At 40.0% G+C, this 72,089-nt stretch overlaps 1 protein-coding gene across 3 annotated transcripts; it reads left to right on the forward strand.

Annotated features, from left to right (window-relative positions):
- Positions 1-5,392: 5,392 nt before the first annotated feature.
- Positions 5,393-50,057, forward strand: NDFIP2 (Nedd4 family interacting protein 2). Of its 3 annotated transcripts, XM_054201979.1 has the most exons (10): positions 5,393-5,530; positions 24,875-25,031; positions 26,532-26,659; positions 30,596-30,655; positions 33,864-33,951; positions 39,467-39,591; positions 42,791-42,857; positions 46,266-46,371; positions 46,952-46,987; positions 48,207-50,057. In XM_054201979.1, the coding sequence occupies exons 1-8, from the start codon at positions 5,495-5,497 to the stop codon at positions 46,367-46,369; spliced, it is 765 nt and encodes a 254-aa protein (XP_054057954.1). In that variant the 5' UTR covers positions 5,393-5,494; the 3' UTR covers positions 46,370-46,371; positions 46,952-46,987; positions 48,207-50,057. The 3 variants fall into 3 exon arrangements, with proteins under 3 accessions (XP_054057954.1, XP_054057944.1, XP_054057964.1); XM_054201969.1 differs by lacking the exon at positions 46,952-46,987; XM_054201989.1 differs by lacking the exons at positions 30,596-30,655; positions 46,952-46,987.
- Positions 50,058-72,089: the final 22,032 nt, after the last annotated feature.

Here is a 72,089-nt window from a genome sequence, read left to right on the forward strand (position 1 = left end):
TGTAAATTGTAAGGGAGGCAACAGAGACAGAGGGATCTGACTAAGCTACCAGTTTAGACAAAGCACAGCTACGCACAGCTATGATGAGCTTGTCAGAATATACCTGAAATAGTTTAAAAGTGTCTCTGAGTAACAGGAAACAGCTATGGCAGCAGAGAGATCAGCGCAGAACTGCAAAATCCATCCTAGACCAAGGAAAATATTTGAGATGTTTCCCACCCTGAGCTCTGTGACGCAGTAATGACATTTAAAGCTGCTGTAGATATATCTGCATGGTATTCGGACATATCCAAGGACAAAGATGACGATGTAATTGAAAAACTGTATTCAGCTGCAAAATCTTAAAAGTAACCTAGTATTTTTGTCAACAATGGCTCTGGCATTGCCTGCGTTGCCTAAAAAAAAAAAAAAAAAGAGAGAGAAGAAAAGATTAAGAAAACCAAGCCAATCTCTTGCTGTTTCTTTCTAAGAAATTCAGTCCCAGCGATTTCTTTAAGCCAAGTTCTTGCTTAAAGCAGCCACCTAAACCCACACAGAGATCAGAAATTTTGCGCGGTTTACATAACCAAGAACTTGGAAGTAAAACTAAATAGTTTATAATCAGAGTTTGAAAATAGTGAGGAAAACAAATACAATCAGTGAATTCACAGCCTGGTTTCAGGTCAGTCCGTGAGCACATTAGATGCATTAATTTAATTAGATTTACATTTGGAAAAATCTATTTATTTCCCACTGACATTATCTGTATTAGAGGTTTGAAAACCAATGCTGGAGACGCAACAAAGCTTTAAGCTTTGTTTTAAGTTTTAAGCTACAAAAACTGAAATTTTATTTTTTTGTTCAGTTTTTGGATAGAAATGTACAGCTTTTATTCTAAATTCTTTAAATTATACAGCAAGCAAAACAGGACAGTAAGCATAATATTTACTTAAAATAGTACAAAACTGCAGAATTATATAAATATGCCGTATTGGTTTCATATATGTTTATTAAGACAAAATTAACCTAGTTCTGAAATTCTACCTATTGTGTAAGTTCCATCAAAAATCTTAAAAATTTGAATAGGTTTATAGAAGTGAATAAGCGTGAAGTTAAACATAGCACTTTTGTTATTTGCCGGCCATTGACTGAATGACGAATTAAAGCCAAATTTAAAATTGCCTACAGTCTTGTACTGCTTGCCTTTGTGCAATTACGTTCAGACTTGTCTGAATTCAGATCACATCCTTTGAGTCAACTTTTCGCAGAACTGAGCCTGCAACAGTTATTACTACCAAGAAGATTCTTTTCTTGGCTCGTTTTCATGGTGGAGCAAAGGTTAAGCTGTTGTAAACTTGCTGACTAACACCAATCATGTTTCTTCTTTCCTAAAAAGCAATACTTTATTTTAAATATCATTTTGTCAATATTTTGTTTACATGCTATTTAGAACACTATTTATGTTCCCTTAAATACAGATCTTTTACAATAATCAATTTACTGCAGGATCCAGAAAACAGCGCTAACCATTACTGTCACGGTAGGCCCTTAAGGTTTATGAAGGTCAAACTGAAAAAGTAAATCTTAAAACTAGTATTAAAGTGTTTTAGTCAACATGACTTGTTCATCTATGTAATAAAGTCCTAACAGTTCTGAAATACACATTTCTCACGCATAATTGTACATATATATTTTGTTCAAGAGAGTATAATAGAGACAAGGACATACTGGAGAGAGTCCAACAAAGGGCCACCAAGATGATGAAGGGACAGGGGCATCTCTCCTGTGAGGAAAGTCTCCGAGACCTGGGACTCTTCAGCCTGGGACCCCTTCAGAAGGTTGAGGGGGAGATCTCATCGGTGTACATAAATCCCTGAATGGAAGGTGCAGAGAGGATGGAGCCAGGCTCATTTCAGTTGTGCCCAGTGACAGGACCAGAGGCAAATGAGCACACACAGAAACACAGGACTTTCCCTCTGAACATGAGGAAACACTTTTTCTTTTCTTTTTTTTTTTTTTTTTTTACTCTGAGGGTGACTGAGCGTTGGCACGGGTTGCCCAGAGAGCTTGTGGAGACTCCATCCTTGGAGATATTCAAAAGCCATCAGGACATGGTCCTGGGGAACTGGCCGTAGGTGGCCCTGCTTAAGCAGGGGGGGTTGGACCAGATGATCTCCAGAGAGCCCTTCCAACCTCAATCATTCTGATTCTGTGGTTCTGTGATTTAAAGGTGCCTTAGTGCTTGCTGATTACTTTGCATTATAGATTAACATTATGCCATAGCCACAACCTCTGGAACCAGACAGTTAAAATATATAGATAACACTATTTTGAAAATACGAACATCTGGCAGAAATGCATGACCTTCCTTTTTAACCTTCTACTAGTAAAATGACATAGCCTCCTATCCAGTTACATAGCTTAGGAAAAAAAGAAAAAAAAAAAGAGCTGTAACATTCCAGAAAGAATGAGAACTGAAAGATGGACATATTTAAAGCCTACGTTAGTCACATTGTCCGTTCTGAAGATAAGTTCCATAAGTACACTGATAATATTCCTGAAGAAAAAGAAGTTGTGTCTCCGTGTATCTCACAAGTTGTATCACCCTTCCAAAATTTGTCCCTAAGTATGATGAAACTACCTCCTCTCACACACCTCTACTACCTCTACTGAATCTACCCCTGCCTCTGATGACTCTTTTCCCAAGCTCTATGGAATATTTTCTCATTTCCCTAGTAAAGACATTCTGGTTCTTGCCTACTGTCCTTTCTTCCCTTAAAAGAAGTGATTTGCACAAGTTCAGAACTGAAAGTTAATTTTAATAAATGCTTACTTAACTGTATTCCAACACTTACGGACTGAAATGCTATTTGGCAGCTATTAACTAATGCCCAAGTTTGATTTTCTAGTACAGTGTATTCCACAGAGCTGAGATATGAAAAAACAGAAACTATGAATGTCAGGTGCATTTTCAAAATTTCAGATCAACACTCCATTTCCGATTTGTACACCACTTTTCAGGAAATGTCTTCTTGGGCTGAGATGTCACATGCAACATTTTGGAAACAGTTTACTTCGGGAAAATTTGTTTCTAAAAATATAGAAGACACTAGAAGTTAAACCTATTACATGAATGGTCCAAATTCCATTTGCCATGAAATCTGGTAATATAATTAAGAGCTTTTTCTTCTATTTGGTAACCGAAGCACAGTGCAGTACTCTGTACAAACTATTCTTAAACTCAGTATGACCTTTACTAATAGGTGTTCCTTTTAAGACAGAATAATAAAAACTTTCATTATGTGTAGATGTAAAGAGGAAAAAGGAGGAAATCCTGTTAGGAAAATAATAACATTAATCCATTTCTAACCTGTATTTCTCTGCCAACTTTGTTTCCTAACTGCTAGGGCTTCTGATGTGCAACAGAGTTCTTGTATTAGGAACATAACAAATGCAACGAAGAACAGAGTAGGCACGAACTTCCCAAACTTGTTTTCTTTGGGTAGCTTTAGTAACCATTGCATTAGCCAGATCTGGGCTGCGAGCAAGGTCCTGGGTACACGCAGAGGGCCTCACGCTTCCACCTCCTCCTCCCTCGTAATACCGTGTATCTTCATTCCCACTCACGTCTAGAAACAAACCTCTGAGCTCGCTCTACAATTCTCTGCCCTCCTACGCGCGCATACTGGGACTTAACTTCACTCCCTCAGGTCCTCACCCAGCTTATCAGTAATGACTGCCTGCACGAAAATGCTTACCCCGCTGTGCAGGTCAGCCCCCACACTAACAAGCAGCCTGGATAAAGGCGATGACCTGAGCTGCAGGATAAAGTTCTGCGTGCAAGCCATTAGTGACAGCAAGAAGCTGCTTTTGTGAGAGCATTTTCTTTGCAGATCAGTTATACTCCAGTACACACACAGACACTCCTCTCCACTGCAGCTAGGAGCTGCATCTACAGCTATTTCGAAATTGTTTCGTACCACAGCTACATCTCTCGACAGTTTGAGAACCTCAGAATGAGTCATTCTCATCTGATGCGCCACTATGGGTGAACGTGTTTTTCTCTGTTTTTACCCCAGGAGGTCAGAAACAGATAAACATTTATAGTTATAGGAGAAAGAAATGAGAAGAAAGTCACAACATTTTCTTGCCAGAGAACGGTGCTTTGGCTTCAAAGGAACAGAGGGCAAATGGGCTCATGACTCATAATTACTTTAAGCAGGTGCCTATTCGGTATCATTCCCCAGGTCCCCAAGATGTCTTCTGTGCCATATCCTACTTCTTCTGGCCCTTTGGAGATAAATATCTAGGCAAGACATAGGTTTGGGACGTAACCACCTCACAGAACAGAGTGAGGAATAGTGGGACGTAACAGCCTCACAGAATAGAGTGGGGAAAGGGCTGAGGTGCCAGCACTCGCTCATGAGCTGGACACCAAGTTATGCCACCTCAGAAGAATCACATAATTGTCTAGGTTGGAAGAGACTGTTAAGATCATGGCATCCAACCATTAACCTTACACTGCCAAGTCCACCACCACTAAATCACATCCCTAAGCATCACATCTAAATGTCTTTTAAATACCCCCAGGGGTGGTGATTCAACTGCTCCCCTGGGCAGCCTGTTCCAATGCTTGATAACCCCCTTTTAGTGAAGAAATTTTTCCTAATATCCAATCTAAACCTCCCCTGGTGCAATTTCAGGCCATTGCCTCTTGTCCTATCACTTGTTACTTGGGAGACTGACCCCCACCTCACTACAACCTCTTTTCAGGTAGAGAGCGTAAGGTCTCCCCTGGACCTCTTTTTCTCCAGGCTAAACAACCTCAGGTCCCTCAAACGATCCTCGTAAGACTTGTTCTCTAGTCTGTGCACTGGCTTTGTTGCCCTTCTCTAGACACGTGCCACAATCTCAACATTTTTCCTGTAGTGAGGGGCCCAAAACTGGACACAATACCCGAGGTGGGGGCCTCACGGGTGCCAAGCACAAAGGGAGCTGAGAATGGCTGCCAGCACCGTCAGTGGCTTCATCACCACACAACATACACGCCCACGGCAGGGCCAGTCCCTCCAACACCCTCGGCCTAGTGGATAGACGGCATGCAGCAACCCTCAGTGCCTTCAGCAGTGGCAGACAGCAATGACAACAGGCTAGACCACGGCCTCAGCAGTCCCGATGGACACAACGGGAGAGGAGGGACGCCGGGGCGCCTGGCGGAGGTGGGAAGAAGACGACAGCGCGGCCCTCCCCGCCTGCGACAGCAGCCGAAGCCTCCCTCAACCCCGCGCCGCCCGCCACAACATGGCGGCCGCCGCCCGCCCTGCGCATGCGCGCCCGGCCACGCCGGGGAACTGCCGGCACCTCCTCTGTCGGGGGCGGATCCTGGTCTGGCTCCGCCCTCGGGGTGGGCGGGGGGCGGCCAGGCCGGGCCGGGCCGGGGCGGAGGCTCTGGCAGAGGCGGCGGGGCAAGGGCCCAGGGACGTAGGGCTGGTTGGAGAAGCTGCGGTCCGCCGGGATGGACCACCACCAGCCCGCCAGCCGCTACCGAGTGGTGAGTGCGGCGTCCCCGGCGAGGTCCCCGCTCCCTCCCTCCGCCGGTCGGGGCGGCGGGGCGGGGGCGGCCCTTCCCCCCACCCCCCCGCCGTTCTTTTGGGGGCCCTGGCACGGACCGCCTGGCGTTTCCCCAGCGCCGGTACGGGCCCAGGCGCCGCCCCGTCCCCTCCCCTGCCCCGGTGGTGGTGGGGCTCTGACAGCCGGGCCTTGCCCGGGCGGCCCCCTCACCCTTTCCCACCCGGCAGCCCTGGCGCCCGGCCTCTGAGGGGGCGGCCGGCTTGGGCCGCGCTGCCGGTCTGCACGGGAAACGGCCTTTCCCCACCCTCCGGCTCCCCCTCGGCGGTCGGTGCCGGCTGGGAAGGGGGAGGGCGGCGGGTTTTCCCCCACCGCGTCCCACGGCGGTGAGGGAGTGGCGGGCCTCGGCGGGCGGAGGGGGCGGTGGAAGCGGGGCGGCCGTTCGCCCCCGCCTCGCTGGGGAGGGGTCGGGTCGGTGACCTCAGGGCAATACCTGCCTGGCGGCCAAGCGGCGTTTCTGCCCTAAACCCTTCTTATTTGTGGTAGCTCGCAGCTGTCTGGCTCAGGGACGGGGTGTAGTGTGGGTTGTCATCTGGAAACCCGTGTGTGTGTGTGTACTGGAAACCCGTGTGTGTGTGTACTCGCACACACGTGTACGCTGGTTTACAGGAGATTAGATGCAGGAGACTGTCAGACGCAGAAGACTGACCTTCAGCAAGCCTCTGAGTGTGTGAACAGGCACAAACACACGCACACACACGAGCGCCCTCGGGTAAAGCCCAGTCTTCATTGAGTCCAGTTTAAATCTCCGTTCTTTCCTTCCTGCACCTCACCACAGAAATAATCATTTAGGATGCAGAGGTTTTCCTCCCGCCCAAATTGATTGTACTGCTTGTTTCTCGCAGTCATTAGTTTAACATCAGTTATGTTCATCTTGCAGTCCTTGCCTTCATATCGATTATCCTCAAAATATATAAGCTTTTCTGATTATTGGTTGCAAAAATTACAATTATACTCAAAATATCTAGGCTTTTCTGGTTATTGCTTGCAAAAATTACTTAGGTGCAGTCAGTCTCCCCAGGAGTTTCAATGTTATCCTTCAGTTCCTGGTACTTCATGGCATTGCTACATATGTAAGGTTGTACTATAGAAGTCTGAAATCCTTGCTACTGCCTGGAATTCAAACTTTTGCTACAATCCTCTACCTAAATCCTGAATTATTTGTCTTACTGTGTTTTACAGCTTGAGCAGTGAAAACAATGTCCACAGTAGTAATAGTTTTTACTTCTGTGCATATGTAGAACTAAAAGCTGGTGCTTAGATTATTCCTAGGTTATGATCTGAAAAATAGTAATAGGAAAACCCTTGGACTAGGTTTGGAATATTTATTGTGATAGTCTTACAGTGTGGGAGATTTCTGTATGCTTTTTGGACGAGTATATACTGGGACTGTCATATGGCTGACGAGCACACCTAGTGCCCTGTGACTTCTCAGGAGTGACGTATGCCTTTAGGATATGGTAGTCGGTCGCCAAGTGCTTTACGGGTCAGTGCTTTCCAGCTCACTTCTTTTCCTGCGCCACCCTACCATAGCTTGGGATCAGCAGAAGTCTGAAAGTCATTCTTTCTTCTTTGTGACAGAGAACAAAAATGTTGGCAGAGCGTTTTCTTAAAAGCCTGCAAACACCAGCTTGCCTGAGGTAACCTGGGTATGTTTTAAAAGGCCTTAAAAGTATATGCTATTAAACTTTAGGGAAATTTTAATTCCGCTACTCAAAGGAGTAGGAAAAAACATGGTAAAATGGAATGAAGAAATAATTTGCCTCTAATATTTTTATGTTACATTTGATTAGGAACTTCCAGCTGTGATGCTGGTGCCTAACTTTGGGTAAATGCTCTTTTGTGCGGCCTTCCAAAAGGGCTAATCTTAATATTCGACAGCAGGAGTTGGCCTAGTCGGTTCCCTGTGTATATTAAACTTTGTGGTCAGTTCGTGTCACCGAATTTTGTTAAGGAAGTATTCTCTGAAGCCTTTGCGATTATAGCACATGAAGTGCCATTGAGTTTGTTGTAAGTCACAATGAAAGTGCTACCTCAATCTCTGATGTACTCCAGAGTTTAAAATATGATATTACTGATCACTATCCCATAGGAAAATGCATGTGGTTTTATCTTCTCTCTGTTATAACTGACTGCTAGACATTGAGATTTTTATAATGTTATTTACCCACTGTATTGGATCAGAGAATGGAAGGGACGAGGCGATTGCAGATACACTTAATTAGCACCTGATTATTCAAGCACGTGATCTTAAGTGTTATGATGTATTTGCTTACATAATGGCTATGAGAGGTAGTAAGCAATAGATTATTGCAGATTTTATGATTGTGTCCTAATTTTGAAGGACAAAATACAGAAGAGAAATATGACTTAACGTGCTTAATATCGCATTAGTTTTGTGAACATCCAACTCCCTAGTGCTAAGCTGATGAAATCTGACCAGTTCTGCAATGCTCACTGTACGTCTTTTTTTTTTCTTCTTTATGAATAGTAGCAAACACTTTTTTGTTTCTTTTTTTTTTTTTTCCAATTGTACCAATTCTGCCTTCTAACTGATTAGTTTTGCTGTATTCAGGGCAAGATCTCTTCTAAATAGAAAGAATTATAGATGTGTACATTATTATCGAAAGAATTACTGACTTGCATTTCTGTTCCTGGCAGTGACAGTAGCACTTCACCGAAGTTGAAGGGGCTGTCTCGCTGCTGCCTCTTTTTATTTGTCATTTCTTCAAGTAAGTTAAACTAAAGGACTTTAAGAATGGCAGGCAATTTATTTTTGAGCTTTAGCACAACAAGACAGTTTTATGACTTCTTACGAAACAGAAAATGTCAGATCATAAAGCTAATCCTCAGCTTCTCTTGTTTTTTATCTCCATTAGAAATAGCACTAAAGCTTCATTCTTAATCTTCTTCTTTCTTGTGTGTCTGTGTTTTAACTAAAGAACAGCTTAAAAATGTTCAAGCCAGGCTACTCTTAAAAAGCTGGCACTTGGAATTGCAGCAAAGTGAGTGAGTGTGTTGTGGGCAAAGAGCAGGCGGTGCATGAGCTTTACGTAACTGTCTGCCGCGGGCATGTGTGGTTTGTATTGCTTTCTGCCCCTCCTCTTCTGTCCTCTCTTCATAGGGCAAAAAGACAGCTAATTGATGGGTAAGAATTTGTCATGCTTCCCTGCAGGAATATGACATCAGAAGTAAATTAGCCAACCTTTGTTGTCTTGTTTTACTTCCTTTTTTCTTTTTTTCCCCTTAGTCACTTGCGTGCTGCAGTCCTGTTGGTAAATGTGCCTTAAATGTTACATTCTTTACAGGTACAGTCAGTTCAGTTGGGTCATTTCCTTGTTGTTGTATTTTTTCTTTTTCTTCCCCCATTTTGCTTGTTGTTGGATAAGGGGACTCAGGCATCAACTTCAGGAAAATTATAATAAAAATTCTTCAATCATCATTTTCCTGATTCTTTTTACCTTCTAGCTCTTTGTCATCTGACCTTAATTTGTGCATTACTGTCTTGTCTGAAATGTCTGCCTCTAGTCCAGCTTATTTGCAGAAAATGTGATTTGAGTCACGCTTTGTGAATCTACATTGAAACAAAGCAGAAGAAATGCAGCCGTTTTCTGCAGTGCGTAAAACTGGGTGAGCAACTAAGTATTAAAGCTCAGGATTGCCTTTTTTTTCTGTGAAATGTGATTTTTCCAGATAACTGAGTCATGAGGGAAGATTTCACGTGCATATGAGTGATTTAGGCACAGAAATCCCGTTGAAAGCTGCAGAACTTACATGCTGAACTGCTTAGGCATTATGATTAACTCACTGCTCTCCCCAGTGTTTCTTGATTAAAGCTTTGGGTTATTAATCTGGGGTCAGGTAGTCATCAGTCTTTGATTTACAGGGTGGTCAGAGCTAGATAGGTGAGTGGTAAAATGGGGAGGTAGCAAACTGGGACAGATGGAGCCAAAGGCAGCAGTCCACATAGATGTCACTTCAGCTGCCACTGAACTTGCTGTGCCACTGTAGCACCAGGGTTTGTTGGGGTTTGTAAGCGATGTGTGATGCAAGACTCTGAAACAGCAGCCTGCTATTTGTAGAGGGATAAAGAAATCGTGATTTTTTTAAAAGGTCTGTGAATCTTGTATGAATGTAAGCTGTGTGTGCTTTTTAGAAACAGGGTTAAGAGATGAAAATTGCTCCTGTAAACACTTTATTCCAATCCATTTGCCTGTATAATGCTACATGTTGTGAGTAGCTTTAGGAATATCTCGGATAACGCTTAATTTTCTGTGCCTCTTTGCTTTCACTCTCTTGACTCTTTGCTTTCACAATGTTATCTGGTTAAAAACCTTAATCAAAGTCAAGTTGTCTTTGTAGGTCTCAAAAGCATGAAAGTCAACCTACGCAGGAAATGGGCACAAAGAAAAATCTCTTCCTCCTTTCTTTTCACAGGACTGAGCCTAATAGTGATCGGCAAATAAACCCCCAAATATTGTTTATTCTACACCTTTGATATAAGTCCCCTAGCTTATATCTAGCATGTTTTCTATATTTTCATATTTACTGTCTTTGAAGAACTCTTAGTGTTTCCAAACAGATTGAGCTAATTTATGTTAGGGAAATTCTGTTGCTTTCCACAGATCTAGTGGCGATGTTGTAACTGGAAGATAAAATACTGCATCTGGAGGACTGTGTTTTTCGTGCATTAAGTGATAAGCTTTACTGTTGCTTGTGACAGTTGCACTGAACCTCTTCGGTTTTGAAGTCAGAATTTTTCAGCATACTGACTTTTTGCACGTGAAACACCTAGCCTAGACCTTTAATAGTTTAGAAGAGCAAATGGGGATCTTCTGAAATGAGGTAAATTACACTTTCGAAGAATTGGCTATTCTTGTGTCTTAATTGTTTTTTGGAATTCACTTATAATAAACATTAGAAATTTTGAATTTATTTCTGTAACATTTTTACCTGTGACAAATTTGGCTATCAAACATAGTGGGTTTTTTTTTTTAAAGAATAGCTTTAACATTTTTATAAACACTTTTCCCTATTTTTTTATGAAGAATCCTGCTGCAAACGAAGAAGAGAAATTGTAGATGTTGAGGTATGTTTGCAGATATGGTAGTGATACAGTTAGTGCTTAAAGTAATACATTTTCACGCTTTTGTCACTTTTTAGTTAAGTTTTCAAGTACTTCTGTGTTTCATGTGAACAAGGAAATAAACCTCATGTCGCTTTGTGTGTTCCTCCTAAATGAAGGTGATGAGGTACCAAACAGATACAATCCTTTCTGTCTAGTTCCCTTTGTAAATTTAAAGCAGAGTGGTTTAACTTTGTGTGTTGCCATCACTGGCTGGTTTTTGGATCTCTCTTTCAGAGGGCCACAGATACAACACCAAAGCTCTGTGTCTGATTCATAGGAAGAAATGCTGGCTCACTGGTACAAGTGGAGTAACTGTGGTTACAATAGCTTTCTGGTTCTTCATGTGGGCACAGGTTGTGGCATGTGGGCAGTTTCCTTTCTTTTTGGCGTGGGCACAGAAGGACATAGGGTGTTCTTTTTATTGGCCCTGCATCATAAATTGGTTTAGTTATATAGGGCACCGGTTTTACCATACTGAACAAAATAAAATGAGTAGTAAAAATCAGCAAGGCTTACCTGTGTTGTTCCACTTGGGTTTTTTCTCCAAAGGTATAGGCTGAGGCTGCACAAGGGTAGTGCAGGAGGAGAGGGTAGGACTGTCCTTTCTGATGGCAGCAAGCTCTTGGCGTGGCTGAGAAACAATGAGATTTTTAGGTTCTCGAAAGACGCAAAAAGCCAAAAGAAAGATGTACGTGATCACTGAGTGAAAGATGTATGTGATCAGTGACACTGAGTCATGTAATGTAAAAGGACAGCTTCAGGCGGTGGCATGCATATGTGCCACATCTAGTAAGTCTTCTAATCCTATTTAAAAAGGCAAAAGTTCAGTAACAGGAATAAAATGCCTTCAAATAGCAGGGTTAGCAGAAGCCAGCTGTGATGTGGCCAAGCTATATGTTCTTTTCATGCTACTTTAAAAAAAGAGAAACTAATTTTTTGTATCTGAAAAATACGGTAGGAACCTCATCAGGCTAATTTCAGAAACCAAGTGCTACTTTAATACGAAATGTTAGTAGCTGTCTTCTGGATGGGGAAAATGAGGTACTTTTGACAAATGGCTAACTCTAGGCTTATTTTGAAACTTTCTTCCCAGTGACAGTGTTGGCAAAACAAGGAAGATGTGGCAACTGGTAATGTCATCACACCTAACTTTGTGAGACCTCAGTGCTCAGTTTACAGTCATAGATGTGAACATTGTGTTGAGTTTGGTAGCCTTAGACCTTCTTCTAGACTTCAGGTGTGTCAGCTACTTCAGAAAGAGGAATGAATAAATGGACGTATACCAATGCACCCACGTTAGACAAGACATTTTCAAATGGAGAGAAAAGTAATCCAAAGAAATGATGAGTAAAAAAAAAAAAAAATTAAAAAATTGGCAACTTGTTAGGTTGGGGATGCACTGCCAACTGTTCCTACTGACATGAAGCTATTGCACAGCCAAGACTGTGGGTTTGAGCTGCCTCAGGCTTAGGTCTCCCACTTCCTGGACAAGTGCTGTCACAGCTAGCCGATTTTAGTAAAACGGGCACCCCCTTCGCCAGCTGTGTTTTCAATGAAAATGACTAACTTCTTCTGTTTTGTGGTGAAGTCATTTCAGACTCGCGCAGACAGGGCTCACAGCACATGTCAGGATGCGGATGCCTTACGGCTTTGAGATTTACAGTGAAAGTGGAAAATATATTTCCATTTTAACATTTAACTGTTTATTCCATTTAAGCATCGTTTCCATTATCGCAGGCTAAGATTAGCCTAAAACTGATATAGTCTAATGCACTTCTCAGTCACTCTATAGCCAAAACACTAGATAGCCAGTCACCCCCCAACCCCATCCCTTGCTGTGCCTCCTCCAACTGTGTTTGGAATGGACAGAACAATCTGGAAGACAAGCCTCCAAATTTTGAGTGGTGTAGACACAACAAAATCTGGTCAATAGCCTGTATGTTACTTTATTTCTGTTTGTAATCCCATTTTTCTTTCTCTGGAGTTACTGTTCCAGGTGTTTGGCAGAGATTTGTCATCTTCCTTCTTGTAAAATGTGGCTTTCCAGTAAAAAAAAATAAAAGTTTGGTCTCCAACTATTGTATGATAACATATTCACAAACATAGTTTGTCCATTTTAGCTTTGAACAATATTTTACCTTTTGGCATTAATCCTATTAATGTTGACTGATTATTGTTGTAGGAAAGGTCAGAATCATGTCCTTGGTAAAGGTGTATACGTAGCTTGAATTATTGAATGTGTTTTTGCTTTTCCCTGATTAATCTGGAAAGGTTACATAGAGCAACCTTGAGGAAAAGTTATTGACGAAAGGATGCTTACAGTATCAGTTATCTCCTTATTGCAGAAAGTAAGAGTGTTGGCGGGGGGATGTTTGTTTTTTTATTTTTTTTATAAAGCAGCACAAGCTCATATTTAAGGATTGCTTTGGTAATGGTGAATGTAGTTAACACTTGCCATCTTTGAGGAGTGAGTGATGCCTTTGGTAAAGCGTGAGACAGTTGGGGTAAGAGCCCTCGGTGATACTGAGGCCAATTGTCTATTTTGATTGTGGTAATTGTCATATTTTGAAATTTAAGGGAAACGGTATTTAAGGAATGTACTGAAGCATTAAGACTCTTAATTGAAACTCCAGGATTGCGGTCGCAAAATTGACTTGCATCAAATGCACAGAATATATGATTAGGAAAAAGACTCGCACAAGCTGTATATTCTTAAAAACCTTTTCCAAATTCTAGAATGAGAGTGCGTAATTCGAACAAACAAGCAGGTCACTAAAGCCCTGCGGTGCTGGGCTGCAGCTGATGATGAGCGGTGTGGCCCATGTTCCTTTCTCACATACCTCCGTGTCTGTTACTGTTTTTTTTTTTATTTAGTTAGTTAGTTATTTTAATACTCCCTGTGGTTTACAGATAGCACTAGTTTGGTCATCTTGTACTCTCCTCTGAAGAGCTGAGCTTCCTAGACTGCTGCTTTTTGTTGTTGTTTTTGTTCAGCTGCCTTATAACCACAAAAACATGACCTGCCTCTAGACGGATGCATCATCTCTCCAGCAGCCGAAAGATCCAGAGTATTGTCCTTTGGGCCAAATATTTTGTAGGCTTGCTTTAAAATGCTTAGTCAACACTTTTTAGCTCTAACAGCAGAGTTGAAAAAACTCAATACTATCTGTTGAGACATAAAAATGCATTCTTCAGAGAAAGGGCCTTTAGTGTTTATTATTGTTGTGTGAGTTGTGTTTATCTTTGCTACTAAACCTTACTAAAGCTGTGAGTCCCACAGTGGATGGAAGAGAAAGAAGACCACAAATGAAAATGGGAATCTTTTCAGTAGAGCCTGTTCTTCTGCATGCAATGCACAAAAAGTGTGTTCAGCTGGTGTTTTGTATGTGTGTGCGGTTTTTAAGCTGTTGAAATTTCTGTCTGCATTATCTCTCTAATGATTTGATTTACTGATATCTTAAGATGAGGACTTTGAGTACTCCATTTTCCAGTTACTAAGAAAATGAGATATGCTGAAAAGTCAGGCACAATTGACCCTCTATTAAGAATAAAAAGGGTTGCTCTTATTGATTAATAATATCCTCTGATTTATGTATTATTTAATTAATGATTTCATTTTGGGCTAACTGGTACTGTAGAGTGGGAAACTGTTCCTGCTTGACTGGCTTTATTCAAATACACGAGCAATAAAACCTCTGTGTTGTCAATGAAGTTGAGACATTTCACATTTTTCTTAGAGTTTTACTGCAGAATTTTCAAGGATATTTACTTACCTGTGATACAGGAGGCACAAACTTGAGAGTCATTTTTTGCCTACCTCTCTCAAATCAGGAGCTTAATGTGGAACTGTGTGCTCCTTCTGCAGTTCAGTTACCATGATACTTCTCCAGGAAAAAAAAACACCTATTTTTCTTTATCCCTCCCCTAGTAAAATGGATTTGCCATTTTTAGCATTTTCCTGCGTTGTCTTCATTAGGAAACATTGTGCATAAACCTTCCTACTGTACTTGGACTTCTAAATGAAACTTGCATAATACTTTTTAGCCAAGATGAATGTAGGCTAAAATGGAAGCCGGAACTAACTGTTGAATATTGAGTTTGCTCACGGTGACAGCCCTGTCCACTTCCTAATTTTACAGACTTTACTGTTCCCTCTACTTTTATAGTTTACGTGTTTCATACGTTCTGTGCAACTTTAGAGTGACTGTGATCTACTTTCTGTACTGATTCTATAAAGCTGCTGTTAACTTGAAGCCATGACCTTTCGACTTGCAATTCTTGGAGCTGTCACTGGTGGTTTGCTGAAGCTGTTTGTTAGTGGCAGCTGCCAACAAATCCTGATAAAACATTGTCTGTCATCAGGGAAGACAGTGAGAATGAACAGGAAGCATCATTGTACGAAACTCGGGCACTGTATGCAGTTTTGGGATCTCGCAAGAGGAGCTACAGAAGGTAAAGGGAAGCAGCCTTCTTAAAAGTGGTTCTGGAATGGGTGGCAGTAGTTGGAAGCGATCAACGCTTACAAAGTCACCAAGACAGTGGACAAAGCAGTCGCGGAGCCGTTGTTCACCAAATTGTGCAAGATTAAAACTGGAAAGCTCTCACTGAAATTTGGGTTGAGTCACAGAAAAGACAAGGAGAAGTGAACATATGCAGTTTGTTAATACACAAGATCGTTGAGGCAGATAGCACAGGCAGATTCAGGAACACAAATTCACAGTGAGTGGTAAAGAATTTTCACAGTTAACAAAACCATAACAAATGCAAATGGAATAGGCAGAGATATACACTTTACCAGCCATAATGTAACAGCCATCAATGTTGGAGGCATCTGAAGAAAATGGATGGCAAATAAGCGGCTAAGGCTGGTGTGCTGCCCATGTAGATCCTGATGATTGTGTTGGAGATGGAACACTGCCTTAGACTGACCGCTGGTCTCAGTAACATCCTTCGGTTTTATTAATGGGTCTGTATGATATACTCTTACTTCTAACTAGAAAATCTTCAAGGAGGAGAGCCTCGTTTTGTACTTGGTTTATAGAACTTAAACTAGTTGCTCAAGCTGTTCTCAAGTTACTATTTGACAAACAGAAGGCTATGTGGTAGTCTTTTTATAACTTCTAAATTCTAGAGTAACTCAGAGTTGCAATACTTCATAGTGTACAAGCTCTAGAGTTACCTTTTTACCATTTTTCTTTCTAGAAATACTGTTTTTATACTTGAAGATTTTAAAAATGGTGGTCCCAGCCACAGTCTTTATTAGTATAAGAGACTTCAGGTTTTTGTTCACGAATTTCACAACTAATTCCTGTAACCATGCAATAGGAAAAGCTCCTGGAAGCTATGCTTGATTTACAATTTTACAGTAAATACGAAGCATTTACCTGTTTGGATCTTGCCAAAATTCTAGTATTCAGAATTATTTCTGAATAATTCTTTAGTAGAGAAGAAAGCTAAAAAAATAATTGGAGAGAAATGGATATATTTTTTAAGGATAACTACGCTTCCAGTAGCCTTAGTCTCAGAATATTAACTTTTTTAAAAGAGTTCCCATATGGGCACATGGTATGTTACTGCCCATTACTAATAGCTCCACTTTAGCTGTTAATGTGGGGGATGGGAAAAAATAGGTGTCTTAGAAGCCATAGGAAATGAATGCAAATATGTATGTTGTGCTGGTAAGTGTGTAATTAATTGTTTAAATCTGGATTATAATCCCTGAAAACATGAAAGAACACGTAAAATGCTATAGGTAGGGTAGCTGTTGGGATGGGGAGAGAGATTGATCTTTATCTACACACACATATATATAGTATATATGTAAAATATAAATATAATTTTATATATATATGTAAATAAATATAATTTATTTCATTTTTTTTCCTTCACAAAGTTCTGGTCACCGTTGTTGGGTTTTTGTTTGTGTTTTTGTTTCTGTTTTTTTTTTTCCTTAATGTTCTTATAAGCTTGTTTAAAAACAAACCGAAAAAACAAAAACCCAAAACCAAACAAACAAAAAACCCCAAAACAACAACTTGAAAAATCCAATAGGTTAAAGATCCCTAGTTAAAGAGTACTGACTAAAATGATTTAACTATCACTTAAGTGCGGTTCATGTCAAACACTTTGAATTGCTATGGATCACTTTATTTTTACATGAGGAGTCTCACTTTGGCAGAAAAGCCTTTCTGTTGCAACATATTTTTCAGCAGCATTTGGTATAAATCTCTTTGGATTCTTTTTGGTAGAAGTTTGCCTCCAGAGGTTGTGGGTTTCCATGGCACCTAATCCTTATTTAGCAGACACAGTTGGTATTTCTACACAGCTGTGGAACGGCAGCAATGGACTTCTGTTCTGCTTTTCTGCTTCTACTGCAGCTTTTACACCTCTGACCTTCTAATGTATTGACTGCTGTTGAAAACTTTCTGCACAGATGCATCAAGGAGGGAAAAAAAAAAACAAAACCAAAAAAAACCCCAAAATCAAAACCACTCCACTGTCATGAAGGGCTGTTGCTAGATCTGGGTATGTGATAGTTGATGCTTGCCAAGTGATGGGATGGTGGGGAAAAAATGTGTATCTGTTCTGTGCAGTCATAAATTCTGATTAAATTTGGTTACTTTTAAATACATAAAAGCTGAAAATCTTGTGGTTTTGACTTTTATGTTTTACTGGAATGTACTAAAATGCCTTATAAGCTTAATTGCTTAGTACTTTAATAGAGTATTTATTCATCTGAAGGCTCCACAGTCTCTACAGGATGATGTTTCTCTGGAGCGCTGTGGCTGTGGCCAGAACATGTTTTAGAAAAAATTGCATTTGGTGCTGAACTGCAAATAGCTGCCTTCCTACTAGCTGTGAAATTAACGATCTGGTCTGCATGGGTTTGTGGTAAATTGGTGTTACAACAGGAATTTGAAGAAAAAGGCATGATGTTGTTGTAAACTACCTTATTGGTAGAGGATAAAAACTGATACTCAGGAGAAAGTTACTAAGTTAAGATGTGTTTTAGTTTGGTGTTTTCCCTCAAGAATTGTGAAATATTTCTTTCAGAAGCCATTGTGGATAAGTTTTGGGGATTTTTTTTCCTGATAAACCAGAAAATGAAAACATTCGTTTTGTAGAAGAATATATTTATCTCTTCTGCTCCTGTAATTCTTATCTAAGTGTAATTACAGATCATTGGTTTTAGTTTTGATTGTCCAGTGGCTGCTGGTGACGTGAATTAGGGCTGATTGATCTTAGCACTTGAATGGCATTTATGGGTTAATGGTATAGGTTTTATGGGTTTTTCTAAAAATAAAAAACTAATAGTCAATACCGTGAGCTGTTGAGACCATTTTATGTCATTCAGAAACAATAGAGATGGGGAAACAGAGGTCAAAGCTGTTTCCAACATGAAGTATTTTTGTAACAGGTTCAGAATTAAATTTTATTTCAAGATTTCCTTTGGTGTTTTTTTTCCTTGAAAAATTAATCCCAAGATTAATACTTAGCTATTTACAGATGAATAAACCTATTTTTAGACTACTCGAGGTGAAAAAACACACGATGTGGTTACAAAACAAGCATTTAATACACAGCCTGCGTTTGTTCAAGTGAAATTGTTTTTATGTAGGTAAAGAATTATGCTTTCAAGCCTCAGTCTGAGTAGGGCCTCATTTGTAGGGGCATTTTAGTACAGATTTACAAATCATAACAAGTAGGCAGGTCTAAAAGACCTCTGAAATTTTCATCAAATGAAAATATCAGGTGTAACGTAAAGAGAGGAGGAGCTTCCTGAAAGTTTAACTAAGATTATAGCGGTTTTCTTTTTAACCTGCTATTGGGTACACTTCTAATATTTCCTGTGGTAGAATTTCAATGGAATAAATACCTGTACAGCAGTATGGAAGATGTCACGAATCTAATGCAGAAATGCTGAAATACTTTTTTGCACAGGCAGTCGTGAGATGGGTCTTTTGTGCCCTTCCCTCCAGCACTAGAAGCTGAAGTAAGTAGATATTTTTGGTTGACCTTTTTGGCATAGTCTAAAAAACTGACTTTAGAAGACCAAAGTGTTAACTTCTGCAAAGTAAAGGTGAATCTCTCTTGTTAAGAGTGTTGCTTTTTGTGGAGGAAGTGTACCAACTGACTGGCTTGCATACAAAGGTTGAACTTTCATGGTCTACTTAGTTGTCTCCATACTTAAAGCATAATATTAGGTCCAGCATTATGGGGTTGCTATGTATTGTATTTGTTCTAATGCAATTTGAAACAACCCATGAGCTGGTTGGTGTGAGGTGAAAATTGGAGGAACCAGGCTTCTTCAAAAACATAATTGTCATATCACTTGAAAGGCTAGAAAGGAGGACACATTAAAAATGCTTGTAATTTAAGATTGCTAGTGAGAAGGCTGTGAAGCTCTGGTGGCCCAGGCAGAACCATCGCTACTGAAACTGAGGCAAAAGCTTACCCAAAGTCAGGCTTTTTCAAGATGAGTAAAGGTATGAAAGGAAACAGGCAAAGAAAGCTGACTAGATGTTTTTTGGCTGTTTTTTTTTTTCCTGTATGGTAGTATCTTCTGCATAATTTCATGCTACACTAAATAAATTATACAAATAGCATGAAAGTAGTGTATGTTTATAAAGGTCGTCTTTTTAAAATGCTTGCAACTTGCTGTTGAAGTTAATTATGTTGTGGTAATTTTACAGTGTACTGATTTCTGTAAATCGTATTTTATGAAATGGGAAAACAAGCTTTTGAAACCTGCATAAAATCAGGTAACAGGAACAGCCCGAGTGCTGTTTGCGAGTGTTACGCTATGACTAGAGCTAGCATGTGCTAGCTACTTTGATGCACTTTATCAGAAAACATCGTTCTAATTTTGTGTCAGTGTGATACAGATGACCTAAGACATCTTAATGTATCCTTCTCCTTTTCCTCTGTTTATTTTTTTTTTAATTGGCATATTTTAATAACTTGCCTGTGTTGCCACTCTTGTACAATCAGTCAGTTCACCACAAATGAAGCAAATTCTGTTTATCCAGGCAAGCAAACTTTTGTAGGTCAGACAAAACTACTATCTGCAGGTAAATGAAAAGCGTAAGTATAGAATGAGATCTTCCTCCCAGTTTTTTATTTTGAAAAGCCTAAAGAGTAAAAGCGTCTGCATCAGTCCCCTCAGCAAAGGCTTCTGCACTGAGCACTTCCTTGTGGTTCGTGTTCTTTGTAGGGTGTCAGCTGATTTCAGGCATTGCATCTGATTACTTTGGAAATAATTACACAAACAAAATAACAGGCTTCAGGAAATAAATTGCAGGAGGAGATGCAGTACTACTTTAAAGAAATTATTTATAAAAAAAAAATATGAAATAAAGGTAGCTGTATTTACCACAATATTTTTGTGCTGAAAGGTCTGACATTGATTTTTAACTTCTTCTGAAAAGCAATAGTGAATTATTGCTTTATAGAGCTTTTCTGGAAAAGAAACTGAAGTTAGTATAGGGTGAAAATCATATGAAGGAAAATAATATTTTTTTTTCCTATACTATACATTCTTTTTGTTATAGAGCTTTTCTGGAAAAGAAACCAAAGGTAGTATAGGGTAAAAATCATATGAAGGAAAATAATGGTTTTTTTTCCTGTACTGTATGCTCTTTAGTAGTTGCCATGTGGTTTTGAGTCATTGGTGGCAGAAGGGCCATTGCTCCCTGATTGAACTTTGAATTCTAAGTGTCCTAACATATATATATCTTGAGAATATGAGCATCGTGACTTTTCAGTCTGTAACATACTGTAGTTCGAGGGCTGCAAAAGCAGGGATTGAAATACTTCTGTAAACAGTTTGAGAGTAGTATGTCTAACAACAAAACATTCCATTTTTTTAATTGTAAAGCTCCATATAGTCAGCCAGGTGCCCTGCATACAGACTAAGATGTGAAAGAAAAAAAAATGTCTTTGTGTCCTGCTTTTAAAATGTGAGGGTGGGGGGCAGGGGAAGGTACTAATTTACAGTTGTCTGTAGTTTAATAGGTCCTGGTAATTGTTTTGACCATAATTTTGGCAAAAGCAACTGTATTGCTTACTATTGTATAATGGTTCATTGGGGGCTTGGGAGGGGGCTGGGATGATGAACCGTGAGTTCTCCTTAGTCCTTTAATTTAAAAAGTGGGCAAAATAATCTTACTATTGGAAAAAAAAATCTTAGATACAATTTCCGGACTTTGAATGTTAAATGCTGTTTCAGGTAACATTTGAGTACGTAGCATAAGTAATGCCTTGAAACAGAAGCGTTCTGTTCCCTTCTGAGTGTTTTTAGCTTGGTTTCTATGGCAATGGAACCTATGCAGAGTGTCAGGGCTCTTCTTCCCCTGTCTCCAAAAATAACTTCTAAATTTACCAGACAGCATAAGCCAAAATTAAACGGGAAGGGGGAGGCTCAAAGGTAGTCAGGTTCTTACTGGTTTCAAGCAAACTGGTGACTCCACAGAGGAGAATCGGTGCCCTGTGAAGACAAGGCAGTGTTGCTACAAGACAAAACAGTATAACCACCGCTGTCTACCTTGCTGGCATAGGCAAAATTTCCAGCTTGCTGGGGCAAGTTCTGCTGCAGTTGTGGGTTTTAATTGGTTTGGTTTGTTTTTTACCCCAGTTGAGTCCCCTTGGAGGAGCTGAAGTTACTGCCTTGAGGAGAGAGTAGGAGACAGGATGCTTGAACGAGAACTAACAAAAGCTGGTTTCTGTTCATGGAACAACTTGTGTTTATTATTCTAGCTGTAAATACTCAAGCTGCTTAATCCACTTCTTGTGATTTTTATGATGGGGTACTCTGTAAGGAGTCTTATGATTTTTCTTTAAGTTGATGCATTAGGATAACCTTGATGCCTTTCAGAATTTCTGAAAGGTCTGTATAGTGGAAGACAGGATGAACAGAAATGCTTGATCCCTGAATATGAGTCCTACAAAATAAAGACCTTTTGAATGCACTAAAGGGCATAACGGCACTCTTTTGTATGGAGCCCTTAGGATGGAATTTTTCTGTTTCCTAATTGCAGTTGCTGTAACAATTGAACGACTTGTTAACTCAATCTTTGAAGGCAAGAAGCCTCGTGTGCTTGTTCTTCTTCCACCCTCATGTTACTTTGACCATTTGTAACTATTATTAAATTACAGATAATTTGGAGAAAGGTAACTTCTCAAGAAAGCATGTAGAAGACACAAAATTAATTTCCTTGGTGGATTTTGGTCAAAGAGCATATTACTACTCAATGAGCTGCTGCAGATCTCTGCGTGTCTTCATGATAGTGACAGCACATACTGTGGCTTGGTAGGGACAAAAAGTTGCGGTGATTGAAGTGAAGGATGAAAGGAGAGGAAGAATGGAGGTAATGGACAGAAATCCATTACCTAGGCTTTACTTCTTCCTCTGCTTGTAGACCAGGTTGTTGTGGTGGGGTAGTCAGAAATGCATACACATCCCAAATGAGGGCGGATGTACCAGCCATTAGTGTAAAAGTATGCCAGTACTGTTCTGTTATTTGTCTCATTGCTAATGCAATCACAGTTTTATTTAAAAAAGGTTTTATTTTAGCTATATCCATTGCAATACTAGATTTTTCTTGTGAATTATAGTACTTAATTTAGAACCGTAACATTTATAGCTCTCAGGCTGTTTTTCTGACCTGCTTGATATTTTTAGAATTGAGTGTTTTGTCTTCTCACTTTGCTTTCTGTATCCCTAAATATGTTAGGATCTTTTGAAGAGGTTTAGTTTTCTTTGGCCTTAACTACTCTAAATTGCTATACGTATTTCTCAGGTTACTACTTCTTCTGGACCACTCACTAGCCATTAAATGACCTGATTGCTCAGTACCCAAAAACCCTCGATAACCCCTGTCAGTTCCATTGAAGGTGACTTCTCCTTAATAGTATGTGCTCGTGTGCGTATTGTGCCTGGGTGTGTATATATACTTAACATATGTGTGTGCATATATATGTAGTTTATAGATAAACCCTTTAATCTTTAAGCTGTGGTTCTTTGAATACAGTATTTGGAGGGATTCCTGAAAAATGATTAAAAATGCTTTAGCAAGTAATGTTATCACTTTTTCTAATTTGACACATTTAAAGAGAAGAGTGTGGTAGAAGCCATATAAAAATTGCAATGAAGTTGTTCTGTTGCTCTAACTTCTTCTGAAGCATTTTCTGTTTTCCCTTCAACTATCGTTTTGATTTACCTGCCTACTGTTGAAATGTCTTCTATGCTTTTAATTCCTGCTGTTATCCTTAGTTTTTCATTAGAAAGAAAAGCACGGAATTTGTAACCTGCAGAACTTGAACATGAGCCAGCAGCGTGCCCTTGCAGCAGAAAAGGCTAATGGTACCTTGGGCTGCACTGGGCAAAGCATTGCCTTTAGGTGGAGGGAGGTGACCCTTCCCCTCTGCTCAGCATTGGTGAGGCCACACTGCTATGCCCAGGTCTGGGTTTCCCAGTACCAGAGAGACATGGGCATACTGGGGAGAGCCCAACAAAGGGCAACCAAGGTGATGAAGGGACGGGAGCATCTCTCCTGTGAGGAAAGTCTCCAAGACCTGGGACTTTTCAGCCTGGAGCAAAGAAGGCTTGGGGGGGAAACTCATCAGTGTACGTAAATCCCTGCCAGGAGGGTGCGGAGAGGATGGAGCCAGGCTCTTTTCAGTGGAGCTCAGAGGCAGGACCAGAGGCAATGGGCACACAGAGAAACACAGGAGATTCCCAGGTTCTCGCTGAACATCAGGAAACACTCTTTTATTTCTTTCTCTTTTTTTCAGCATTTTTTTATTTTTTTATAATGTCAGTGTGACTAGGCATTGAAACAGGTTGCCCAGGGAGGTTGTGGAGTCTCCATCCTTGGAGATACTCAAATGCCATCAGGACGTGGTCCTGGGCAACTGGCTGTAGGTAGCTGCGGTTGAGCAGGGGGGTTGGACCATATAACCTCCAGAGGTCCATTCCAACTTCAGCCATTCTGTGAACTTTGATATGCTCTGGATATAAAAGAATTTTGGTATGAATGTTATGCTACTTAGCAAAGAATTTAGCTTGCTTTCTTCTGAGAATATGCTTTTTCCAGTAATCTGATTGTACTTTGCCTAATATGAAATTAATACAGATATATTCTTAATATTTTGTTATTAAAATTATGCTTGTTCATAGAAACTAGCACTTTCAAGTTACAGAATTATTTTTTTCAGATATGTTCAACTTATTTTCTGGGTTTTAAATATGGAGCTTCAGTAGCTGCCTTCTAGGCATCTTATCTTGTAGTTCACACTAGTGGGAACTAGCACTTCTTTTGTTTAATGCTAGTACTCTTCTTAAAGTTTGATTCATATTTGAAACACTATCAAATTAGCTAAAATAATCAAAAATACTTCTCTAAGAAAAGATGTTAGTTGCTGGAAATGTTAGTTGCTAGATCCGAATTCCATGGTTTTAATAATGTTCTTGTTTATTCAAATTCTTATTTCTGTATATGCTTAACTGGACATGTCCTTTTAAAGCTGCATTTTAAGAAAACGAACAACCAAACAAACCAGCAACTTAAAGTTTTATAGGGGAAGGATTCTTTCTAGTCTGTAAAGAACAGCAGATTGTTTTGAAAAGTCACAGAATTTGAATGGAGAAGCTCTCTGACAAGATCCAAGAGTATAAAAATCCCAGTTATAGAAGTAGAAATTTGTCGTGTTTTTTATTTCTTTTTGTTTAGTACAAGAAAAGACAGTGTTGCTCACCTGTTGTATTTTTAAATGGGTTAATACATTTTATGAATGTATTAAGGAGGAAAAAAAAGTCTAACAGTGTTCAAGTACTTTACAGTCAGCATTTTCCCATACAGTAAACCTTTATAAAAACAGGTTTTAAAGGCTCTGTGAACATGATTGATGAGAAGGAATCCATTTCTGGGGGAAAAAAAAGAAAAAAAAGGCCATTTAAGATTAGCTGTTTGCTTAAAAGGATTTAACTGGACCACTTAAAGTAGTCACATGCAGTTTTGTAAATAATTTTTGGTTTTGTTGCAGAGTAATCTCTCTTTTTGAAGACGGTTCTGCAAGTACTAGACTGTCATAGAAAGTATTGCCTGAACGCGTCTGAAATTTGTGTGTTTGTCTTCTAAGCTTCACAATGAGGATGACCCCTCAGAGTCTTCAGCGGCTGAGCAGCCTTCCACGTCTACGGAGACTACGCAGACGCCCCAGACGGCAGCCTTATCTGAAGCAGATACTTCCCCTCCACCTTACTGTAGCATAGCTGTAGAAGCAGCTGCAACCTCAGGTATTTTTCTTACCTAAGAGCTTGTCAGGGAGGAGTGTGTATGAATCAGCACTTGGTTCAAAGTAGTACGATGCTGCGGTTTTTTGGGGTATTTTTTGTTGTTGTTTGTGGGTGTTTTTTTTCCCCTATGCACACAATTGCAGTAAAAAGCTATGCTTTCACGCACAGCCCTTTGTCTGGCTTCTTCAGAAGAAGCGCACTTCTAAATTACGCTGATTGTTCCAAATTACTAGACTAAGTGGATGTTCATTAATTAGTGTAATAGGTTTCATTTAAGTCTGCATGTAGTTCAGTTCCACATTTAATCTACATCATTGAGTAGTGCTCCATTATTAGACCTCATTAGCAATTTTCGTTACCTCTTTATGAAAAAAAAAAAACCACAAAACAACACAGCACTGATTTGTCAAAACTCAAACTTCTTAAGTGTGTGCCATTGTTTGGTGAAAATATTGACATGAAAAGATTCATTTTCCTTTAAAACTTGTTGTGGAAAATGAGTAACAGGGGTTTCTCTCTATATTTATTCACTGCTCCCTTTCTTACGAGGTTGCGACTTTTCTTTGGGGTATGGGACACTTAACAGCAGGCGATATCCAAGTCCCCATTTAAGCAAAGTTGCTTGGATTTGCATCTCCCATGTGCCAAATAAATATCTTAGAAGGAAGCTCTACCCTAATTTTTTAAAGTTGGTTAAAGAATCAATTTCCTGTCCCTCTCCTTTGAGACAGTGTTTGCAAGTAAATACATAGCTATGCAGAATTCTCTCTATATATAACAACTTTGTGGTGGTGTGCTGACAAATCTTTTTACCATGTGACCTGTGCTGACAAATCTTTACCGCGTAAGCTGTCTTGTTACGAATTACTGCTGGGTGTAGGAGGAAGCTCAAGGTGTGTTTTAATTAGCTTTTATTCATTTTGTTAGTAATTCTGTTCTATATGATGATGTTTTACTATTTCGCTGTATAAGAATTAAATCTGTTGTCCGTTTTGATAGAAGGAACATTTTTAAAAGAATGAGGTGAAATTGAAATCTTGGAAAAAACAATTTTCACAGAACAACTTGAGTTAGCAACAAGGCCATGCTAATAAAAATACAGCATGATTTTTACTGGACTTAAGTAACTGATTGATGTTGATAATTAAAGCTTTTTTTCTTTTTTAGGATGTTTCTATGCATGCGTTTTGTATGATTTGATTAAAAGCCTTTGGTTGGAATGCCTAGGGATGTAACTCAACAAATGCGATCTTTTTGTTAATAAATTTGTTGGCTCCTTGCAGCATCTAGATTCAGGCTTCTGCCTTGAATAGCAACTGAAAGCCCTGTTCACTATTTTATTTTATAAATATAAAGGGATTTTTTAAGACTTCACTTGAAATACAAATATGATCAATTTCAGCCTCTGTTGAGAAAAATATACTTTAAAGCTCAGTAGTTATGTGCATGTAAAATTTAGTATTCTCGCTTAAAAATGCGTAACCTCTTTATTTTGAACAGAAACACACAATGAATTTTATCCTGTACCACCTCCATACAGTGTAGCTACCTCTCTTCCTACTTATGATGAAGCAGAGAAGGCCAAAGCTGCAGCAATGGCAGCTGCTGCAGCAGAAGTTGCCCAACGAGTAAGTGATACAATTCTGCTTTGCTTCAATTTTGTGACACACGTTAGGCTAATCTAATTATTTATAACAATTGGGCCCATATTATGGCCTGTTTATTAAAATAATAGTGGGCTGGTGATTTAAATGTTTTGGATGCTTAGGTTTTATATAGATAGTTTAAATTAGTTGTAAAGTACTATGAAAAGTGTATCATCTTCACTCTTTTCTGAGGCATAGCTGCTGTCTAAAAATCTTTAAAAGCCAAATTTTGCCCTGTTTTAATAGTTTATCTGGTGTTTTGTCATCTTTTAATTAGATATCCACTACTAATGTTACTTTGTAGAGTTATTGCTGATATTTAGTGTTTCAAATGGTAAAAAAAACCAAACAAAACAACGGACAAAGTAGGCCATTAGAGAGGAAGGAGAATTCCAACAGTCTTGAGGGGGCAAAACCCTGAATAAGGCATATCTTTTTTAAAAGGAAAGGTCCCTGTTTGTTCCATGAAAATGTAATTACTAAAGTTCAAAGAAATGTTCCAAGTACTTAAAATAAGCAGAAAAAAACCCATGCCACGAGTTACGGTAAACAGCAAAGTAAGTAATAGGTATACATTCAGTGTTTATAGTTTTGTAAGAATTAACATTATAAAGACTATAATCTTCAAAATAGAAAATTGATATCTGCAATTAGTGTTAAATGTTAGTTTTGTAAGCAAAGTTCTTCCTTCTTTTCTCCCAAGTTTTGGAATATGGAAATTCTGCTGCTTGGTAGTATTGGCCATAACGTATTATACCCAAATTAGGCTTCCAGTGCTTTCACTAAAAATCTCCACTTTGAGATCCAATGTGATTGGATTTGAGATGCATTGGAAAAATCTCTGCAGCGTGCTTGTGACTGGAAAAAAAAAAATCTGCTCGCCCAGCAGGAGGCTGTTCCTTCCTTGACTGCTGTGCTGTAATCACAGTGTGCTACACTCACTTTTAAGGTATGCACAGCTAAAATTAAAGTGGATTTGTGTAACATCGCCAGTGAAGGCGTTACACAAATCTATTTCACTAAATGCAGCAGGGAACCAGGAATATTTGCACGGTTATCTGCCAAGTTTCTGCTATGAGGTGACGATCCCCAGTTGTAACCTTTTCACTGCTTTAACAGGAGCATGGATTCTATGTAATCTGTCCTTACAGCTTGTCATATAAGTAAAATTTTTGCTGCAGTATTTGTCTGAATGAAACACTCAATCTGAAATTCTAAACCTTTAAACCCACTTGGAACACTAGCAACCCAAACCTTAACTTTTAAGGTACCATTACCAGTCTTGTGAGGCTTCCAACAGGACACGTGCAACTCTTTTGCAAGATTCTTGTTGCTTTTAACTCTGTATGTGTAGAACCCCATGGGGTGAAAGTTTCAGACAGGCAAGCAGTCTTCCTTGACCTGAATTTCACAGGGAAAAACCTCGATCTGGGGTTCAGCCAATTTCAAGAACAAAGCTAAGCAGAAAACAACAAAAACAAAAAAAAAAAACCCAGTGGTTTTTTTTTTCCTTGCCTTTTTAGACTTTTTTTACTTTGGAGAACTCTTTTTCACATGTTCAGGTTGCAGTGTCAGAAACTTATTTTGCCATTCCTCTGAAAATCTGCCTGGCTTTGGCCAAACTACAAGTATTTGAAAAATGAATTTACACAGTTGATAAACACAGCTTCAAATTTTGTAAATGTGTGGAGATTGTCTTGCATGAACAAGTTTAGACTGCTCATAGCTCTGAAGGGGATGAGACTGCAGGTGTGCTGTTGCCAGAAGATGCTCTCAAGTGTTCTGTGTCAGAGTAGGATTACGGGGCTAAAAATAGATACACCTTAGTAACGCTCCTGACTGCTTTTGGTGAAAACACTGGAACTGAGAAATAGGAATTTCTGGTGTGCCCTGAAGTAGTTTTATTATTCTTAGGCTTTGGTTAGAAGGGAAGAGGAAAGCCACTAAATTCAACTGCAAGGGCATTAAAGGTAGGTGGAGGGAAGAAGGACAATGATGTGAGCTTCTGAAGCTTATGTGTTGTAGAAGTCTGGTTCTAGTTGGGCAAGAAGGTAACTGTCTCAAAGTGAACACAGGCAGGGATCAGAAAGGATGGGCCTAAGTCAAAATGAGAAAAGGCAAGGGTCGATGGAGAGCAGGGGTATGTAGGGAATAAAGAGAGATTTAAATGGGAAACAGGAGGGAGAAGGATAAACTGGGATTGGTGGAGAAAAGAACTCCAGTGGGACAACATGTGGTACTACTGGGAGAGCAGCTGAAGCTGGTGTGTGAGAAATGAGTAGGGAGGCAGTAGGAATCTGGAGTTAAGAGGTAGGAGAGTAGGATATGGTGACAAAGTGAGAAATAAACTTTTACATAATCTGCTTTTCCAGGTAAAAAAAAAAAGTAGAATTTGACATTAAAGAGCTAGGTGCTGATACCACAAGAACTTCACTTATGGAAAATCAGTAGGAACACCCCATCATTCCCCCAAAGCAGAGACTGACTAAAAAGTTGTAGACTTATGGCAGTATGAAGTTAGTATCAGAAGTCTACTCAGTGTACTTAAAAGCAAAATCCTAACTGCTAAAGATCAAGTTTGATAAAATTTCTACTCAATTTGCTTCTGTGTTTTTTGCTTTTTTTTATTTTCTTTTTTCCTTTTTTCTTTCTTTTTAAAGCACACATATGCACGTACACAAAGCTATATATTAAAGAGACAGTATTAAGGTTGCAAAGTTGAGATCTGGGGAAAAAGTAAGAAATGCTGAAGTTGAGTTCGACTTTAGTAGATGATATTAAAATTATGTACCATCACAGTTTAAATTAATGCCATTTTAATTACGTTACCACGTGATACTGCCCCAAAATCCCTGCCTTATTTAATACCTCTTATGGATTTACACTGGGGGCAGACTAAGACTGTGTAATAAGACTGTCTTAATCTGGCAGATGACTAGAATAAGAAAAAAAGGTCATCTTATAGTCAGAGTGGTGGTTTGCCATCTTGAGGGGAAGGATTTTGATCCTTAGCTCCGAATACCCATGGAAGAACAGATAAGTCACTTAACTACATACCAGTAGCGCAAAGTTTAATTCTTTTCTCACTTTCACTGTCTTGGAGATCACAAGCAGTGACAGCTGCAGGCAGTATCTGACTTGTGTGTTACACGCTTTGCAAAACATGCACAAATGATACGACATGTAGCTTTTTCAGTTTTTATTTCCAGCCTTAGGAAATTAGTGCTCTTATCATTGTGAACTCTGCTATGATCTGTGCCTCTAGTTTCTTCCTTGTAAAATGAGAATATGTTGCCTCTTCAATAATGTGAACACTTGGAAAAACTTAAATGTCCTTATGTTACCTTGAGTGATACAGGAAGCTGGTAATTGTTTCATGGTATTGTTCAAAGCATGCAGGCTACAAACCTACTCGTTGAACAGAAGAGAAGAAAATGGTATAAAAAGCACATTAAATAAACAGCTCTCATTTTTTTTTCCTCTGAATCATGTAGCGATCTTACAAAAGACATCAGTGTGATCATATTAAAGACTTCATCATAGGTGCTGTATCCACAGTTTGTACAAACAATCTAAACATTTACTGAAACTTTCAGTACTTGTTTTGTAGTTCTTTGTGTAGCTTGCCTTACAAGAATAGATTGTGTATAAACATTTATTTCTTTCAAATGCTCCCAGATAGCTCAATGTATCAAAGAAATTGTAGCAGCCCTATGTCATCAGTAGCGATTGCATTAGTTACCCTGGCTTTTGATGTTTTCCTTTTCACATTCTCAAGGTCAGTTTTGAAAGGTTAATGTAAATGGGCAAAAATATTGCTAACAGTTAACTGACTTGTTTGTATGTTGCAATGAATGGCTTTTACTTAATGCTTTTCAGTTGCATTTGTCTTATGTTTTTCTGTTTTTACATGCTTAGCACGCCCAGTTTAGGGAGTCTAGGAGTCTGTTTGATGAAATATTCCTCAGTCGTCCAGAGGTATGGTATAGTTCTCTCTAGTTTAGACTTTAACTATGAATTTTCCTGCTGGCAAAAAAATGCTTCTGGGGTTCATTGTGCCTTTTTTCCCCTCACCGTTAACTTCTCCATATTGTTTTGTACGCTGAAGGTATCATTTATGGGGTTCATGAAGTAATTTGACCCTTTCCTCAGAAGTTTTTCTCTATAAATCTACTGCATTGAGAAGAGTTACATCAGTTTAGTTATCCAAAGGAGCTCCTGAAAACTTGGGTTCTTTACTTGGGTTGTCTCACCATATGCTAGGTTTCATTTTGAAAGAAGTTAAAAAGCATTGGGGGGTGGGGGGAACAGTTCTCTTTCTGCAGAATGCTACAGAGAGCACTGTAGTTTCAAAGGAGTTAATAGGTTCAACTTCAATAGATGCTGTGTACCATTTGATGTTCTTTTGCTTAGAGAAATTACTGTGTGACATGCCATTTATGTTGATAACATATTTTGCTGTTTAGATGTTTCTGTGGTCATAGGAGCAGTAAGCTTTCTGTTTATACAGATCTCAGCATATTTAGCAAACAAGAAATATCGGCCATGATCCTTAACCATGGCTAAATTTGTCAAAACTCAGTATGAGATACTAAAACAGTATTATTTATCTTATGGATTTGTATGTGGTGTTATATGACATTCTTCTCATTTAAAAAAAAATAGATATATAAATAAAATAGATAATTATTCTCATTGATAAAAAATGTCAATGTCTAACAGAAGTGTTTCTATGAAATTACGTTTAGTTCTAAGCATCAGCAGAGAGCAGCATCATTCTGCATTGTCCCTTTTCATTCCTCAATGAATGGTGGCAAACAATTATATTTTGAAGAAAGACTGGGGCAGTTGACACCGACTACAGTAAATGAGAGCGCTGTGAATGACAGCCAGTATTAGTGGGGCTTCGGCAGTGGCCAATTAGTGTCTTCCGTCTGCAGGACTCATCATAAAGCCACAAAATACTAAATGATGTAGATATAGGCTGAACATGCATTCCTAGTGCAGGAAACTATTTCTTAAGCATTCTAATAATTTTCATATGCCAATTTTTGGAGACAGTAAATAGAACTCAGTTTAGTATAATACCTTTTTGACAGGTGTGATAAATTGCAACTTGTTCACACTTACTACAACAGTGCCTTCTTGCAAGTGTCTGCTCTCATGTCCCTGGGTTGTGTATTGACCTGTGTTTCTCACACCTGCTAAACTTGTTATTGTAGTTGAGCAAAATTTTCTTTTTCTGAAGCAACATTTTGCATAGAGTGTAATTCCCTAATTGGTTTGGAAATGCCGGTGTGAAGTACAGTAGTTAGTAGACAGTTTAAAAAAAAAAAGTCCAAAAATTATTTTATATGGGGTTTTATAGACCTTCTGAAATTAAAGTTGAAAATATTTTCTGTTGTCCTGACTTGAGAAGGGAACTTCTGTGGCATACGTTTCAGAGATAAAGAGATAAGCACATTCAAATGTAGCGCTCTGTTTAATGCATTTTCAGACCTTCCTTCCCTTCCCGCCCCCCCCACCCCGCCCCTGGCGTCAGTCTTGTAGCTGCAGCAAAGTTGAACTAAATAAACTAATGCTTTCATAGAAGTCACTTAAGATGACCATGTAGGGACATCTGAAATTATGTAGAGTTCAATTACAGCCCTTTCAGATTGTGGTTCAGCTAACTTTTTGTGCTTTCCTTGTAATTGTCTATGTGAAGAGCAGTGTTTTTTAAAGTTAGTTATCTGATACAGAGTCTTGGTTAATTAATCTGAAATAAAGAGCACAGCTGGAATTTCACGGCCGTGTTACGAAGGGTAAAGCTGGCTGCCTTGAGTTGGTACAGTTTGTTCTAGCACATTTTTAACCATAATCGCTATACCCTGGTAAATTATTTTGCTGTGTTGACAAAGGTCAACGTGTCAATCATGTGACAGAGCTTTAGATCACTGTGGTTGTTTAATGCTCTTTTAGTTATGAACTTAAAATAACATTTGTTACAGCAACTGAGTAATGTGTTAAAATCAGAATTACATTATTTCAGTAGTTAAGTGTTTGTTGTGGGTGGAACCAGTTAAGTAAATCTCACTTGAACTGATCTCCCTTGATTTCTTTTTTTTTTTTTTATAGGTCATGTCTTATCTCCATTCTAATACATTATGATTAATGGGAGAAAAAGTAGGAAAAGAAGGTTGCTCATGCTTATATGTCTAGGCCATATTACTGCTGCTACTGACAGCATTATTTAACTTGTATCATCCTGCGTTGTTTTGATGTTATGCATTTAAGTATAAAAATGGTGTCTTTAACTGGTTTTACAGTTTTCATCAGGCTCTCTTTAGTAAGTACTGTCATCATGAAAACTTTTACACTTGCCAGTCTACAGTGGCAGCAATTGTTTTACTTGCCGGCAGAACTGCAGTATGCAAGATCTGCCAAGTTCTGTTGAAAAATCAAGCACTGAGAAACAAAACAAACTCAGACTTTCAGTATTTTAAGATCTAGTATTTTGACAGGATGGGAGAAATCTCTGGAGCGTTTTGACCGACATCTCTATTTACTTTTGTTTGACTTAGAAGCACTGTGCTTTTTGAGTTCAGAAGACTTTTAAACACTTTTAATGTCTTTGCGCCCTCTAGTGTTGTTAGACGTTTTCTTTGCTTTGCATGTTTTCCTGTAGGTTATAGGATAGTCAAATTGGTTAATGTAGTGCTGGTGCACCAGCAATTTATTTTAAGACAGTAACCGTATTCTAAAGCTTTATTCTGTATTTTGGGAAGCATTAAAAGACTCTTCTCTCAGGAAAATAATACAACATACTATGTAATGATTTTGCAAAAAATATTTAATAGCTTAGCTGTGTATCAACATAGCTACAGTAAGAAAAAACATTTCTGTTGGTTTTGATTGTTAGAGTAGTCATATGAAATAATTTCTAGCTCCATTTAAGATGAATAGGCATTATGTACATATCTTCTACAGAAACTTTTCAGTTAAATTTGGTCTCTGTCAATATAAGCAACAAATAAGACTTGATTAATCGATATGAAATATTTTTCTTTTAAACTTCCTTGATGTGGACATGTTAGAGAACTGTAAATTTTCTTCTAGCTTTAGAAACATAATTAATACTTTAATCCTACAGATAGTTATTCTAAAATAAACTTGTCACTAAATTATCACTAACCTGTAAATCCAGGAAGAAGAGTATCCACCACGGGATGATTTCAGTGATGCAGATCAGCTTAGAGTGGGCAATGATGGCATCTTCATGTTGGCATTTTTCAGTAAGTTATCTTGTATCCCAGACCTACTGAAGTATATCTTAATTGTACCTTTTTTGGTTTTTTTTACGGAATATTTCTAAAGATAGCTGTGGTAAACTGCATTAATGTACTGTAATGAATGGTTGGGGTTTTTTTACATGTATACAGATATAAACACTTCCTGTTCCAGTTGTAGCAGATACGTTGCACTTTTTTTTTTTTTTTTTTCCTGTGGCATCTGTCACAGATAAGAGCACAAAGCGAAATCATAATAAATGTTTTGAGGCATAGCAAGGCTGCAGTGTTACCTAAGAATTAGCAAATTCTGTCATTTTCTAGTTGGACTACCAACTTGAATTAACGGCTGGATCACAGAAATCTGGCAATCCATTTTTAAGTAGAAAAAGCTTGAGAGAGAGATGATGTGCTGTATAAAACTTGCTGATGTTAGTGTAGTGAATTTAAATAGCTGTGGGTGGATTTTTGGAACAAATCCAACAACACGTATTTTTCAGGTTGAACTAACCGCTAGCGTATAAAAATGTATTGTCTCCAGGTAACATCCGGCTGCAGCCAGCACTACTGTAGCACTTCTTTAGGTACTGCGTGTGTGCACAGTGCGTGTCTTACCTCGTACTTACGTACTCCATTGAGGAAAGCTAGATTTAGCCACTATAAGTTACTTCTAGAAAGAAGCTGCCTCAGTTTTGACAATTGCATACTTCTTTCTAATTTCTGAGGGTATTTTCCTGTTCTGAAATGAGTCTGTTTGGGAACCTGGATGGAAGCTTTGTGTTGGGGATCTGGTTGTCCTGATTAGCATTCATCAGGATGAAAGTTGATTGATTATCCGCTAAAATCTCCTTTATGTCTTTCAACCTAGATCTCATCTTATTTCTTTGTTCTTTAATGTCTTTCACAGTCTTTTTATTTAACTGTTACAGATGCGGGTTACAGAATTTTCACGGAAGTTTTTTTCATGTTGGTGTACGATGTACTAGGACAACGTGGTGTTTGCATCTTGGGATAAAAATATATGTGTCTACCTCACATAGCAAATATATAAATACATATCCAGGGTTACAAAGTGAGTTTTGTAGTCTGACCTCTTTCTGTAGTTGGACCATAGAAAGGGTATATATTCTTGCGGACAAAGGCAGTTATGGCTTCATTTTTCTTTTTCCCTTTTTCCCCCTTCCATATGTGCTACAACTTTTTTAACCTATTTAGGTTGTGTATTGTGTGAACTTGCTTTTAAATCCTGGTTCCAGGCCTTCATTAGCACTGCATCTGAAGGTCAAGTGGGTGGGTTGTTTGCTCTAATACGTTTTAAGTCCTTAAAATCACAGCTGAAAACAGACTTGTTAGCTTGCAGCTAGGAGCACAGTGGTAGTAAAAATCCTGCTATGCAGAAGTTGAACTGGAATGAAAGGCTCCAGAAAGGCTCCAATGACCCTCACGTGCAGTTGGCCAAAACTGCGTGCCCAGAACCTTGTGTGCACCTTCCAGAATGCAGAAGTTTACTTGGATAAACTGGCAACTTTTTCTTCAAATAGCCATTTAGCTGAGACTGTCTGCACAGAGCACTACTTTTACACATTTGACAAAAATATTCGGTAGATCATAATTTTCTTGATTATTCTGAGACTCTGTTACTGCCAACTTTGCTTGCCTATGAATGAAATGCAGAAAATGAGTGCTTATACATTGCAAGACATTTATGCAAGTGTATGCTTAATTGGGATTTGTGTTGCCTGTTATGGATACCGGTTACATATGGAAATGGATAAAGTTTACTTGTTTGTGTTCGTACTATGAGGAGTTCACAAAAACTCATAGCATTTATAGACTTGTAGTACTAATTTTCAGAACTCTCTTGTAGGGAAATTGGAGAAGTAAATGAAAAATGAGCTTAACTTAATAAGGTTAGATTGTAAATAGTGGATGGTGTATTCCTGTCCCTCTAATAAGGAGATAAAAATCTCCATAAAGTTGATGTATGTAGGTTTAAGAGAGCAGGAATTAAAATGAAATTTATAGATGGCTATCTTTTGGGTTTTTTTTTTCAGGGTGGGATATATTTAAACGCTGCAAGTAGAGGTGGCAGATTAGAGAGAGCCTAGAATAAGTTCCCTCACTTAGTTAAAATGCAGGAGAACAGTGTCAGGCACTGTGCTCTAGGGAGAGGAGCATGGAAAGAACGGCTTGTTCCAGATGTGCTCTCCCACCTCATCCCGTGACTGTTACGTACGGCATTGGTAGAAGGGTCCTGGGGGCGTGGGGCGTAGGGGGGCTGCCTTTGTTTTAAATATAAAGCAGTGAAGTTAGTTATTTTAATTTCATTTTATTCCACTGAAGTATAATAAACTTTTTTCTGAGCTCGCCGGCATATTGCAGTCATCTAGTGATGTGTAGCTACCATCTAGTGGCAGCTGCCCAAGTTGCATGAAATTGCTGTCTTGAGGCCATCTAGTGGCAGATCGGTGTGTTTGGGTTTTTTGTGTGTTCTAGGAGCTTGGTGCATGCTAGTTACAAACTTGTTTTCCATCGAAGTTGTAAAGTACTATTCTGTTTAATTAAAGAGAATGAGACAATATACTCGAAAGAATGAAATTCCTTTGCGTGGACAGGTGTTTTTTTGCTTTAGCACTTGATTCGGAAACTTAGTGGAAAAATTTAGAAATAAAATAGGTTGTTTTCCAGTATGTGGTAAAATCATATGTTTTAAGAAACTGGTGTTGCTCTTGAAATCTGTGATTATGTTGGCGAGCAAAGAATCTGCTGTGTATTGGTCAGGGCTGGTGTTTGTCGGTTTCTGATTTTGAGGTAAATGAATGTGTTAACGAATATATTCATTTTGCTATGAATGCAAAATGCAGCAAACTTTGCTATCAGACCACTTAATATATTTTTTCTTATTATGTATTTTTAAGTCAGCTGTGCCTTATACAGCATAGTATAAACTTTTCAGAATACCAGAGGAAGTTGTTAATAGGTGAGTTTCTCAGAGTGATTTTTTTTTTCTTTTTTTGCACAACAAAAAAGGAGGAGTTTCTGAGCTGTTTCTTTCCATTGTGAGCACAGATGTAATGGTGATAGAGCAAGTAGCTGTTGTGACCCAAAAGGTTTGGTTTTCATGCTTAATCTGCCCTTAGTTGAAGTCTTTTGAGTTGTGTCTGATTGTCTCATCCTGGTTCGTTATGTGAAGGAGGTTGTTTTGGGCATTAATAAAAGGCTTATATGATTTTTCCCTTCTATTTAAGAAGTGTTTTAGAAACTTCAGCCAGCCTTTTCACCTGTGGACCCCAGAAGGAATTGCAGAGCTCATCTGGATTTTTTTTTTTGAAACTGTGGAAAAGGAGTTTTGGGTTGTCCCTACAACCAAGGAAAAATGAATATTAATTTGAACCTCACAGACTAATAAGGAGGAAGAAATGGAGAAAGTGTTTGATCATACAGCCAAAGTTTAGGTTCTCATATCGAGATCTGATTTGTTCTTTTTGAACACACCTGGGCAATGTCAATACTGTGTGTAACTCACACCAATAAACTCTCACGGTGTGGAGAAATGTAAATGTCCATATTGTCCCAGGTGCTACATTGGAACAGATAATAACCATACCAGAATTTTGTAAACTGAGGTTCATACAGGTTTCCAAGCTATTAGATGCTTTAAACAGCTAATAAACTGCACACAAGGTCAGATATATGCTTAGGGGGTTTCAAGGGGGCACAAGTTGGAAGGCAGAGTTGTTGCACATGCTCAGGGTGAGCACAGCCTCCGGTTGCCTGCTTCCCGAGGAGTGGTAAGCATGTCTAAATTTTCTGTGTGAATTTAGCAAACCTGACTTCTGTATGTCCACATCACAAGTGCTATGCAGGTTTCCCTTAGTCATGCAAGAGAAGTTGAGAGGAAGTCATTTGACTGAAGTTGCTAATGTTGGAAGGGGAGAAAGGAACTGTTTTGGGAGTGCTTGTTTCCGCTTGTTTCCTTCTGATTATCAGGAGCCTGGCTGACCTTCATACACAATCGCCCAACTCCTTCCTTTATGCAGAAAAAAATTGACTTACATGGTTTCTCCATACATGTTGGGTGTAATACAGAGTAATTGGAATGAGGAAGCTTCCAGTTGGGTGTTAAGAAAAATTTACCGACAAGGGTAATGAAGCAGTAGAAATAGATTGCCTAGGGAATTTTTTTGAGCATTCATCACTGAGTAGAAAAAAAAAAAAATAAAAATAATTGTCTGTTGAAGTTGATAGCAAATGCCTCTCGTGATCATTGTCAGACTTCAGGTGGGCCCTTCAGGAAGGAGCAAAAACGCATCCCTGTTCACGAATGGAATAAACTTGATGCAGATAGATAGACAATCCTCCCAAATTAACTTTTATTTAAGAAAACTATTGACCGATTCTTTGTTCCTAATGCTGTGCTGTAATTGCTCAAACTTTTACTGAAAAGACAGACTTTTTTTTCCTGTGGTGCTCTAATGTCTGAATTTTGTGTGAGTTTTGTTTTCTCACTAAGTTTGGGGATTTAAAACATTAAGGATTTGTGTGCAGGCATTTTGTTCCCCTCTGCCCCCTTCCGTTCCTTCCAGCCTCTTCAGTGGTTTTTGTGTTTATTGTGGGCTTCCCAAATATTTTCAATTTTCCACCATCTTGTCCTCTCTAGAACTCCTGACTTCTTGTCTTCTGTCAGCTCCCCCAGGTCTTCTGTTGGGTGGTTTTCTTTTTAGTTGCCCTCACTTACTCACAAAGCTGGGACAACACCTAATTGGGAATTCCCACATTTTGACCTAATGCATGCAAACTGATGTCCATACAGATGATGTCGTTGATTGCCAAGTGAATTGTAAAACTACTGGGAGTCGTGTAAAAGTGTTAATTGAAGTAACAGTGGTAGTTATGTTTCTTGATTTCTTAAGCTTTTATGTAAAACTTCCAAGGCTTCTTATATCTCGTGCTTGAATATAGATCTAAAAGAGAAGACAGTAGTCAATGAAACACCAGCTTCTCAACTTATCTTCATTTCTATACTATGTTTACAGAGCAAGAGTGGATACTTTTATTCTGTTCGATCCAAAGTGGATAAAGCTGAATATGCAGCCTTGATACATGCACATATGTGTGCATATAACTATATTTTTGGTTATGAAAGTATAGCAAGGTGTTTGTTTTTTTTTCCTTTGTTTTTATCCGAGTCTTGTATGTTACAGTCCTTTGTTTGCATTTACCCTTTATATCTAGTATCATCTGGTTAGATTTCTGTAGCAATGTAATGCTTTCTTTTATGTTGGAATTTTCTCTTGTTTAAAGTAGTAGGTTGCAGCCTGTTTACCATTTGCTTTGTTATTAAGTGACTATACCATGGGGAATGTCTGGGTTCAAAGTCAATCTCTGAAAACCAGAATTACCGGAAGGGAATTACTGACTGTGTAAGCATGTCCTTATTAGTTTTAAAGTGAAATTAGTGTTAAGTCTGTTTGCTTAGCTATACAGATTAACAGAAGCTACTGTCTCTTTTATTTTATAGTGGCGTTTATTTTCAACTGGATTGGATTTTGTTTATCCTTCTGTATAACAAATACCATAGCTGGAAGGTATGGTGCAATCTGTGGATTTGGTCTGTCCCTGATCAAATGGATTCTCATTGTACGGGTATGTTTCTTGAGTCACACTCTGTTCGTAGAACCAAACCATAACAATTTATTCGAGGATATATAACAATGGAAGTAAAAATCAGTGTATTAAATTCCAGTGTCTAGAATTTTCTTTAACTTCCACTTTAGTAGATCATTTACTTGCTATATATTCATATGTGCTTACTAATGATGAAGCTTAACCTATTTTTATCTGACATAGCATTTTATGTTCATCTTTCCACTAAAATACATGCAGAATGACTCATTCTTTGCACAAATATTTAAAAACATACAGAAGAAGTGGAGCAAGTACCTAAAACGTCACGGGTATTACAGTGTCCTATATGAAAGATTTAAAAATGGCTCAGCCTATCAGGGTGGGGGTGTGTGTCAGAAAACATTTCTTCCTTGTATCTGATTCTTTTATTCCTTGCAAGATACATACTGATTCAAATCAAAATTGAATATGAAGTTAGGCAGATTTTTACCATCTTAGATGCTCAATTTCTTGACACTTCCACAGCAAGACTAGATACTTTTCAGAAAAGTATGTTAGCCGAATGGACGTTATTTAGCGAAGTGGATGCTGGATGAAACGTAACGATTCTTTCTGAACTTGAATTCTACGTGTCTGTGAGACACAACGTTTAAAATCTCATCCTGTCTAATGAAGAAAGAGATCTTGGATAACTTAGTTATCTTTTATGCCCTGCCAACTCTGAATTATTTATTTAGTTTGTTTTTCTCTGTGTGTGCTAGCAACTTGATTGGGTCTTAGCATGATACATAGTACAAGGACTGCAGAGAGAAGAGGTTGCATGGTCATTCCTGGACATGTCCTGCATCCTTCTTAGAGCCGAGTGTGATGTTTTTTTGGGTGGGTTTGTTTTTTTTGTTTGTTTTGGGTTTTGGTTTGTGGGGTTTTTTTTGGTTGTTGGTTTTTGTGTTTTTTTTTTTTCCTTCCCCAGGGCAGGGCAATGCTAGTGGACCAGATGTGATTCTGGTGCATTTAGTTGGAATGAACTAAATTGGAATGAATCAGGGTTTGGGATGGAATTTAACTTAAGGGAGCAAGAAGATATGAATTTTTCAACTATGCATTCATTGGGGATATTTTCAGCTTCCCTTGAGGCATACTAAACAGAGGGCAGAGCTTGCTCATTGTGAGAGTTTTATTATTCCTGTCTGCTTGAAAGTGTGCTCATAACGAACACAGAAACTTATATATGCTAAACTTCCTTGAAGAATTACTGTGTTCTAGACTATATTTGAATTCTGATATATAATCTGTTACTAATTCTAAAATATTAGAGCTGACCAATTCCAAGACCTCACGGGTGGAGTTTTTTCATGGTGAAGATTATCATCTTCTTGTGTTGTCTCCCTTTCTAGAGACAATAGTGGAAAACTCATAAGGTATATGTTGACAATTTTGTTTTAATGGTGACACACAAGCACGCGTGTGTGCACAAGATTGTTCTGTGCCTTTGTTTCAAGGTCCTCTGAAGGCTTGTGCTGCCCTTTCTCACCCAGGGTCAGTAGTATAGAACTTTATAGTGTCTAAACTGTCCGAGATCCCATATGCTCTCTTGGTATCAGTTTTTACTGGAAAGAACAGAAGCACAATTTTGTTGTTGGGGAAATTGTGCGGCCATGGCTGCTTCTACCTAAAGCAAGTGTGAGAGTAATGCACATAGGCCAGCATTTGATTGCTGCTTTTAGTAAATCTTCTTTCCAATTAAATGAAATTGTAACTCTAAAAAAAGCATATTGTTATGTATGTTTAAAGAATTGAAAATACTGACTTGCAAGTCAGATGGGATTAATAATGTTGTCAACTTCCTGGGAATTGAGTATTCATCTGATATTTTAATGAAGTGTCAAAATATGAAATGCTTACTCTGCCGAATCATAGAAATGCTAGTATTTATATAGCCATAATGTAACTGCCAATTCTTTAGTTCAGTTTAGCAATTCTGTTTCTTGGTATATAATTTTTTTTTCTTGGATGACCCATGAAAATTAATACAGTACAGTTTAAACCTTTAAAGAATTCACATGATCTGGCTTTATTCTGGAGAAAACATGTGGATGTTGGTGCACAGTTACTTGAAGAAAAAACGAGCAACTATATCTAAAGTTATTTAGATGTCTTAGATTTTTATCTGGTTGTGTATGTGGCCCAGTATCTTATCTTTATTTTTTTTCCCCTTCTCTTTTTTTTGTGTGTGTGTAAACTGAATTACGTGATTTCTTGGTTGATAGTACTGAAGTGTCCCCAAAATGGCAAATGGGACGCGCTGCGGCAGGGTGCAGTAAACATACTCAATGCTAGTAGGATGGGAAGTGTATGAAAAGTGTGCAGAGCTTCTAAATAGGTTATTTTATTCTTTCTGGCAACTTTTCACACGTCTCCCCATTCCGACTTCTTATGTGAGTTTTGGAGACGTTTGATTAGCCTTTTTATCAGTGAAGCATGCAGTCTGGAGTCTGGTAAAGGCACAGATACCTGTCTCCAATACCATCGCACCCTGCCCTCCAGCTGCCTCCCACATCACAGGGAGGACAAAACTGTCTACCGTGGTCACTAACAGGAACAGTTGAAATGCCACTTCAAGGTTCATTTAGTTGCGTTCAGCTCACTGCTGGGAACTGAATGCTGGTTTGAAAATGAAAAGACTTTAATGAGTTGGGGGTCTTTATGGGGCTGGTATTCTTGGCAGCGATTAACAGTAGGGGGTATACAGAAGGTCAAAAGCTCTTCTTTTGAGGGGTCAGCAGAACATCCCTGTCTGATAAGATTAAACTAATGTGGCTTTTGGTGTTAATATCTAAAGCAGCAGGCTGCTGTAATGTGTTTGGGATGGCAGGCATCGGAGGGAAAAAAGGAAAATCGGCAAGTGGTGATTCGTTGTAACAGAAAATGTCAGATGATCCGGGCAAGTAATACAAGCGGGTTTTTTTAATATATACACACACACACTCTTTTTAATTTTTTAGGGGTTCTAAAATAACTGCCACAGACCAACTGACACTGGGAGTGTTACTTGTATATTAAATTGCTGCACAAATAAATACCAATTTTGCATTTTAGTTGAATATATTACTTTTATTTAAATTTGCTCTTTCCTCTGTGCTTTCTGTATTTGCATAGTGCATTAAATGTGCCTTAGTTATCTGTCTTACTGCAGCTAAGCCTTGTGTATGGATTTCAGTTTTCAGATTATTTTACTGGATATTTCAATGGACAGTACTGGCTTTGGTGGATATTTCTTGTACTTGGTAAGTGGCAATTGAAACCATTTCTGTTTTAATGTGGAAGTACTTAAAGATGAATCATGTCATTGTAAGTAAGAGTTCTGCAACATGTTTAGCTGTGTGTTTTTCTTTAGCTGCTGATAGTTTTGTGCGTTGTTTTTATTTCTGTAGTATTCACAAGGTTGTTGGTTACCATAGTGGTGTTACTGTGTGAACTGCGAACTATTCAAATAACCTTCAGCTCAAAAAATTTTGTTCTACATATGTAATTATGTACATACCTGAGACTTGTAATTTGTGCTGTTTAAGCTGCTTCTACTCACGTAGGGGTGCAGAACTGTGTAATGAAAATTTGGCTTTATGTAGAAAACCTATTGAAAAGCGAGTGATGTCTAGTACTTACATGTATAAACCTGTATGTTGGGTATTAAACTTTAAGAAATGTGACTGATCCTAGGAAGGTGTAGTCTGCTGTCTCGTACATAGGTCACGAAATGGCCTTTTCTAGCCCTTTGAAATGCATACTGCATCAGTAGTTTCTCAGTCGGAGAACAGAATGGCTTCATGCTTTCTGATCACAGTGCTCCCATGATGTCAGCTTTCTCTTAAGAGGTCTGTCTGCCCATGTTCAAAGTCTTACACGCGTCAAATTCTGCTCTTCTCTCTGTTTTTAATTAGGATATACCAAAACCCAATCACTATACCTTTTTTCCTGATGTGGATTTTGTATTTTGCATATGGAATCTGGAATTATTTTCTTTTGCAGAAGCGAATGCTGCTGTTTTACTTTCTAGCTCTGGAAACACAGTAAACTGTTGCTGGTTCAGTAGGTGGCACTCTTCCCTTTGAGTCAATTGACTCAAATGGCTAACAGCAAATGTTAGAATGAAATGTTGAGAAATTAAAAAAAAAAAAAGACGCTGAATTCCTGACTCTTTGTGACTCGCTATTTGTCTCACAAGAAATGCCAGAAATCTTCAATTACGTTACCTAAAACTTTCTCTATCTGCCTTTCAGTAAAGTTCGAAGGCGTTCATCAGACTTCTTTATACTCAGCTTGCTCTACTGTTGTGCATTTGGTTGCTCGAGATATATAGAAACTGCAAATGTTTTAACACATCACAGCATCAGTCCCTTGAATGCTTTCATATTCTGTTTGAGGTGATTGTATTAAACTAGGAAGTGAAATGCCTCGTTACAGGTACAAACATCTCCAGATAAATCTTTAATTAAAACAAACCCTTGTGGTGCCTGGGATTGAGGTTTGACACTTTTTTCACTTGGATGACAATAGTGTGTTTTTCCCCTACCATTTTTCCCCACTCTGTGGAAAAAGCTATGCATTTGTAGTTCTTTTTACTAGTCTTTCGCAGCACTTAGTCAGAAGTCAGTTCACTTAGATTTAGGAAAGCCTTATATTCAGCCTTAACTGTTTGAAGGTTTTTGGTTTTTGGGTTTTTTTTCCACTTTAACTCATGAAGTTTATAATATGCCTTGGAATAAAAGGCACCGTGAGGCAGGCAGTATGCATCCAGCAGCCAACGTCCCCTTGTCATAAGAATGTTTTACATGAAATACACCAACAGTGTTTTTAAACCGATAAAGCGGATGTATCGAGATTGCTAGAACACCATAGAAGGATTTAACCCAACAGAGCTACTTAGCAGGACATGGAGGAGTATTATCAAGTCATGGGAACTCTGCCAACCAGATCTGTATTTCATTGTTTTGGATAACTTTCTCATTAGAGCACGTGAAGTAGCATGTCCTGCGTCTCTTCAGAAGTGAATGAATGATCTTTTGCATAGTCCTTTGACATACTTGAGCCCACCTATTGCCATCTTCTCTCTTCTGGTGTTCTCCTATCTCTTGCTGCTTCCTTCCCTTCTTTCAACATCTGGAAAAATCTGCTCATGGCTTCACCGAAAAGTGAAGTGGTCTACTTCCAAGGAGCTGTCATGTACAGTGAACAAATTGGAGAGAGAGACAATTCTAACTTTTAAATTTAAATGTTAGCCAATGTTTTTTTTTTGAGGAACACAATGGAAAGTGTTTTGGTTTGGTTTTTTTTCTTCCCTAAACGGAGAAATATAAAATATGGGTTGAACTTGGGCTGCTTTTCCAACATATGTAATGCAGGAAGCATGCTTTCGGGCACCTTGAGAGCTGCCTGCCCACCTTTTGCTGTTTCAGCTGCTTTTCAGTGGAACGTGGGACTATCTCTCGTAATGTCTGGGTAGCAGCTTTTGTAGTAGACTTTTGATCCAGATCTCAGTGCTTTCTTCTCCGTGCAGAATTCACCTTAATCACAGAAATGTGTCTGGCTTAGGTCAAAGTTCCAGTGGTTAGCAGCGCATTCTCTGTGTCTGGGTTTGTTGTTTTGGTTTTTTTTTGTGTGTGTCCTAATGAGGCTTTGGTTTTAAAAAAGCAAAAAGAAAATAAATAAAAGCTTACAAGTAAAAAACATTTAGGGAAGAAATGAGCATAGGAAAAAAAAAAAAGAAGAGTCAGAGTCTCAACCTGGAGAGGAGGAAGAAAAAGTGCATCACATAGCAAAATACCAATTGAACCATAGAAATTGTTTATTAGGATGTTGGGGATTCTCCCCGATCCAGCAGATGAATGGATTAATCTGTTGAAGTTTACTTTGTGGAGGAAAATGGGCCGAAGAGCTGCGTCCACTATGCAACAATGTGTATTTCTGGGTTGGTTTATTCAGATGTCCAGTGAACCTCTGAATTGATAAAATGATGATGTTGACAACATCATGTTAATGATTTCCATTGTTGTAACTGTAACTTCTCTGTGACTTTTCTGTATCTCTATTTCCTCTTATCAGAGCGGGAATATTCTTTCAAATGCAGTTAAATTTAAATATTTTTAAATAGTTTGAAATGTGGCATTGACAATGTAATCATAACACACATTGAGTAATTTTCTTTGAATCGACTGCTGTTCTTCCTCCTCTTGGACAGGTGCGTGTTCATGAATGGTTAAATCTCAAGCCATAATCTTCTAGAATTTGTTAATGGCTTTTCATTAGAGCACTCTGTACTGTCTATCCGGTTTGGGGTTGTTTATCCCCCTTCCCCCACACTTTTTATTTACAATACATTTATTTTACGCATTTCTAAAGGTGCATTTTCTGGTTCGGATAGTCTTCTAACACACTAGTAACTTATTTTAGGAATTCTACTTGAAAAGAATGTGCAACATGTATTCTTTTCTTCTTTTTTTTTTTCATCTTTTTAAGGTCTTTCTTATCACAAGATAAAGACAGAAGACTTGCATGCCGAGTTTGTGAATGATGCATAAAGACCTCGTTTTCCATAGTATAATCTAGATTTAAAAAAAATATTTTAAGAATAGTAATGTGAGGTAGCGTGTACTTAGGTTGCTGTACTTCATTTTGTGCATTTTCTACACTTTCAGGACTCCTCCTGTTCTTTCGAGGCTTTGTTAATTATCTTAAAGTCAGAAATATGTCTGAAAGCATGGCAGCTGCTCACAGAACAAGATTTTTTTTCTTGTACTGAAGGTAAGAATTTTTACTGATAAGATTATCTCTCCCAGGAAAACTGAGAAGAAAGAAATACTTACATTAAAAATAAATTATCAAACTGTTGTCACAAAGCAGAAGTCACATGGTTGTTGAACATGAATGTTGTATATATTCTGTGTGGACTTGGAAATATCTGAAGTCTCTTGAAGTCATAAAATTTGAAAGTAAATAATGCATCCTCGTTGCCTCCAGTCCTCCCTGGAACTAACGTTCAGTAACAAAAAGGAGGAACCTGTTGTTTTTCCTAAGCAAGAAACAGTATCTGCTGCCTGTCGGGATACTGTCCTTTGTGTTGGAAAACTGGCTTTAGCCGTCAACCTGTTGTCAGCAAGTTAGGAAGCACTAATCTGCCTGTATATTAAATCTGATTGACATGGGTCTGAACACGCAAACAATAGATGAGTATTGTCTCTCTTTACACGACTGGATTAAGGCAGTCATGTACAAGTATGATTATGGTGTATGCAACAATGTGCTTTATATATCCTTCAGGTAGCTGACTAATCAGTCTGGCACATATCCATTTATATTTTTTTTAATACTTTTTATCCATTAGGTGGGTCTATTGGACTTCACTAAACTGCATGACAAGGTAAATTTAAGCCTAGAAATAAGTACTGCAGCATTTTCATTATTCTGCAGTTTACTTAAAATGCTTAAATACTGTATTTTGACTTAACTCAGAAGCTACGTTTGCTGTAATAAAGCAGGTTTTTGTAACTTTTCTCCAAGGTTGGTGACAGACTCAATATGAGGTAACCAGCAACACATTATTGAAGCCTGAAAAAAAAAAACACCTGAGACAGCATTTGCCTAGGAAAAAAAAAACAGGTCCTTTTATATAAGATAGTGATATACGTTTAAAAGCAGGTATTGATAAATATCTATGCTATACTGTGTAGTTCTTGATCATGGAAGAAATCTGTTAACATAACTGTAACATAATATTTCTTTTTAATGCGACATTTTGTCAAAATTATGTGGTAAGTTAAATGACTAAAGCATATATTGCCTTTTAGTAACCAACCTAAATTGGCATCTACATGGCAGCATTTCCTTTTTACAGTATTTACGTATTGCTCCTTTTCTTAGTAATGTGGTAGCCTCTTCAGAATACTGAAATTTGTGGAGATGAGACTGAAAATATCCAGTTAGCTTTCAGTACAATGGAGTTTAAAAATGCTGTTTCAAAAATAGTTGTTAGGACTAACTGGTGTTTGAAAACTGTAGCTTGAAGAGAATAATGAGAGTGTAGGATAATGTTGTCTAGGATTGTTTGCTCTCCTGCAGTTAAAATTCTGCTTTAGGACAAAACACTATTTAATTCAGAATTAACTGAAGTTAATGAGTTGTCCTGTCTGAGTTCAGTGGCTTTGAATTTCACCTTTACCTCTAAGCATCGCTGAGATGTGTGGGCTGGTAAGGTCTGTGGAGTCTTTAGAGAGCTGGACACATAAATAATTTATTTTTTTTTGAAGCATCTTAAGTATTAAAACAAGAAGCTCAAATTAATTGTTATCACACTTAAATGTCCTTGTTCTTGCACAGACAGGTACAGTTACTCTACAGTAACTATTAGTTTTCATAAATAAAAATATTACCGCTACAGTTATAAAATATTCTCAGGTGCACTTTTGAAATGATGACAAAATATAACAGTAAGTTTTTGCTTTTTTTTTTTTTCTCCCATCCTGACATGGAGGGGGAAAAAGGCTGCTTCTTTGCTGCTTCTAGGTTTAACATCCATTAGCAATGCTACTTCTAGTGAATCACTGCGATGAACTGAAGTACAACTCTTTCTTTATCTCCAGACTGCGTCAAACAGACATTCCTTTCCTGTACCAGTGTGAAACTTCCAGATGATCTGTAACCCTTCAAGTTCGTAGGATAGAAGACTACTAAAACCAGAAAACGAATTAGTGAAGATGCGGCTTCAAAAACAAATGGCAGGATGGTTTATTCTCAAATACCAGTTCTGGTCATCCTAGTAAATATTTATAATTGCTGTCTTTTGTTTTAGCACATTTGTATATGTGCTTATTAGAAAGATAGCATTGAAGTAAGAACAAACCCACCTGTTACTATAGATTTGGTACAGTCAGACTCGGTTAATCTGTGCTTGTTGTATCGGAAAGATTTAAGTGGTAACTTGTTTCACAGCATGTATGTACCACTGAGTTGTTGATCTGAACTTTGAGTACAGTGAAATGCATTAAATGATTCAGATTAACCAGTTCAGACAGTTGGGGTTTTTTTTTATATAATTTAGATTCATCTAATGATTGTGTAGAACATTTTTAAGTTTACTAAATCCCAAGGTTCCCTGTTGTCACAGCCTTCTATTTGCCATTATTTTATCGAATTCAAACCAATGTACTGGTTTGCTTAAATCTGATACTCCACTTTGAGTCCCCTGTAAATAACTCTGCATAAATGACTGTTTAAATTGCTTCTTAGGAAATATGTCAAAATATATTTTGTAACAGCATATTCTCTAAATTTTGTTTAATCTTAGAGCTACATACTTATTTTTTGTTAATTGACCATTAAGGGTATAGTTACCATTAGATGTAATTTTGGAGGTAAAGGCATTGAATTGTGTCTCATCCTAACTTTCCTCACATGAATTATTATTAACTGGTTTGGGCATGAGCCTGAAAGTTTGTTATTCATACGCATGATCTTATTAAAAGACAGAGTTTGTTCATGTTAGCAGGGAAGGGCAGCCTTACGTCCTTAGTCCTTGGTTATGCAGTTGGATCCTCGTAGGTGCACCTTTGTTCCTGAAACGGAGTATTGCAAATGTATTCCCTGGGTTGTAACACTGGCCCTGTTTAAGAAATCTTGAGTTCTATATAAATACGACATCCACCCTGAGGGCTTCTCAAAAAAAAAAAAAAAAAAAAAAATCATGTAGCTATCTTACAATGCTTGTTTAGAATAAATACTTTGCCATTTCCTAAGAATAAACTAATTTAAATGCAAAAAAAATTTGCAAATAATGTATGAAGGAAAAAAAAAAATCTTACTTTTAAAGCTCTGAAAGTAGAAAATGTGTGTTGCACCTCTCCTAGTATTCATTTAGAGTATAACATTACTTTCTTATAAATATCATCTCTTTAAGGGGTACTGTCTACTGTTCCTGCATGTGTGGTTTCCTTTAAAGTTTGTGAAATTTATTGCTTCTCCTTAAGCAGAAGAATACATCTCTCAGTCCTTTGTACAACTGGAATCTCAGTTCCAAAAAGACATTGATTGTTGGTTGCACCTTTGAGGAAAAAAAAATACAAATTCTTTCCTCCAATTTTTCTTTTTATGTTAGAATTCTGCCTTTTTATTATTAACATTAAAAACAATGAGGATTATGTTGTTTTAAGCTAGTGCTGTATTCCGGTTTGTATCTATAATGAATGTTTAAAATATACATATATAAACTGGTCACACTATTAATTTTCTTAATCTTTCAGAGAATACTGAAAGTGACTAAAACTTTAGGGGCACCTCCATTTCCTAGCTTTTTATGGAATGAGTAAAATTAAATATTATGTTCAATATCCGATTGGGATTTCCTTCTAAACTTATCTGTTTGTTTCTGTATTCTTTTGCGTTCATTGTCCATATGAAAAAGAAGCAGATAATAAAACATTGCTTTGTTTTGCTAATTAAGACTTAACACTTTTTGTTGGTTTTGTGCTCCAGATTGAAAAATGCACACTGCAATATTTGTGTCAACATGGAATTATTGACAGATTTCTTGGCAAAATAGGTACTAACCAATCTTCTCTTCTCCTTTTCACATCATGTTTTATGGCAACAAACTGTAAGGACAGTTCTTTTAATCAGTTAATACAACAAAGCATGCAATAGTGATTCATCTTCTACGTTTACCAATATCAACTGGTACTATTATCAATTTTCCCATATTAAGTAGCAGGCTTCTGATTGATTTATTTTTGTTTGCTCCACTGCATTTTATAGAAAGCTTCGTACAGACACTTGGTTTTGTTGTGGTGTTTGTTGTTGGTTTTTTTTTCTGGACTAGTTTGGAAAAAGTCTCATTTGGACAGAAAGAATATGTAGGGTTAAAAATGTACACGTTATCTAATCCTCTGTAGTTGATGCAGCAGTTTGGTAGCCTGAAATCTCATCAGCGGGAGGAAGGGAATTGGGACACTGTTTTCAAAGACTCTGCAATCTCTTCCAGATGTGTCAAATGCTGCATATTTTCCTTGCTATTTCCTGTGAGCTTGGTTAGGAGCAGCTGGCTCTGTGGTTTAGAGACACCTGGCCAGCTTTGCTTTGTGTCTTAGGGTGGAGGGCGGGGGGGAGCTCCCGTATTGCAGTGAAGTTGACTGTAAACAGATTTTGTATGAATGCAAATAAGGCTTTGAAGTTTGGGGCAAAAACAGCTTGGGGAGGCGGAGATGGGGAGAGAAAGTTCCATTTTATTTGAGCAACTGGCATGAACGTAATGTCTTTAGTTTTGTCTTCCACTTTTATTGATGTGGACACCACAGGAAGATGGGCATCTTCAATGTGACTCAAGTACCCTGTGACTCTGTTAACGCATTTCAGAAATGATCCATCACTCACGCATCCGGTCCCCTTACGGAGAGGAGGTTGTCTCCAAGCTTTGACTTTGCTGCCTCACCTATAGCACGGACACTGCCCTCATCCTGCAGCACCTTTTAACCCGGTTTCAACACACGACTCTTTTGGGGTCTGCTTCCCTCCCTTTGAATGATGACGGCAGGTGAGGAGAAGTGGTTTTTGTTAACGTGTTATCCTAATATCAGAAAGCTTTTCATCTCTTTTCCCCTTTTTGAGAGTGTTTTCCCAGAATGCTCCACATTAGTCCCTCCTGTGTGGTTGCTTGCATCATTCGCTTTGAACAGAAAGTTCATCTCGTGAAATTACGATTGCTTCCTGGACTTCTGAAGAGAAGGGGAATAACCTCTGCTATGGAAATAGATCTCTCTCAATAAGGAAGAAAGAAATTTCTAATCATGCAGACGTGCACAGCTACCCAGAAACAATAGAGTCCAGTGTATTTTTTTTTGTCCTATGTATATTTTTCTTTTCCACCATCCTATGATCCTTATCTTTATAATTCCAAGGATATATTTATCGTCTCTATCTTCTCTACTTAGCATATCCTTTCCATCTCCATGCCCCTTCTCCTTTCTCGGTGTGCTTGTTACGCACCCAGCAAGAACAGACAGAAGTATAATTTCCTTTAGCTCCTGAAGTGTCTGCATGATTGACTTTAAACATTTTTTTTCTGATACATAATTGTGGTTTTTCTCCCCGCCCTTCCCAAATGAATGAAAAGTCAGCTTTCCTGTATTTTTGTTTTTGGTATATTTTCTACATAAGGAAACTTGCAAGCAGCGAGGCCTAAAAGTATTGTAAACAGCATCAGCGCTCCAGTTATTATTCATATTTTTTTAGTGTAAGACAGAAAGATATATATTCAAAAAGTTTTAAAATAATTTAGTTCTCTCATATTGAGGGATGGTTACAGTTATCCCCATGTTTTTACATCTGCTCTTGTAGTCTTCACTCTTAATTTTTCTTGTGGTCAAGAAAACACACAGTGTTTGTGGGGGTATTCTTGGTGTAATAGGAGAAGTTGTTCATTGATTCTTCATTATACGTGGCTGCACGGATGCCCATCCTTCTTAATTTTCTAGGTTGGTGTAGTCTCGTAACTTCCAAATGCCCAGTTGCACATGGAACAGGCTGCTGCTGCTATAAATTCTTAGTAAAATAACTACAATGCAAGCTTCATTTGCATGCGTTCATTAATTGAGCCTTGTCGTTTAATGTAATTGCGGTAGCGTTGCTGGTGGAAGCGTTACTGGAATAAAGCCAGCGCTAATCGTCATGTAATTCGTAGCATGAGCACCTGCGGGACCGTTGCTTAGCTGGTCTGCTCTTCTTTGCATCTCTAACTGACTTCTAATTAATGAACGAGTTTGACAGTGTCTCTTGCAACTTTCATAGAAAGTCTTTATATGAATTTTCATCTTAAAGGATGACGAATTGTTTTTGCTGGATCAAATTTACCTCGGTACCTCTTGGAACAAGGAGCTTCTGAAGACAGCCCTATCAGTTCACTTCTCCGTATACACAACAGGGGAAATAATTTCTGCAGGTTAAATTGATAAGCCAAATACTACTATTTCTATCTGAAATGTGAATCAGATTCCACTTAAAAGCTGTTACTTTGAGGATAGTCTGATGCTGCCGTTAAGCAAAATCAGGAACTTCTATTGTAAATAATTATTGGTAGTCAGTTTTAGTGTTGCTCTACTTTGGATTCTCAAGTGCTGCTATTTTTTCCCGGAGTTGTTGGTTTTGGGGTTGGTTTTTTTTGTAGGAAACTTGCAACACGTACTCTAGTTCTGCTGGTGTTCATCATCACATGGGCAATATGTTAAATGCAAGAAATGCTGACAGCCTAATTCTGTGGCTGAAAAAAATTAAGTGTACGCATTCAGGAGACTTAAATTAAGTTTCTGAATTCTGACTGAAAGCTGATGTGACACGTTGGACTTGGCAGGTTACGTGTGGCTTGGCTCGGGTCTCTACGTGATTCCTCCTCCATAAGGATGGTGAGTCCCGCTGCCCAGCGTGCTCTGGATACATCATGGGTTCGAGCTGAGATTGCTGCGTGTTAAAAAGAGATCCACTGTGAAGGGAGCAAGAGAAACGAGGGGAGGAGGAGGAGTGCCTGGACTTCTAACTCTGGGTTTGCAAGAGCTGATGTAGCAGATGTTTCTGGCAAGATGATGGGAGCACATCTGGGTCCCGTCCTCAGCCCCTTCCTCCCCAGTTGACCAGCCACTTTGGGCATCTTTTGTGTCTGTGAAAAGGGCCCTTGGCTTTGCTTTTCTTCATGGAGACAACAGGAATAGCAAACTCTCCTCCACTTGGACGGAGAGAAGGAGGTCCCAGCTGACTGTCCATGAAGGCACTTGGCCAGCAGTTGTTAGCCTAGCTGGCCCCATGGGAAAGGCCTCTGGCTCTTTCCCTGCCTTGCCAGCAGGAATGCAATCTACAGCCCTGTCTTCATACAATCTGCATTATACATACGCAGCCTTCTCAGCTCTTGCGACAGCGAGGCTTACGTTAATGAAGAAATTGGTGTTGTCAATTTTATACTTTGTCACAAATGCCATGATGCTGGGCAGCTTTCTTACCGTTTCACTTAGTGTAGTGGCTACATGAGGTTCAGTTTAGGGTGGAAAAAGATATGTTCTCTCCCAGCACGTTTGTTTTTTTTTTTTTTTTTTTAAATCTTTTGGATGGGTACAATGCGTTCATGAACACTTGCTGTGGATCTTGGGTGGACCTCTCTATAACTACCCTGTACAAAGGGTTTGCTGAGATTTGTGACTGGCGTCTTAGGAATTACTGCTTTACTCATAAAATTTACACTTTTTAAGAGAAATTGCTGATTACTAGAAATGTTATTTATCCAATTACAGCAACAGCTGTAGGAGAAACATAAACCAAAATATGAATAGTTCTTACTAGTAGTTTCTAATGTAATACATGATTTCACTGAATGAAAATTTTCAAATATCGTGTTAAATTTTTCATGCTTGAGTGGTTTTTTTACTTGCTTCTGACCTTGATTTTTACATTTAATTTGTATGAAGCTTTTTTCCCTTTGAGGCATGTAGACAGCTAAAGGGTAAATGTTGCAGTTCTTAAAAGCTGAGTCACTTAATTTGGTTGTTCTTAGAGGATTGTCCTCCTTGGAACCATGAACGTGGAAATTACTTAGGGAGGTTTCAAGAGCAATGAGTTATCAAGAATTTAAGAATCAAGTTGATCAAGGTGTCATACCCAAGAAATAAAACCAAGGGGGGAAAAAATAAATTTAAGTCACAGCTTTTCAATTTTCATCCTGGCCAGTCATGCAATACGAACTTTAGTTCTGCAAGGTCTTGCCTTGCAAATCATCAGTGTTAATAAAAACTCAGCAGAAGAAAGTGTTCTTCCAATTATGTTCTTATAAGCGAATTTGTATTTAGAGTCTTCCCACCTTTAACATATATATATAATCCATCATATAAAAATTCCCTAGAGAGAAAATTCATGATTTTGTAAGTCAAGGAATGTATCTGTCCTATGATGATAACTGACTTAAAATTTTGTGCACTTGCCATTTTCTGAGAAACTGAGAGTGGTGGGATTTCTTCCCCTCCCCCTCATGATGAGACTCTTCAACGGGATGTTGTGAAGGGAGCACGGTTCTTAAGACTGGGTGTATAGGGTAACTCTGACATGTATGTGTAACGCAAGATGCACAATTCTTGCCTTCCTCAGGTCTCTTGAAGAAGCATAATGCAAGAAGACCCTTCATCTTTGTTGAATCTGTGGTACAAAAATGAATAGTTTCAGAATATAGGAAGATACATTGTTCTTCATTTGATTTTTGCTTTCAAAAATCAACTAAATCAGAAGGAATTACGAAGTTTGCAGCCAGTAAATGTTATCACAAAGCCTTTTTTGTATGTTTGTTGTTATTTCCCTGCTGCTGTTGTAGTCTTTCTCATGATGATAGTTGGGCTATAGAAGTGCTATATATGGAATTTGATCTGTCTGTGGTCTGTGTCCATAAAGCGACCTACTGTATTTTATATTTTATACCTACAGTATTTTATGTATATATAGTACACATTATTTTGCAATGGTATCAAGAGAAAAGATGGTGTGTGTTTCAAAAAAATAAAAAATAAAAATCTAGTGAGGTTTGCTTTTGGTTTGCTTTGGAAGTTTCAGCAGACCATTTATTACTTCTGCAGCTCAGCCCTAAACTATAAATTGCAGTGATAATGGTGATTTTTTGCATCTTTATTTCCTTGGATTTTTTTCAGTTCTGTTTTTTGAGGCCTGTGTTAATGCTTGTGCAGTGCTCAGCACAGTACCACTCCCCATCTTTTTTAGAGCTTCTAATTATACAGCATCTGTGTTACAAAAGCGATTAAACAGCTAGCGCGTGTGATTTAATCCAGATTTGGGATTTGTGAAATGCATAAAATGCAATCCAGTAGTATTTGTGCTCCTAATTAGTACAGAATTGTTTTGCCCTTCAAATGAGAAATACCATACGGTTAACTCTCAGCTGTCCAGAGGCAGCTTATCTGCATGATGAATCCATGAAGGCCATGGGCTGACACCTGCTCTGGTCTTGTCTGGCTGCCAGCTCTGCGCTCATCGTGGCAACTACATGGCGAAGAGCCTTGATTTAGGTTTGAGTTTGCAGAAGTTATCATGGCCACCCTCTGTGCTGGATCCTGAGCTAGTAAGCCCTCTCAACTGGGCGAGCTGCATGCAGAGCTGTCTTTGGTTTCCTTGGCTGTGTCTCTACTATCTGGATTAATGGGAAATATCGTGCAGAAATTTCCATGTGGAGCCAACTTGGGTCAGAGATGGCTGCTTGCAACTGGGGTAAAACAAACTTGGTCAGGCTCAAGTTTATGCCTTTTGGGCCACTCTGAGCATCAGCACATCTTGCGTACCCATGTTAACTACATCTTTTTTCATGATAGTGAGAAATGAACATCAGGCTGATGTATATAACGTTTAAGTTCCTTTATGAACCCAGTTTTAGGTGTATTGCTTGGGTATACAACAGGTTGAAGCTGAGTTCCTGCTCTCGGGCTTATTTCTATATGAAGGAAAATCTCTTTCCTGGAGTATCCCAACTCCTATTTGAGTGCCATAACTAGGTTATAGCGTTGGGTGGCCTCTTACCTGCTTTTCTTTGGGCAAGATAGTTCCCACACTCACTGCAGGACTAGTCATTTGGGTTGGAGGGGAGCACAGGAGGTGATCTAGTGCAAGCTCCTGTTCAAAGCAGGGCCAGTGCTGAATTCAGACCACATTGTTTAAGACTTTGTCAGCAGGATCTTGAAAACCCCAGAGCCCAGTGATTCCCCATGCTCCCCACATGACATGTCCCAGTGCTTCATTATCCCCATTGGTCGTCATCAGCGCTGACTGAGTTTCAATGATGGTTGTGCTCCAAGTGGCTCCTTCCACAGCACCCTGACACTCCCAGTGCTCTTTTGCCAGGCAAATCCTGCACAAGGAGGGATGTCATCCAGGTCTCTGGGTTACCAAGCAGCCCTGGAAAGTGCTCAGCTGTCCAGTGACAAAGGGGAGAAATCATTTTGAGAGAAAGAGTATCCAATCTTTAATGAATTGCCCACATTTCCAGCACTGAAAAGGGATGCTGGGTCTTTCGCTATTTCCTGACAGCCTGTTGAAACATCTCAGCGCTCAGAGCACTGGATGCTGTCAATTTTCTTAATTGTTCTGAAAATTGTCGCTTCCACGAGGCCTTTTCCTCCATACGTGGCACCCGGTTATTCTCCCGTGTTTCCTATTTCAGACTAACTGTAGGCTTAAGTATCTGAATCACTTGGAACAGGACTCACGTCATCTAATTTCCTTTGCCTAAAAATTTAGTCATCTAGTCAAAGCTAGTCACCAAAGATTACTCTATAGTCAGATCAAGAGATGCACTGGCAAATTATGCTTTTTTTCCACCCAAAGCTGTATCCAGAATGGAGTCAACTGAATCATCCCTGAAAAGTATTTGGGCTGCAAACTGCACCTTTCAGTACCTTTTACAAAATGTGCTCTGCAGGTTCGTAAGAAAACAATAGCTTTTGGTCACACTGAAGCTTACTGAGGAGTTCCTCATTTGTGGGAAAACTGCTTTTCTTTCTTTGAAATTCAGTTGAGCAATTTGCCCCAGCTTCCAGTGTTCCTGCCCTTTGGGCACATCTGTCCTAAGGATACCACAGCTTCCAGAGTTGTCAGTTCCCTCAGGATCCTGCCTTGTATTTGGCAATAGACTTCACTCTGCGCTGTTTCAAATGGAATGGTTTGGACTTTGTGAAATCCTGGGTTTTTTACAGACTTTGTTTCACAAGTAAATAAAGATCATCTGCTGTCTCCATTCTGATCCAAAACCTGAGGGGACATAATGAAGAAAGTATGCAGATGTCAAATTTTTTTCCACAAAACATGCCGTTGAGCTGCGGGACTCCTTTCCCCAGTATTTTGGTATATCATTGTGATTAGAGTAGCTAGTTTTTTACAAAGACGAGAGAAACCAATTTGTATGGCCAGGCTCCCTTTTGGTATGGCTTGTGGGGGCTGCATGTTTTCATGATAGAGCTGTCAAGGTGCGTTGAGTGCCACGCAGGGAGCTGCTAGTCAAAATATGTCACGGTCACAGCTCATTTACTGAGTTTTTGAACAGTATTTGTAGCTGTTAATTTAGGATTAATTGCTACCTTAGCGATTTTGACATTTCAAGAGGTCACACAAGTGCTCTTAGACCTACAGCGCCTGTTCGATCCTTGAATCCGCCCCCGGCAAAAGCGGGAACTCTACCAGTTCTGAGTCTTACTTAGCAGCTTGGCCTGAAGAGTAACAAACCCTGCTGCAGGAGTGCTGCTCAGCGGATGGAGACAACTCTTTCTAGATGGGGCTTAGGGACTTGTGCTGTCATGAATTAAACCAGTTTTCAGACAGCCTGGGACTCTTAGTATACTGCTAAATATCTCAGCTGCAGAAAGGGATTCTCGGACCACAGGCCAGTGGCCCGGCGTGGCTTACCTCCACGCTACGGCGACCCAGCAGAGGTGGCTGCATCCACACTGCCTGCGTCCACACCACGAGGCCTTGGCTGCTGTTGGATCTGAAGACAGAAGCATTGTTTTGCATTTATGCTTTAAGCCAGCAGGTCGAGGGAGGTCATCCTCCCCCTCTACTCAGCCCTGGTGAGGCCACACCTGGAGTACTGTGTCCAGTTCTGGGCTCCCTGGCTCAAGAGGGACAGGGAACTGCTGGAGAGGGTACAGCAAAGGCCTACCAAGATGATGTGGGGACTGGAACACCTCTCCTATGAGGAAAGGCTGAGGGATTTAGGTCTTTTTTGTCTGGATTAAGATGACTGAGGAGGGATCTTATCAATGCTTATAAATACTTAAAGGGTGGGTGTCAGGAGGATGGGGCCAGGCTCTTTTCAGTGGTGCCGGGCAACAGGACAAGAGGTAATGGGCACAAACTTGAGCATAGGAAGTTCCATGTCAACATGAGGAGGAACTTCTTTCCTTTGAGATCTGTGCTTTCGCTCATATGCATATGTATTGATTTGGGATACCTTATAGTAAGTTAGTGTGAATCTTGTCATCTTCAAATCTGTAATTAAGTCGCTGTTCAATTATTTTGTTAAATCATTTTACAGATCTTTAAATTGGTTAATGATTAAGTGCTGCTGAAATTCAACCTCTTGGTCTACCTCAAATCATTAATAAATTTTGAATCGCTGCTAACTCATAACCGTGTCAAATATTTCCATCCATGACAAGGACTGAGACAGTAGCAGAGGAAAGAGACTCGAACCTGGTGCAGTCTTAGCCACGCTGCCTTTTGGGAGCCTCCTCTGGAATAATTTCTTGCCAGAACTGCATCCAAGTTTGGTCATGGGGAGAGAGTTTAGCTAGAGCCGTCCAAAATAGCACCGGAGAATGACCCTAACAGCTAAGCAGTGCAGAAGACTGGGGCTCTGGTGCTTGCGTTCAATCCCTGACTCCTTCATTGGGTAATGTGAGCATAACCTTAAAACCTACTTTCATTATGCTGCAAATTTACTTAGCTGCAAGCTCCGTCACATGAAAACCTGGAAGAAGCCTTTGTAGTCTTTAAGAAGTTGTCTAGATTCCCTCTCTCAGCTCTGGGAAACTGATTTGGTTGCTCCAAACCAAGCAGGATTTTCTTGTGAATTGGAAGGTTAAGCCTGAACGTTTTAGTCTGTTATATGAAATAAGAAGTGATCTGAAGCATAGCTCAATAAGCTGAAGGACTTGAGCGTTTAATTGTGGCCACTGGGGAACGGAAGGGTCTACTGCCACTTGAAAGCTCAATCCCGCCTTTGCCACCACTATACCAGTTAAAATGCTGTGCCTGTGTGACTTCCAGGCAGGTAGCAGAAGGTGCATGTTAATATTTAATTTTCCTCCTGTGAGAGGTAGGAGTGCCTCCCCGCTCCTGACTCTGCTCCACGTCCCATCTTCTGTCGGGCTGGTTTCCGTACAAAGGAAGGGAGTTGCAGGGAGCTCTGAAAATATCCCTGGGTCCGAACAATTATGAAAGGGAGGTGTGTTACCGAATACGCTTGCTCTGCCTAGCCAGAGAGACCACGTTTCGGATAGTTTCACAAGCTGTAAGGCCTCAAATCCTGCCAACGTTAGCACATAATCTTCGCTTTGCATTTCTAAGCAGTCCCCTTGCTTTCGAAGAGAGGAGGAGTTAAGAAGAGAGGCCTCTTTTGTAGGAATGGGGTTTAGTCTGATTTAAAAAAAAAAAAAATCTCAATTAGTGTTTTGGGTTATAAAGAAGACACGGCAAATGTGACTTAATATTGTAGTCAAGTTTTCCTCCTTTGGGTTTTTGTAAAAAGGTACAGAATGGATTGCAGAGCTGTCGTTGACACAAGGGTAATTGATAACCGGCCCCTCTCTGAGGGGCTGGATGGGTATCTGGAAGGTAATGCTTCACCTGGGCATCACCTTCGGGCCTGGTGGTTGTGCCCACCCAGAAGGCTCAATAAAAACCTTTTTTCTTTTTTTTTTTTTGTTTTTTTTTTTCCTCTGCTCCCTTTGCCGTTGTTCCACTGAGAGGAGGCTTCCTGAATTCAGCTATATAAACTTTTAATGAGTGACCTATTTGCGAGGCTCCTTTGCGCATCGGCAAACAGCGGGGATGGGAGGGAGCTCCTCCTGCTCTCTGCCCTGCGGCCGCCTTCATCTCCTCCCTGTCCCCTCTCCCTGGCACCCGAACCAGGCTGAGAGAGCTTGACCTGAGCTCACCAGCCGTGAAATACAGAGGCTGGACACAGAATTTTTTACATCTTGCTTTATCAACGCCAAAAAAATAAATAAATAGGCAACTGGTGGTGGAACTGGTGGTGTGCACTGTCTGCCCTGGCCTGTGAGAGGCCGCTCAGGCCTAAAGCAAACAGCTCTTGCTAAACGCGGAGGCCTGCACTATTGTTGACACAGTGATAAAATAGAGCTCGCAGCCCACAGCCTGCTTGCTTTCACTGCTTTTGAAAGGGGTAGGGCATCCAAGCGCAAAAAAAAAAAAAGCAATGGGTTCGGATCCGGCATGTTGTGCTTTACAAGGAGAGATCCCAGCGACTGTCTGGATGGGGCACAGCAGTCTGCACTCCTGCGTCCTCCTCTTCCTCTTGACGCTACAAGGGCTGGGGGTCTTCTGCAAACAGAGGAACCTCTAGATTGATTTATCCAGAAATGATACTTGAAATACTATTTGTTGCAGGTTGGTATTCTTTAGACTTAATGTATTCCCAAAAAAGGGGGGATTAAGAACTAGAAACTGGGGGCAGGGAAAGCCCCAAACACGCGTCAAAATAATTAACAGAAGTGATTACAGAATCACAGAATGGTAGGGGTTAGAAGGGACCTCTGGAGATCATCTAGTCCAACCCCCCTGCCAGAGCAGGGTCACCTAGAGCAGGTTGCACAGGAACGCTTCCAGGCGGGTTTTGAATGTCTCCAGAGACGGAGACTCCACCACCTCTCTGGGCAGCCTATTCCAGTGCTCTGCCACCCTCAAAGGAAAGAAGTTCCTCCTCATGTTGACATGGAATTTCTTTGTTTCAGTTCCCTTGTCCTGTCCCCGGGCACCACTGAAAAGAGTCTGTCCCGATCCTCTTGACACTTGCCCTTTAGATATTTATAAGCATTGATGAGATCCCCTCTTGCCTTCCCTTCTCCAGGCTGAACAGACCCAGGTGTCTCAGCCTTTCCTCATAAGACAGGTGCTCCAGTCCCTTGATCACTGAAAAAAGTAAAGATGTAACATTACGGAATCATGGCACGGAATCACGGAATCACAGCATCTTCAGAGTTGGAAGGGACCTCTAGAGATCATCTAGTCCAACTCCCCTGCTAGAGCAGGGTTGCCTAAAGCACATCCCTCAGGGCTGCATCCAGGCGGGTCTTGAAAATCTCCAGAGAAGGGGACTCCACAACCTCCCTGGGCAGCCTGTTCCAGTGCTCTGTCACCCTCACTGTAAAGAAGTTTTTCCGTGTATTTGAACGGAACTTCCTATGTTCTAGCTTGTGCCCATTGCCCCTTGTCCTGTCGCTGGGAACCATTGAAAAGAGCCTGGCTCCGTCCTCCTTAAACCCACCGTTTAGGTACTTGTAAACATTAATCAGGTCCCCCCTCAACCTTCTCTTCTCCAGGCTAAAGAGTCCCAGCTCTTTCAGCCTTTCCTCATAAGGGAGGTGCTCCAGTCCCACAATCATCTTGGTTGCCCTACGCTGGACTCGCTCCAGTAGTTCCCTGTCCCTCTTGAACTGGGGAGCCCAGAACTGGACACAGTACTCCAGTTGTGGCCTCACCAGTGCAGAGTAGAGGGGAAGAATGACCTCCCTCGACCTACTGGCCACAGTCTTCCCTATGCAGCCCAGGATGCCATTGGCCTTCTTGGCGACAAGGGCACACTGCTGGCTCATGGATAATTTGCTGTCTACCAGGACCCCCAGGTCCTTCTCCTCAGAGCTGCTTCCCAGCATGTCCGCCCCTAACCTATACTGGAGTTTGGCATTCTTCCTTCCCAGGTGCAGGACCCTACACTTGCTTTTGTTGAACCTCATTAGGTTCTTCTCTGCCCAGCTCTCCAGCCTGTCCAGGTCACGCTGGATGGCAGCACGGCCCTCTGGAGTGTCGGCCACCCCTCCCAGCTTACATATTCTTTGAAACCCAGATGACTTCATACTATGCAAGACAATATGGCAAAAGAAGTTTCTAATGAATAATCCAGTTCAACATATGATATTCCAGTAAATACTGAAAAACAGAATTATTGCTCAAGGTTATACAGTCAGTATACAGTCAGGTATATTTTTTGTGGAAATATTCCTGAGTTACCTTCTGTGGGCAACTCTTGTCAGAATTTGTCCCACAGACAGTTAACTAAGAATCTTTAAAGAAAACATCACCAGTAAACTTCAATTACTTAACTTTTGCTTTAACAGAAAGGAGTTCAGAGACTGTACTGATGACAGCTTAGTCCTTCATCTCTGGCAGACTTGAAAGACATTTGTACTGCTACAGTGAAGATGAAATGTATACATTACGTATGGTGTAAAGAGACAGGATATATAGAGAGGAGAATAAACAAGCATCAATTAACATCTGGTTTCACCTGTCAGGTTCACATCTTGGACTTTATTTCATTTTAGAGTTCACATTCAGGCGTTGTGAGAGACTAGATGCACATGTCGATTGCAAGCAGAGTCCATCTTTCATGTCTACAGTACCTAAAAATGCATAGTTTAATGCTGTAGGCAGGGAGAAGGACAAAACCATCCACGTTTGTCTTGAAGTTGTACTCAGAAAGTGAAAGAAAAATGCCCATTTCAAGTCTGCAGTATCACTCCCTGTTCCAGTGGTTTTCCAGTGAGCTGCCCTGTAGGTATGCCCATTTGCAACTCTACAAAAAATTGTCATTACAATTTGCTTCCCAATATTACACCTGCTGTTTCACTACGGTAACTAATAAAAGGTACAAGAGTGACAGCCTTTTGAACAAGCGACCTCGAAATGCCAAACTTTGGTTGCAGGGCAGTTCAAGGTTTGTGTACATGTCTTTAGCCTGAAACTGGAGTTCAAACATTGGTTAATTCAGCGTGTTGGAAAGAGACTGATGCTTTATTTGTGTGCATCTCCAAACCACTGCATAGTTTGGCATGGGAAGGGAATAGCAGCGAACTGGCGGGTCAGGAGTGAGGTCAGCTGGCAAAATGGTGAGGAAGCTTGCACAATACCTGCCCGCCGTTGGTTTGGCTCTCGCTGATGCTTAGTGTCCCTTGCCGCCAGGAGCTCTGAAGTCACCCACAAATCAGACAACGTTGAAGAAACACCCGGTGTTGTAGATGTTTGTATAACACTGTAAACATGAATCAGTTTTATTAAAGGAATGTGCTTTATCAATGGAAACGGGAACTGGATTTGGGGGAAAGAAGACTGATGGGAGGTGTTTTGGGTTTTTTTGGGTGAGGGGAAGAGGAGTCTCTTCTGCACAACAGGATTCATTCCTCTGCAAGGTCCCCACCAGGTGTTTTGGAGGAATGTACAGTAATAAAAAATGGAGATTCAGTGAACAAACCGGGAGGCAGGGATAGATTTATGTCCTTGGCAGCTCAGGCCACTCTCCATATGTTGTTAACATTAGATGGCGAGAGAAATTAACTGTATCATATGCTATTGCACAGCCTGTATTTTGAGTGTCTCCTATTTAAAAACTGCTTAAAACAAATGGAAAAGATAAAATGAGAATTTTCCTCAAGTGAGAACAGATGGCAAAATTTTCAGGCTCTGGAAGGCAGAGGGAGACTTCTACATGGCCAGGAGGAGCTGGGACGAGGAGCTCTCCTCAGGGCACCGTGCCACCTCTCTCTGCAACAGGAATGTCTAAATCATCCAACATCTAAATCATCAACCTTTTTGTCACAACAGGTTACCTTTTGTAGCCAGCCACCCTCCCCCTGCTTTACTATGGTTCAAAGCTGAAAATATGGGCATAAAGTTCCACGATAGACATGGTCATTACTCCTGATGACACTTGGTTCATTAAGCTGTGTGTTCCAGTTCCTTCTTCAGCAAGACTTGGAGCCTGTAATGTGGTACCATCAAGCATCTTGGTTGTCTTCCTTTCTTATCTATCAGGAAATGTGGGAGTTCATTATTGATTTTTGTGGCATCTAAGTTGCTCTCAGGTGGTCTATCTGCCCAGCTGGCACATCCAGCTCTTCCAGGCTGCGGTGCCGACAAGCGAAGGAGCCATACCAGACATCAGCGGGACATGGAGGTACCCTGCCACTGGCGTCCAGAGCCTCCAAATAAAGCAGGGAGGATGCTTTTAAAACAATTAACTCGGGAACTCTGCAGTTTGGCCCTATGTTTAATTAATTTATTAAAGACGTGGGGTGACTTGAGCTCCTTAAAAGCCTTAGTTGCAATTATTTCCTTTTCAAATGTGAGCCTTTTTCAGGCTCTGAAACAAACAAATTCCACTTCCCATTTTGTCCAAAAATTTTCTCACTAGAGCGCCTGCCTGGGAAGGCCTCAGTTCTCATGTCACCTGCAGGGGATGGTTTAATTCCTATCCATTTGAACCATGACAATTACCCCCCAAAACAGTGCCCCCAAATAACAAGGTGTCTGGGGACTGTTTCCGCAGTCCCCGATGATGACTTTTTCTTCCCCAATAAAAATTTATTGGGTCACTGAAATAACAACATAATTAATGAATTATTCACTGGTTTGCTTTACCTCCCAGTAGAGTGCCCTAACTGATAGGCCTTAAAGTCATTTCCCTCTCTCTTTGTTCAACGTATATTTAAGTAATTACTTTATACAAAGGGGTGGAACAGCTCCAGGAGGAGAGCTTGGCAAAGCAGGGCTGCTTTGTCGGGACGGGCAGGATCCTCTCCCCAGAGACGGCTGCTGAGGATTTCATATCCCAGTAGGGAAAGACAGAGGCTGAACCAGTATCTCCCAAATCCTGCACGCTGGCTGTTGAATAAAAGCGCTACTGCCGTCATTTGGCAAATGATGCCGAAGCGCAGACGTTTGATCCTTTTGGTTGCCCTGAAACCGATTGGTTTGGTTTGGTTTAATGTCAATGAGGACACCTCTCTTCAAGTCCCATTTTGCTTTGTGAAAAAATGCCTTTTAATTTTTTTAGTGGTTTACTTCCAAGGCTTAAGTAAAATAAAAAAAAAAAAAAAAAGCCCAAGGAATTAATTGACACATCTTTAGCTAGCTGGGCCTTGCAGGGAAAAGGCAGAAAGGGAAATGCAGCTGCAGGTTGATCCCTGCAGGGCAAGGAGATAGCTTTTCATTTTCCATCTGCCGCAAGATGATGAATTTCATTGCATCTGGAAAATAGTCATGGCTATAGGATCGCAGTTCAGCTCTGACCTTCTGGGCGGTTCGTATGGCCGTGGAGCCTGGGGGTTTGGTTGGGTTTGTAATCACTGTTGCACCGCCTTGCGCTTGGTAAACATTTTGAAAGCTGTCTGCAGCTCCAACTGCTAAAGGACTTTATTTTTCAACGTAATCTGAGATCCGAAGCGTGTTTTGCAGAAGGGTTGAATTTTGGGCACTCATGAAATATACAGCAGAGGCTGCTGTCGTTCATGCCTGCATTTCTGACTGCTGACAAATCTGGTAGCAACCAAATCACTTTATAGCCTCTGAAAATGAGAACAACTGAAATACCAGGTCAGCCAAGCACCGTGGTATGACTGCAAATGAACTACAATGTCTGGACGAATCTAGGGTGGATTATCTGTCTAATCAAAATTTGTAAGGTGTATTCAACAGTACAGAATCTGAATTTCTCAGCAACAAGTCATCAAATAGTTCAACAATTGGCCAGGAAGTTAATTGTTTACACTAAAACAGCTTTCTTTCAAGACTTTGGGTGTGGATGAAGCATAATATTTATTTAAAGATGGAGATAAAAATTTACCATGCACACATATCTTGTATGTACATCTCTGATGTAAATACCATCTTATCCCTAATGCCTCTGACTGCTGTAATTATCTGTTGCGCTATTTATATAACTAGGAAGATATGAATTAAAAAGGAAATCCTGTACATCTTTTATATTAGAACACACAAAAGCACCCGAAGCAGGGAATCAGAGCCTTTGTTTTCACATGGATTTTGTGGTTTTTAGCAAACAAAATGGCTTCTAAGCACACATCTTTTCCTCTCACCACGTAGTTTCTCACAGTTACAGTATAGGTGATGTCCAGAGAGGATCAATTGGCTTTTTTCCCCCCATCTTTATAGTATCAGTATAGTACGGGGTTGCAGGTTTGGCTTTCTCCTCCGCCTCGTTTGACAGCAGGCACGGGCTCCGTGCTGCAGCAGCCCCGGGAGCAGTTAATGGCGAAGTGATTGCTGCCGCGAGGAGATGCTTAGCAGGCCGGTCCCAACACGGCGTACGTCTCCCTTACCAAGGATTTTAAACTTGTTGACTGGGAAAACCCTACTTGCCAGAACAAGATCTTTTTACACATAGCGAGAACAATCTCCTATTGTCTCCGGGGATAAAATGGTGCCAATAAAAGATAAAACCCCCATGCCAACGCGGTGATACATAACTATGTTAACTGCTTCACCACTATATTTAACTATGAGGTAAAAGCCTCTGAGAGAGGTGAGTTTTTTGGTCTTGCACTTCCGAATAAACTGAAGGTAGCAATTACATTGAAAAAAAACCCAAATCTTAAGTTCACAACTCCATAACTATGTGACTATGAATATTAGTATTGTTTGTTTGTTTGCTCTTGTGCCCTGGCTGAGTGTCTGTACAGCGGGGCAGGGGTGGAGGTTGAAGCATCTCCCGCTGCCTTCACAGCTTTGTGGGCCTGCTGTCATGAGTGAAGAGTTCATATTTTAATTCTCCATAGCTAGAAAGAAGACTCTCTGACCCACTTCAGTTTTTCGTGGAATGCACCATTTCTTGTGTCCCTTCTCACGATGGTTCCTCTCCTCCCACAGAAACAGAGGCTGCCTCAGTTTCCCCTCACTAAGGCAGCCCAGCTCTGAGTGAGCATCGGCTGCTTGAGGGAACCTGTTTGGTGTAGCTGGCAATTTTTAGGGAGCAGAAGGAGACTGGGGAAGAGTCCTGTCTAAGACATATATGGGCTAGAAAATTGTGGAAGCTGGGTCTGGTATTTCTGGTTCCTCCCTCTCAGCTTAATGCCCTGACGGTGAGCCTGTAGGGTTGGGTTCCTTCTCCTCTGACTCACACTCTTGATGGCCTGTCCCCATCGGGTGAGGCAGCAGGCCCTGGCATCAGGGAAGTCTGGTGGCAAGGTACTACTTCTCTGCACCATGGACTCGCTACGTATACTTGTAGGCAAGATGAGCCTGAAACACCTTCTCCAGAGACATCATCCACATAGGGCACCAGAGCAGTTCCCAGAAGAGACCCGGGACGCAGCAAGCACCTATTTTAAGAGGAAGGGCCTTTAACCATCCCAGCTCTGTTATATTCAGTAGTGTAGATAGGTCTATGAAGCAGGAGCTTGTGGAGCTCGTGTGGAAGATGGGTGCCTCTTCCTGGAGAGGAGTGTGCTCAAGACAAGGGGCTCTGGAAACTTCCAGGCCCATCAGGGAGGCACTGGGAGACTGTAGGATCCTCAGGCTTAGGTGCTGCTGGCCAGGATAGTTTTTCAGGATCCTTTGGCTACTTGGATATGGGCAACCACAAGGAGAATTTGCTGGTCTGCATCTTGCTCTATACTTTCGCCTGATTTTCCCTACACAAATTGATGACTGTGCTCACAGTTTTTAAACAAATCTGCTGCTTTTCCTGTGATCTCCCATTGCTCTTCCTGTCCTGCTCAAGCTTATTTTGTAAGTTAGTTGGAGGAGTGACAGTGTTTTTCATGCTTATAGTACTGGCATTACCTTTGAACAGTCCTCAGATGTTTGCTGAGGGGTGCTTTACCTTCAACAATTCCAGCCTGCCCTTCTCTTTTTATTCCTCCCTGCCCTGCTCCAACTTCTCTTTGCTAAGCTCAAACAATATATCTCCTAAAGATCAGGTCGAGAAGCAGTTTATAGTGTATATTGCGTGCATGTATTTGTACAATACACATATGCATGCATGCATAGTGTATGCGTACACACACACACACACACACACAGAGTATGTATTAATATATGTATGTATATGTATATATAGAATACTGCAGAATAGCTCCAAATGTAGCGTAGCCTCTAGATGCTACTGCGTTACAACCAACCAGCCCCTCTTTCAAAATCTCTTTTTTTTAAGTTTGGATGTGCTCATTGTGGAGAGCTGGCCCCATTATGGGGCTTGCCCTTTTCCATTGATTACATGGCACCAAAATGTAGAATTGAATGCAAGTCTAGGTTCATGCTGAGAAAACCCTGCTAACCTCAGGGAGAAGGAATTAGTCGGTTTTGGAATTTTAATTTGGTCCCAACTGTATTTCAGCTTTCTTTCAAAAATCTGAAAAGCATAACAATTAGGAAAACCATGCTACATAGATCCATGTCGTTGAGTTAAAATGTTTGTTTGGAATAAATAAATGGAAGTGCAAACCACCGCAAACAATCTGGTTGCAGATTGTTGTCAAAATTATATACACACATGTATACATTTTCATTTCCTTCCTCCCCAAGATAAATTATCCCTTAAGCTTCTCCTGTGGAACACATGTGTCTCTGGAATTTCAGGAGACTAAAATGTGTGGCAATGCAACATGTGAAATCAGAATTACATCTGGTTATGTACTTTTTGACTCCAGTATGGCTCAGTCTCTCGCTTCCCAAAAATGTTTAGATTGAGCCCTCCAAGATGAAAATTGATTCTCTTTGTGTCTCTGAATTTGCAGCCATGAGAATTTAAAAAAAAAAAAAAGCAGCAAGAAAGAGAGACTTTTTATGATGTAGTCTTTTCTTGTATTGCTCTACATCTTTTCTAATTGGTGAAATTGGCTGTTATGACAGAGGCAGCATCATAAATAATAAGCAGCAAGCTGTCCAACTAAGAGCTTCTTTCTCACGCTATTTCCTGCAGAGTCAGATTGTATGGATGCCTGCAAATATCTAAACTTGGGGCAGTATTTGAACATCCCTATTACCTTTCTGAGCTTTAGATCCAACTCTTTGATTTGTTCTCTCAAGCTCCTTAAAGCTCCTTCTCTGCCAGTTTGGATGATGTGTAGGAGTCTGTGATGAATACGCTCATTATCTAATACAAAGTGGCATAAAACACTCATGCCATGAACTCCGCCACACAGCTATACCCTGCTGCAATTCTCTGATTCATGCTGTACGAGATTAATAGCATTTATGTTATTCATATATCTTGGTTGACCTTGATCTGTTAGAAACTCCCTCCTTTTTATCTCTGTCCCATACTGGGGAGGTTTTGTCCCACATTAACAATGGATCTTTTGTACTTCAAAGCACATTCCCCCCACGCCCAACATCCTGAGTTTTAATTTTCCTTACATATATAATATCTGTTCCCTTCTCTTTCCCTCTCATATTCTTACCTATGTTTAATGGGCTGATACTATCTCAGGAGCTGTAAGCTTTTATTTTAGTTTTTTTTAAAAAATCATCTTAACTTAACCCTTTGGAAGCTAATTGCAGAAAAAGTTTTAAATTCTACTGGAAGAAATAAAAACATGCTCTAAGGGTAAACAGTACTTGCAGCTTTTCTCTGTGGCATTTGTCAGGCAAATACTGTCATTTCAGCTGGGACAATAGATAAGACGATGTGCGTGCGTATGGGGAAAAGATGATACAGGAGTTCGAATGAGGGGAAAAAAGGGTCACACTGTTGTGATTTTTCAGGAAGCTATGGTTTCTCCTTTGGCACATTACAAAACTGGGTCATGTTCCTGCCTCTTGTGTTACTCCTGTGTTCGGAGGGATGAATTGCTCCCTGCAGTCCTCCACTTCTCCTGCACCCTGCTGCAGCACACTGCTCCCATTTACAGTGACTTGAGAGACCCTTCGTCTGTAAGAAAATTCAGGTTGTGTAGGGAAAAACATGCTGTTGGAAGTAGGTGTCCATGGTCTAACATGTTTTCATCCAACAGGTCTGCCTTTGCTGCTTGCAACCTCCCACTACTGGTGATGCACAGGGAGGTCGAGGGGCAAGCAGAAGCTGAGGCAGGGGCTCAGGGGAGATGAGAAGCCATCCTTCCCCAGCCCCTGGTGACAACAGCTGTGCCTTGAGGACAGTTTGCTCCCATGCTGGTGGGGAAGGAGATCTGGATGGGTCCAGCAGCTCTTGTTTCGGCTGTGTGGAGCAGGAGCTAACAAGGGTCAAGGTGGGAAAACTTCCTGGGTTTTCCAGGAGGAAACAGAGGGACAAGAGCAGAGCCAGGCAGGGGCTGCTGGTGGTGCAGCAGGGCAGGAAAGTGCAGAGGAGCACAGAAACAGGTGAAGAGGGAAGACGAGAGAAGGAAAAAAAAACAAAAGTGGGAAGTGGTGACGAGCCTGAGCTTGAGCCTGGTGAAAATAAGAGCAGAGCCCCCTACATATGGTGCAAGGGCAGACACTGCCTGTAGTTCTAGGGCCAACCTTACACCTCGAGGAGTCACAGCTCTGCTGTGGAGCGGCCATCCTACATCTTTACTGTCCTTCCTGGCCATATTCCACCATAGCTGGAAGTGGCATACAGCTCTGTCTGTGTCCCAGTGTGTTGCAATTGCTGTGACACTGCCATGGGAGAGCTGGGAGCTCCAGCAACTGCCTCCCTCCCTTTTCTCTTCCTCAGCACATGCCAATACTGAGAGCTGTCAAAATGGGTATATGCCTGAGTCCAAAAATTGCAACTGGCAAGGATCATGTGATTCTTAGGGTTATAATGGCTTTCCGGTCTATTTATTTACTTACATCTCCCTCTGGCTTGTGATCGGTGGTTTCTTAATTTTACTTTTCCCATCAGCTTTCTGAAAGGCTGGATTAGAAATGTAATAGCTAAAAATGCTGATCTGGAAATATGTGTGAACCACGAGCTGTGGGGTGAGGCAATGTCTTTTATTAGACACACTGATACCGCTGAAAAAACCAGACAACTTCCAGATATAGCGTCTCATCTTTAGGTCATGAAATCTTGTCTTTATTTTTTTTCCCCCAGTGATATTGGTTAGGACTAATAAAAGACACGATGTCTCCTTCCAGATTCTTCCTTGCTTGTGTCCCTGGACCATCATCGCTCCAGCAGCGCTTATCAGGAAATATTTGTGGCCGGAGCTGTGCTGCTCGAAGCGGTTCCTCCCTCCAGCTCCTTCCAGCCCCAGCTGTCGTCTCCTCGTCGCCCCGCTGCTGCCGACGTGCAGCCCCTGTGCCGAGCGGCCGAGGAGCCGGGGATGGTGGGGGGGGATCTCTGGCACCTCTCCACGTCCCTGATGCTGCACACCCGCCTGCAGCTCTGTTTGTAGGGGATTTGCTGAAAGGGAAATAAAACAATTGTGCTTAAGGCCAAATAAATAGAGCAGATCCTACCGAGCTTTCGTTGCAATGTATGGAGAGTTCTGCATATTTTTTCTCCTGCTGTTTTCCGGGGTTTTTACTGTACGTGAATTACCACGGATCGGAGTTTTTAAAGCAGACAGTGCTTTAAAATGCTTGTGAGTTTTCCTTGCGCTCGCGCTGTTGCTGCCCTCCAGGTCTGAAGCACGTTAAGGTCCATCTATGTTATAATCCATTGAATTAGCTAAGGGACAAAAAAGGAGAGAGTGAGACATTTTTTTCTAATCTCTACTGTAATCCTGCAAAGAAAAACCTGACACTTTCTGAAAGAATTCCTAAGTGATAACAACCTTATCAGTATTAGACCCATGGTTTAGCTGTGCTGTGCCTGTGTTAAAGGAAAGCTCTGTTGACTCTGGATTTGCAACGGAGCACACACTACTTGCATGGGATTAGAAACCCATATACTCTGGCCTTGTGAAATTGTTTTGCTTTCTCGGCATGTTCGAAAGTCTTGAGGAAGTGAAGGACTTCCTCTATGAAGGGCCGTGCTTACTTCATTTCTTTGTGCTCCAAGT

This window comes from Rissa tridactyla, chromosome 1 (assembly GCF_028500815.1).
Source record: "Rissa tridactyla isolate bRisTri1 chromosome 1, bRisTri1.patW.cur.20221130, whole genome shotgun sequence".
NCBI classification, from domain to species: domain Eukaryota; kingdom Metazoa; phylum Chordata; class Aves; order Charadriiformes; family Laridae; genus Rissa; species Rissa tridactyla.

Excerpts from the sequence above, each read along its gene's own strand:
- NDFIP2 (XM_054201979.1), top strand. The coding sequence starts at position 5,495 with ATGGACCACCACCAGCCCGCCAGCCGCTACCGAGTG. Across the intron at positions 30,656-33,863 it reads TATTCCTCAGTCGTCCAGAG|GAAGAAGAGTATCCACCACG; the intron begins GTATGGTATAGT and ends CTGTAAATCCAG. Across the intron at positions 33,952-39,466 it reads CTTCATGTTGGCATTTTTCA|TGGCGTTTATTTTCAACTGG; the intron begins GTAAGTTATCTT and ends TTTATTTTATAG.